The 72089-nt window shown below is 33.2% G+C and overlaps 3 protein-coding genes across 3 annotated transcripts; all 3 read left to right on the forward strand.

Annotated features, from left to right (window-relative positions):
- Positions 1-16981: 16981 nt before the first annotated feature.
- On the forward strand, positions 16982-23040 carry LOC107950593 (RNA-binding protein 39). The gene is made up of 13 exons (XM_041089710.1): positions 16982-17892; positions 18285-18363; positions 18494-18550; positions 19103-19158; positions 20017-20248; positions 20588-20674; positions 20785-20862; positions 21013-21096; positions 21321-21385; positions 21457-21652; positions 21752-21840; positions 22591-22705; positions 22792-23040. Exons 1-13 carry the CDS (start codon positions 17327-17329, stop codon positions 22825-22827), a joined length of 1740 nt encoding a protein of 579 aa, XP_040945644.1. The 5' UTR covers positions 16982-17326; the 3' UTR covers positions 22828-23040.
- Positions 23041-41373: 18333 nt separating this feature from the next.
- Positions 41374-42318, forward strand: LOC107950037 (tropomyosin-2-like). The gene has a single exon (XM_016884786.1). The coding sequence runs from the start codon at positions 41374-41376 to the stop codon at positions 42316-42318; it is 945 nt and encodes a 314-aa protein (XP_016740275.1).
- A 4152-nt stretch (positions 42319-46470) lies between these two features.
- Positions 46471-48611, forward strand: LOC107950036 (uncharacterized). Its single transcript, XM_016884785.2, has 4 exons — positions 46471-46598; positions 47364-47603; positions 47790-48510; positions 48594-48611. Exons 1-4 carry the CDS (start codon positions 46471-46473, stop codon positions 48609-48611), a joined length of 1107 nt encoding a protein of 368 aa, XP_016740274.2.
- The last annotated feature ends 23478 nt before the right edge of the window (positions 48612-72089 follow it).

Raw genomic sequence — 72089 nt, forward strand, 5'->3', positions numbered from 1 at the left:
ATTCTATTCAAAATTTTAAATTCACGATATTAAGATTTTAATTAACCAACTAGGTACCATTTTTAGGCGTTACGAGGGTGCTAATCCTTTCTCGTGCGTAACTGACTCTTGAACCCATTTCCTGAATTTTATAAATAAAAAATCTTCGTTTTAGTAAATCAAACCGTTTATTAAAGCGATCAATTTACGAGGTGACCCGATCATATCTCATAAAAAAGGATTGGTGGTGACTCCCATTTTCGTTTTAAATAAAAAGTCGATTTAAAAAAAAGTTTTTACATACATCTAATTGTTTGAGCTCTAAATCATACATGACCACAATACCAAGCAAGGCGCAAATCGAACTATGCTTCACAACTGGAGAAAACACATATGTGAAGTCTACACCTAAAATCTGACTGTAACCTTTTGCAAGTAGCCTTACTTTATATTTGGGTTCTTCAACTCCAGGAGTTCCTACTTTCTTTTTGAACACCCATTTACAACAAACAGTCCTTTTACCTTTAAGAAGCTTCACTAGATCCCATGTTCTGTTTTTATGGAGCGATTTTATCTCTTCTTACATGGAGATCATCTATTTTTCCAAATATTCACAGTTAATTACTTCGGAGTAAGCAGATGGTTCTTGATTTTCATCTATATCTTTAACCACATTTAAAACATAAGTAACTAGATCAACCTCGACGTACCTCTTTGGAGGTTTAATTTCTCGTATGGGTTTGTTCTTGGCAATAGAATATTGTAGTGAAGAATTAGCTCTACTCTGAGTTTCTATACTAACTTGAAAAGTAGACTTTGTTGTAGATCCTGGATCAATCTAAAGCTCCACCTCTTTTTGTTGGTCTTTATTGGAAGATTATTTAAGAGATAAGTTAGGTAGCATAGCAATTTCATAAAAAACATCTCTGCTAATCACAACTTTTCTATTTTCAAGACACAATAACTTATACCATTTAACACCAGCCTTATAACTAAGAAAAACACATTTAATGGATATAGGTTTTAATTTCCCATTATCAATATGAGCATACACATGACACCCAAAAATATTCAAATTAGATAATCAGTAGGATTACCATACCATACCTCTTGTGGAGTCTTTTTCTCAATGGCAATGAACGGAGACCGATAAATCAAAAAACATGCAGTAGAGGCCGCTTCAACCCAAAAAAATTTTGGTAAACAATCATTTGACAACAACATCAAACCTTTTCCATGATTGTTCTATTCATCAGTTCTGCAATATCGTTTTGTTGTGGAGTATGACGAACTGCCAAGTGTCTTACGATTTCTTCTGATTTGCACAATTCATTAAACTCATCAGAACAAAATTCCAAGCCACTATATGTGTAGATGTGTTTTATCTGTATTCTTGTTTGCATCTCAATCATAGTTTTCCAAGCCTTAAATGCTAAAACACATCACTTTTTTGCTTCAAGAAGAATGCCCAAAATTTTCTAAAAAAATCATTAATGATCGTTAGCATATAATTAGCTTAACCCCTCGAAGGTATTCTGGATGGTCTCCAAATATTGGAATGAATATAATCTAATCTTGCCTTCATGTTATGGATTTCTCTTGTAACACCTCAAACCCAGCCTAGACATTATGGTCGTAGCTGGCAATGTCACACGATAGTGTTTTTGAAACCTCATTGTTATAATAAAAACATTTCATGTTATTATCTTTAGTAAACCTTTGTTAGAACTTAGGAAGTTGTCTTTATTCATTTAAAATATTTGTTTTGAAGCATCCCTCGTTGCGGAAGCATTAATAAAACAATCTAAGTGATCATACGTTTAGAAAATACTTTAACTTTTTGAAAATCAAATTTTCTACGACCAGCAGGTATAAATCCATAGAGTAAAATAAATAAATAAAAATCCAAATTTAAAACCCATAGTCCCAGAGGGTCCTTAAATTACAACCTAAATAATCAATAATAATCAAATCATAAATCGTAAGTTGAAAACCATGAAGTCTAAAAATTACTATTGTCACCGTTGAGTCCTCCGTCGCATCGATCCATCTAAGTCTGGGGATTACCTATGCACATTAAACAAAAAGGGTGAGTTTACGTAAACTCAGTGTGTAATCCCGCAGAAACAAACAAACAATCAGTACTCACAGTGCACAGTTGAACAGTCTTAGGCCTAAGCCCTTTTCAGTATCAGTGGCAGTTTGGGCCTTAGCCCATCTCAGTATAATGTCAAAAATGCAGTATGGCCTTAGCCCATCACAGTATCAGTAGCAGTAACAGTTATGCAGTAGTAAAATCCTACCCATCCAGCCTCTACACACCATCTCCGTCTAACCCTACACTCTATGTGGGGATATAATCAACCCACCCATCCCTACACTTCATGTAGTACCGAATCCGGCACAAAATAATAGTTTGCAGCTGAGCTGCCAGTAAATTAGGCTTAAAGCCTTTCAGTACACTTCCTCCGAATAACAACCCCTAACCCAATGCAATGCAACATACAATGGATGATATACTATTATGCAATTTCAGTACATATATTCGGTTCAGATATTAACATACTCAGTATAGATATCATTCAGTCAATTTCACTTATTTAAGGGTTTAAGTAGCGCTTACCGACCTTACAGTAGGTTTACAATCGACTTGGTTGACCCGTGCAACCTTAGAAATATTCCGGTAAAAATGGGCCCACACGTCCGTGTGTGCCTGTGTGGCCCACTCGGCCCAAATTGGCCTTGGCCGTCTGATCCATTTCTAATGTAACCCATGCTAGATCAATATTCATATATGTTTTCACTATTTACTTATATGTTCATTCAAAGCTGTTTACTTGAGTCATTGTCCCTAAATTATTTATATCTTGAGCTACAAAATTCCAAATTAAGATCCGCTTGATGTCTTGAGAAAAAGAAAAAGAAGAAAACGTCAAAAAAAGTTTGGAGAATTGGAGAGAAAATCGAAACTTTATTTTTTTTGCAACAAAAAGATAATTAGATTATTTTCTGATAACATCTCCCAATTATCTCTTAAAATCACTCCCTATTAACCCACTAAAACACAACTACTCAGAATTTTGCCCCAACACAACTCTTAGTCGAAATTGGAGCAAAAATACTGTGTCCACGCTATAACAGAAAATTGCACACAGGACCTCCAACACTTCAACACTCCACTTAACCACTAGACCAGCAAGTCTATTCTGATGTAAACTTACCAACAATTAAACTTAAGCCCTTTGCACAAGATTAATGTTTTATTTATAAAAATACCAAAATCTGCCCAAGTAAGGCTTGAACTTGGGACCTTTCACACACACTCAGAACATTTAACCACTGAAGCTGACAGATATTTGTGTCATATTTTCACAATAACGAAATTAGAAATTTTGGGGCGTTACATCTCTGATGAATCGAACTCTTTTTTGCTTCCCAAAAATGCAATGCTCACAAAACTTCATCATCAAAAAGTCCTCTTTTGCTTAATTCTATCATGTCATTCTCACTCATATACCCTAAATGCATATGTCAAGGTCTAGTAACATTATCATCTAACAAAGAAGAGGAAGCGACAACTGTATCACCAATAACAGTAGAACCTTGCAAAACATATAACTTGACAGTCTTTCTTTGCCCTTTCATCACAACAAGGGAACCCTTGTTAATATTCAAAATATCACTTTCGACTATGTATTTATGCCCTTTTGAATTAAAAGTACACAACAAAATCAAATTCCTCTTTGATCTGGTACATGTCGTACTCCACTAAAAGTTCTGATGACTCCATCGAACATATTAAATTTTATTGTGTCAATACTTGCAATTTTACATGAAGCATTATTTCCCATCAAAATAACACATTCAGGCACTATTTTATATGTTATAAACCAATCCTAATTAGGACTCATATGGAAGGTACAACCAGAATCAATGACTCACTCTTCGTTCACTTTAGAGTTGTTGGCAGAAGTAACTGGGAGTTCGCCATCACTGTTGTCTTCTACAACATCAACTTCACCGGATTGTTTTGGTTGTTTTCCTTTTTTATTCGCAGCCTCCCTTTTGATCTTATTCTGCAACTTATAACACTCAGATTTAATGTGCCCTTTTTTCTTGCAAAAGTTACAGGTTTTACCTCTGTTTGAAAATCTTGATTTACCCTTAGATTTACTATGAGGATTTCGTTCTTGTGTCCTTCCACGGTTATCATAAATATTTCATTATTGTCTCCTACGAATAATGAGACCCTCTTCCTATGAGTCGGATCCAACCACAAGATGTTTTATCTTGTCATACGAGGTTAAGAAAGCATAGACTTCATCAACTGTGAGAGATTCGTGGTTATACAGAATCGTATATCTAAAAGTTGAATAAGACAGGGGCAACTAACAATGTAGAATTAATCCTAAATCTTCTTTATCATACTAAACCTCTATGACCTCTAGATCTGAGATAATCTCTTTAAACACAGTTAAATGTACGTGTACAAACACACATTCCTCCAAATGATGAGCATAAAGATGATTTATATGCAACTTGCTAGTTAGGGTTTTCGAAATACATAGCTACTGCAACTTTACCCATAATGCAGTGGTGGTCTTCTCCTTTATGACATCTTGTAGAATTTCATTCGACAAATGCAGATGTAATTGCGTTAAAGCCTTTCGATCTTTACGCTTCTTCCCTTCCTCCGTCAATGTCTAAGGCATATTATCTATCCTTAGCAGAGCATCCTCCAAATCCATTTACGCAAGAATTGCCTGCATCTTTATCTGCCACAACACGAATCTGATGTTACAATCTAATAACGAGATATCATACTTTAATATCGTCATTACCGTGATTGAGACAAGCAACCCGAAAAGCTTTGGTACCAGTTTGTAAAAACTAACGTCGATAATGGCAATATAGAACGATCACAAAGTAAAAAAGAAAAAAAATAAGAACACACAGATTTTACATGAAAACCCTTTTAGGAAAAAAACACTGGCAGAAAAAAAGAAAATTCACTAATGTCGAATTCGAATGATCCAATAGAAGTTTAGACTACATTTATTTATAGATTGAAAAAATATTATTCTAATCAATGTCAAATAGATGTAATAAGGTTGAAAAACCCTATTCTAAGTCACTCAACTCTAACAAATACTAAAAACATTAAAATAAATATTCCCTAACAAATTGAAAATAAATTACAAAAAATGTATACTTAAATAACACCAAGATAGGTGTAACTTAACAACCAAATGACTCTAAAATAGTAACAAAATTAACAATAAAACAAAAGTTATACAATAACAACAAAATAGTAGCAACATAATAGTGAAATGGTAGCAAAATAGTGAAAAACAACAAGAAGAAAATAGTAACAAAACAATAAAAAAACATATTTTTTTTGCATATTCGGGACGGGCTTTTAAAATTTTGGAAATTTTAAAATTCATAATATAAAAATATTAGTATTTATAGATATTTTGTTTGAATAAATAGTTGTTTTAGAAATGTATAAGTTCCTAAAATTCCATTATAAAAATAATGATATTAAAACAAATAATACTAAAATATCATTAAATTAGTAAAATTATATAAATACTTTTAATAATATAAAATATTCACACTATAAAAGTTTAATTAAGTTCGTGTTATCTATTAATTAGGTTTCAACTCAATTGTAGAATTACCAAATATATATTATTTTTTGATAAAATATGATATAGGTCAGTGTATTCTTCACAAATTTGAAATTTAGATCATGTACTTATATTTTCAAAATTTTAGTTCCTCTATTTTTAGATTTTAAAATTTAGTCCAATTGTTAAGATTTATTTTCTTTCTTTTATTACTTTTCATATTTTTTTCTTTTTACTCTCTTTCATTTTTTTCTTATTTTTTTTACTATTTTCCTCTCTTTTTTTCATATTCCCTTCCTTTCACACTTTTCTTTGGCTTTTCTCTATTCTCCCTTTCTTATTATTTTTCAACAATGTAACACTGCTCACTCGAAGTGAACATATATATCACGATCAAGGGATGTCACATTTGGACACTAAGTCTACTCAATGCGAAAATCAATTTTAAAACTTTGTTTTAACATAAATAAACTCTTTTAAAGTTATTCTAGTCATTTTTATTCTTTCTTTAAAATTTGATTACAAACGGGGACCATTCGGGACTTATTCAAGTTAGAACAGGGTAAACAAGGTCAATGTCGTGACACTGGGAAGTGGGTGTCGCAACACTAACTACTGTCGCGACACCAAAAACAGATTACTCTAATTACATGTCCAATGTCACGATATTTATTTCTGATGTCGCGACACTGAAAACAGATTACCCAAAACATGTTTGAAACATCTAAAACCAAGTTTAAATTATCATCAATCATTCCATATCACATTTAAACATTATAAAACATAAATCTCCATCAAAACATCATATAATTCCACATATAAATCAATCAAATTTTAACTAAATTTGTAAGGTTAACAAAATGATCAAGATCCTTCAAGTATTTTCACTAGAAATATTGCCCATATGTTTTGCATTAACCTGTGTACATACCATGATCTATAACCAAAAGATCAAAATCATACTCTCTTTCAAGCTTTGATATGTGATGAGTTGAGATAGTATCTTCACTTTAGAGTTTCAACTCGAGTCTCGACCTACGTGTTGAAAAATAATGCGTTAAGCTTATAAAAACTTAGTAAATACATCAAGAATTAAACTTACCATTGAAAGTAACCAATGTTAACATATAAATTTATGAATCAATTCAAACATACAATGAAGTTAATAGAGAATAACTATAGTGAAATCTCAAACTATCATTTTATAAGCCACTTACCAATTTCACTATTAAGTTCACTTACCATTAAATTTTTAGCCCAACCATAGGCTCAATAAAACACGTAGGATATGCAGAATGAACACTGAATCAATTGCACAAAGGTGCATACACTATCTTACACTGAAGTGTAAAATTAATGAACTGCATCAAATTGCCATTGTCACTACCATTGAAGTGCGAAATTATTGAATTGCACCGGAGTGCCATTATCACTAACACACATGAAAATTTCCTAATGGCATTCCATCTGTATCCTACTATTTCACATATTGTTTACATGGGCATTTATACATTAAATTTACTCAATAATTAAAAACAATTTAAACTTTACACCTTTTACAATATAATCCTTATTAACACAAAAATTCACTATACTTTATAATTCCACTATAATATTACTTTTTGTCTATTCACTAATATATCACACTTCGTTCAATCCCTAATCAATATTTTAGTTCGCATGTCTCATTTTGCACACTTTACAATTTAGTTTCTTCTTACTACTATTTCAATATACCAAATTTATTCATTTTGAAAGTAAAATCTAATTCATTTTTTCACTACTCATTCATCAACTTTTATACATATAATCTTGAATATTCACATACAAATTAATTTTATAATCATTTTAATATGACTTGCACTTAATTTAAGTTAGGTAAAGTAAAATTCTTCAAGTACTTACAATTAAGTATTTGGATGAGCTTCTTTCTTCTTCTTTCACTTTTTTCTACTTCTTTCCCCTTGTTAAGACATTGTTGGTCACCTCTCGTCTCTTTCTCTTCATTGACATATCATAGACATACAAGATTTAATATCAAAATAATAATCACATATCATTTCCATGCACTTTTAATGAAATAAACATAAAATTCTTAAAGAAAACTCATAATCCTTACATCGAACTTTTACCAAATCCCTAACTTTACTTTTCTCTCTCCTCTAATGCGATCATTAATTAACTTTACAAGAAACTTAGCTTGCTATGAGGTTGCACTGTTGACCTTATGATACGAGCCAATGAGGTGACACTCAAGGGGCTGTTTTTCCTAGTGGTCCAATCACTTGAAGCAAGGCACGACAATTAAAATCAAAGATGAATGCTTTTGTCCAAGACTTTGTTGCTACAAATTTAAGTCATCATGTTCGTAATGTTGACAAATACGGGAATGCAATTCACTGGACCAATCTTGGAATAGTGAAAGCCTATAAATTGGTGGATTAATCTTTTATGTATCTTATTATTATTATTATTTACTTAATTGTCATTGGTTGGGACACATCATTTATGAGTTAAGTAATTTTATTGGTTAGGTTATTATTTATTTATTTTCTTAGATAATTTTAAAGAGTTTTTATTAGGATTCAATTACTCTTAAAAGAGTTTTATTAGGATTCAATTACTCTTATAAATTTCCTATAAATAGGCTTGCTTTCTACACATTGGAGGGGGAATAAAAAGAGAATATTTGTTTTCTTCCAAATTTGTGTGAGGAAAATTTTTGAAAGTAGAGTGATTCTTCTCTTGCTATTTAGTTTGGAGTTTGTTACTTTTGAGGGTATTTCAGAGTTACAAATATTCAAATTTCTTTCCCGTTCATCGGTGTTTCTAGAGGTTCTTCTTCTAGGGGTTTCGTAGGGAGTCGCTCAACCATTGGCGTTTTTGGTTACAAGTTAACCAAGGGTTCCATAGGGCAAATCTATCCTTTTATTATTATTATTTAACTAATTTTATTTATTCTCGTTTTATTTCTAATTTGTGTTTCTCTTGTGTCTAGATCCGGGATTTCCGCATCACCTTACTAAGAATCTATGGAAGAAATTTGAAGCTTTTAAACTTGAGGTGGTTAGAAATGGTGGAAATGACTAAAATTAAAGAAAAGGAAATTTGGTTTCCTTAATAAATGGGGTGCCGTGAAAAGAAAAGAGATAAAGATAGGGGAGATTTCTACATCTTTTTATAGCAAATATCTATTTGATTTAATATTTAATATTTTTAATATTATTTAATTTAAAAAATCTAAACATCATCATATACATCTAGTGGCCCACAATTAGTTTCAATCTCATCCATAATTCACAACACTCTCTTGGCTTTATTGCACTTCTAATCTAATTTTTACACCCCGACACTTTTCACATTATTGCGGTTTAGTCAATACCCCAATTTAATTTCTCTCAATTCAAAAGTCTTTTTAATTTCCTATGGTATCTGACTACCTTCTCCTCTAATCACTCATGATTCTTATTTATTCTAATTTTATTAGTTTTACTTTGAATGTTATAGTGTTAGATTTGGTGCCTTAAGAACAGTATTGTCATCTATGTACACTTGTAATTTTTTCAAACATAATGGTTAATAAAATTACTCATGAATTACATTAATACCCTTTGTATATTGTGCTCGTGTTGTTTTTGCATGTAAAGCAAAATAGAAGCAAATATTGGCTCATTGATTATCTAATGTTTAACTAATACTAAGTGATATTATGTGGTTGGATTGTAATACAAAAAGACAACTTATATCAGTAGACAAACCTAAATATGTCATTAGTCTAATAAAAAATGAACAAACCGATTAAAAGACTAATATGTCATCTAACAAGTCTAATTAGGGAGATGTCTTATCTTGGGCATCGAAGCAGACGATTCCCAGTAGATAGAGATATAGATGTGATTGACTGGACTAACAGTACATTGGACTGGACCCAATAAGAATAAATCCTGAATCTGTTGATGGATTTATTCACTTGTGACATTCATAGTACGACAACCTTAATCCTGAGTGGATGACGAACTATGTATGCATTACTCGTATACTTTGATGTAAGTAAAAGCCTGAGTTCAAATAGATAAGGAAGTGAAAGCTGGTGCGTTGGGTATATGACTTTTGCAATATGTAGCGCCATTTACAATAGTGGAATTCATAGCTCGAGATATGAATAAATGCTATCATTTCATTGACATTACATAGTAGATGAAAAGAAAACATGGTCGCGGGTCGTTCGTCTTTATGATGAATGACTTGATTGTTATTTGATAACAATTGACTTTTCATGAAGGAATATGTAAAGATTACCATGAGATAAAATATAATCATATCGGGAGAACGAATTTATCCCAAAGAGGTTAATGATATATAAAGGTAACACACTTATGATAAGGTTATTGGATGAGCACTGATCGAGTTGCTTTCGTAATGGTATATCATTTGGGAGAGCTAAGTCACGATACTACAGTGGAATAACTTTGTGACTAAATGAGTTTATAATTAATAGGCGGAAATTTAAAATTTAATTATAAATAATTTGAGCCCTACTCACATATGTCCAATCGGTCCATCCGTTAGCTCGTTGAAATTAGAAATGAATTGCATGTTAAATCAAATGAACAAAAAATGGTAAAGTTAGAGAAATGAGAACATTTGGAAATGAATGTGATTTTCTCACTAAGTATGGAAATGACTTAAGAATTAATTTATAGTTTTTCAAATAAATAAATAATTAATTAACTGAAGTTTGAAAATATAATTAAATTAATTGGTCATAGTGAATTTGTTGAATGTAGATAAATTATTTAATTGAGAAATTAATTTATGATGTTTATTTTGAGAAATAAAAAAAACGTGTATTGGTTTGATTGAATTATAAATTATTAGTTAAAAGTCCAAGAACTACTTATAATTGGACTCGATACGAGAGAGGCCCAAAATCTCCTCATGATACGTGAGAGACCCAAAAACTCCTCATGATACGGGAAAGGCCCAAAAACTCCTTATGTTAAATACACGAGATGATAAACCCTAGTATATTTAACTAGGGTTGCCACCCCCCAATCCCAGTTAAACTGAGATTTTGCTTTTCTATTGAAATATACTTCTACTAATTCAACAATGGTTTCACTTTTTCTCCCTATAAATAGATGGTACTTGTAGGGTTAAAGATACAATTTTGATATATTGTTATTCTACTCGAAAATAGTGAGAATTTATTTTCTAATTATAAATTCTATTTTATGAAATAACAATTCTACCAGTTTCATTTGAGCACACACTCAAAGCAATTCGTAGAATGATAATAGCGGAGAAGGTCGTATGGTTGAAAATCAAGAATGGCAATAATCCGTTTAGTTGAAAACACAAGTGCGATTTTGGTAAAATGGTTTACTGCTAAAAATATCACAAACCGACTTGGTTTTCAAAATTTTAATTTTTCATTGTGTAAGAAAACCGTATTCGAATCAGATTTTTTCTAACATATAGCACGTGAAAATTTGAAATAATACTATTTTCATCTCAGTGGGTGTTAAGGATGTTACAAACAAAACTTAACCACCACCTTTATCACTCTTCCTTGCCATTTGGTGGCCTTTTTTTTCTCATTCTAAAACGAAGCCCATTCTTCTCCATTCTCTTCATTGGTTCAAACCCCTAGAGAAATCACTTGAAACCAATTTCACCACATGAATGAATGAACTCCGACTTGGCCTTTTTTGCCATCAAATCGAGTTTGACACTGGACCACCGCCTACTTTCATCCTTATAAGCCTCACCGCCATTTGAATCCCACAATGGAGGTCCAAAATCTCTCCAACATTGCAAGATTCAAGGCGTTCTCCTTCTTTTTTAATTTCTCTTATTCTTTTTTTTGATTTGACTTACTTATTTTGTATTTTGCAGGTTTCTTGTTTGGACTTAAAGAAAGCTCTTTTTTTGTGGGAGGGGTTGATGGTTGCTAGTTTGAAGGCTTGAGTATGATGAGGTTCTAGTAGAGAAAGGGAGCTGTATGTGGAGCATAGTTGATAGGATGGCGACTAATAGGCAGAAATGGCCTTTAATAGTGGTGTTTGGGTGACTTTGACCTGACCAACATGTGTAGGGTCTTATGGACCAAATTCTAATTTTTTGCAAAATATTGAGGGTATTTTTTAAAATTTCTATTACTTTTATATTTTTAATTAATAAAAATATAGTTACATATGTTCATAATTATAACTTAGAAACTAATGGATTATTTATGGTTGCGCCCATCTTTTTATCAAAATTTGATCAAGTTCAATCAACCAATATATCTATGAACTTTGAAACATGTTTTGGGATCAGGCTTATCATAAAATATTGATTTAATTTTAGATAAAATTTGATTATTACACAACTCATGAGATATATGTAATACCCCGAAAATTACTATAGTAAGAAAGTAAGATAATATTCCTGATATAGAAAAATAAGGAAATAAAGTGATAAAAAGGGTAATTTTGAGTTATGTCAACACTGGGAAGTATATTATGACATATTAATTCAAGAAAGGATTAAATCACAAAAGTGAGAAAAGTTTTGTTGCCTAAGAGTAAATACTCAAAATTTGAGGGGTTAAAGGTAAATACAAAAAAGTTGAAGGACCAATAGTGTAAATATTTTAATGGTGGAATAATCTAGAAACTAAGGAAAATGGATGAATTAGGACCAAATTGAAAATGTAAAGAATTTTGAGGGACTAAATTACAATTTTACCAAATTAAGTGATGACTCAAGGATGAAATTTTAAAAGATTATAAAGGGCAAAATGGTCAATTAGAGAGAGAGAATTCTAGAAGGTAATGATGATGTTGGTGATATTTTTAATTAATTAATTAGATAAATGTTATTTACTTAATATTTTATTAAGATTTTTAGTATTATTTTATTATTAAATGATTAATATAAAAGGGAGGAAAGATGAAGAGAAATCATCATCTTTCCCATGCATTTCACGTTAGAAGAGAAGAGAAGAAAGAAAGTTTTGCTTTCTTTACAATTTGGTCCTTCCACCAAAAAATTACCATTTTCACCTAGAAATCAAAAGAATTTCCATAGCCATCAAGAGAGAAAGATAACAAGAAGACTATGGGGAGCTAGAATATCAAGTTAGATTCAAGTAATAGAAGCTGGAGGAGAGAGAAAATCAAGTTAAAGGTTGAAACCAATAGGACAAGGTAAGAACATCAAGATTTCAACATATTTTTAAGTGTGATATTATTGAAAAAGTATGGAAATGATGTTATAGTAGAGTTTTCTTATATAAGGTCTTATGTTTTTGATATATTAGTGAAGGAAAATAAGAGAAAGTGATGAGAAATATTATAGAGAAAGGGAATAAGGGTGTTATAAATTTAGTAATCAACATTTTGCACTAAACAGTTTTGGACAGTAGCAGTAGGTTAAATTTGAAAAATCACCATAAATCGTGGAAATCAAATTAGAGTATGAATAAAATATGAAATTAAATCTTATTGAGTCTAGTTTCTCATAGAATAAATGGTGTAAGTAATGGAATTGTAAATCATGAGATATAATAAATTTTGTGAGACAATGTCAGAATGAATTCGGGTTCCCCTATTCTGAATTGGAAAAATAATTAAAAATTGTAAACAAATAATTATGGGTTATAATTTATATTTTTAAAATCCTTAATGAGTCTATTTTCAAGAGAAACAAACGACAACATCATTCAAAGAGATAATTAATTTTTAGTGAAGAGGGGTCGGAACTGTCAAACAATGAAATAGGGGAAAATTTAAAGAATAAACTGTACTTATTGGTTAAACTAAAACTTCTGAAAATTTTATAGTAAGAAGACATGTGAGTCTAGTTTCAGAGAAAATTAACGGTTCTCAATTCGAAGTTACGTAGCTCAAGATATAAATAATTTTGTGACTATGACTCAAGTGGACAACTTTGAATGAACAAATAAATAAATAGTGAAATTATAGATAATGTGACATATAAGCATGTTATATACATTAAGGATGTGGAATGGAGAGGAGGAGGAGGAAAATATATGATTATTCAACTAGCATGAGTTTTCATTAAAATGGCTAATTTGCATGTTTTAGGTTTAGGGACTAAATTGAATGAAAGTAATATTTTAAGGGTAAATTTGTAACAATGTCAAAAAGTGACCAAATTGCATGAAATGAATTGTTTTATTATTTAAATTAATAAATTGAATGAAATATTAATTTAGATCAAGATTGGGTGGAAATTTGAGGAAAATAGAAAATTTCTAAAATGTCCCTTAATTCTAGTATTTTTGCAATTTAGCCTGGTAAGTTCGTATAACTTAAATTATATTCTTAAATACCTGAAATGTTTGTTATTGATGGATCCCTGAAAAGGAATTGAAGGTAAAAATGATCTAGCCTGGACAGGTGATCATATCTTGATATAGCCCTCGTGAAGAATATGTGGAAAATAGATTTAGCCTGGACGGGTAATCCGAATTAGGGTCTGAATTTAGCCTGGACTGGTAATTCAGATCCAAGCTCATTAGAGTAATTGTCATTGCAGGGGATTTAGCTTGGACTGGTAACCCCGACAATACTCTATGAGTTTATATTACAGGGGATTTAGCCTGGACTGGTAATCCTGCTGTAAGGATGAGGTTCGCGAGAGTGTGCTCTCTGAAATGGAAATGTGCGCACATGAATATGAATTGACGGACTCGGATTTGTACACTTAGGTGTACCCATGAAAATCTATCGAAATTTTGAGAAATTCAACGGGATAAATATGGAAAAATAATAAGGAAATGGAAATCATGGTATTGATGAGCTCACCAATCTTGGTATATATATTATTGATACATGGAAATTATTGAACTAACTTGAATGTTGAGTTTATGCATGTTAGGGGAATAATGCATTGAATGGCATGTATAAGTTAAATTGGCCAACGTTAGCTCATTAATGTTTTGATTTTGATTGATTTTAAATATGAATGCTTGATGAAATGAAATGTCTGTAAATTAATTTGTAAACTCCGGTAATGCTCTATAATCTTATTCTGGCAATAGATACGGGTTAGGGGTGTTACAATATAATTTCTATACACATTAGTGAAAAGACATTTGAAATAACAGGAGTGACAATAATTTTTGTAACTATTGTTAATATTCTCGTCATAAGCAAATTAGTTATCGTAACTATTTTTCTTGTTAGAAATTTAATTCAAAGTAAAAAAATATGTCACCGTAGAAAAATTATTATGACAATTTATGTTCATCAGAATTGCTTACGATTTTAGTGTAAAAAAATTGGTCACAAAAATTAAATAATTGTAACCATTTAATTTTGCCACAATTGCTTACAATTTTAGTGTCGAAAATTTATCACAAAAAAGTTGAATATATGTGACCATTTATTACCGTCACAAGTACTTATAGTTTTAGTGTAAACAATTTGGTCACAAAAGGTTAAATATGTGTGTGACCATTTTTTGTCACAGTTGCTTACAATTTTGGTGGCTAAAATTTGATAAAAAAAATACAATAATAAAAGAGAGTTCGTGAGACAACAACCATACATCAAATCAATAGCCTTAAAAAGAAAAATTTTCTTCGATATTTCAGAGATGAGAGCTCACTAGGAAATAAGAAATGGAGGCAAATGTTTTCTTCGTATACTATTTCAGGCTAGATGTTTTCTTTAGATACTATTTTAGGGTTTTATTTAGGGTAGGGTTAATAAAAGTAATTAACCAGGTCACTTACTTTTTACTAATTTTGGTTTAAGTTTTCCTTTAAAATAAAAGAAAATGCCATGTCATTAGCCTATGTGGAATTTTTGGTTTTAAAAAATATAGTTGGTAACTATTAAGTGGCATGTCAGCAGAATTAAAAGATAACTATGGTCAACAAAGAAACCATTGGTCAAAAGGTTTAATTGATGTAATTTTGTGGGGGACTTAATTGATTTTTTTACAAAAATTTGTGGGCTTTTCTACCCCTTTAGCAATTTTTTAGATTTATCTTGATATTTTTATTTTAAAAATATATATAATAATCACCTAAATGACATCCAATTAATTTTAAATGAAACCCTAATATAATATTAATCTAACACTAATCTCTAATGTTAATCTAATATTAGAAAAAGAAAAAGATTAAAAAAATTTGAAATTCTATCTTGCCATCTAATCGAACTTTAAAAAATAAACTCAAAAAAATTTATTTAAAAATTTCAATTAGGTATTAACTTGTTTATATGTTAAAAACATGTTGAAAGAAGGTGGGTTCAATTATTTTATTAAAATATTTTAATAGTGTTATTATAAGTGATTGAAGTTATTAATAATTAAAATTAAATGATGTAATATGATTAAATCAAAAGTTTATGATCTATAAGAAAGTTAAGGTTAAATTCAATGATCTATAATATAAACCATTTAATATACATGAGATTTATTGTCCATAAATGAGAATTAAAAGTTAAAATTTTTAATAGTAAGTTTAGTATTTTTTTCTATATTTAATTTGTTGGCACGTACGAGAAAATTTTTATAATAATTAAAGCAAAAAATAAAAAATATAGGGGTTAAATTGGAAAAAAATGTAAATGTTATAGGTTAAATTTATGATTGTATTTGTTTTTCTATTAGAATTAACTCTGTTGAATTTTTTTTTAAAATGACAAAAGCTATAAATGAATTGCTAAGGCTACTTCCTGCATCCCTCCCATTGCCCCTCGATGCTATTTGAGTTTTAATTTAATTGGTATTGTTGTTGTTAATGTGATAACTTAAAGGATATGAATTCGAGTGTGCTCGAGCGCGTAATATCATTGCATGTTATTTATTTTATTTTATTTTATATATAACTTAAAAGACATATAATAATTTTCTTAATTGTGATTATGAAATTAGAATTGCACTATTATCGACTGAACCATAAATAAAGTGATCAAGGGTAAAGTCAAAATTATTTAGAGTATTGAAATTAAATTATATATTTTTGAGAGGTTAAAGTATAATTTTATTATAATATCAACATTTTTAAGGAGGTTGAACATTAAAAATCAAAATAGAAATTTATCATATATATTAATATCTCATTTCAATTTTTTTAAAAGAACTAAAAGGTAAATATTTTATTTTTGGGTCCAGTTGACACTATCACCCTCGTTTGTCCTCAAAAGTGACATAATATTCTCGAGTTGGATTTTTAAACCACTTTTATCTCATTTTTCATTATATAAAAGAACACAAAAACTATACTACTAAATAATTAAAAAAAATATGTATATAGATTTACATTTATCTCATAAAAAAATTACGTTTATCTCTTAATTCATATTATTTACAAATTTAGGGATTTACCATTTTGTAGATGGTCTATGATGTTGAAGGCAAGTTATCTTTTATTCAATGGGCCAATAGGAGTCACTCGCTGCCACTGCATTGCTATGCTGTGCAACCTTGTACTTGTTTTATTTGATCTCCCATTCTCCATAGAAATTCTTCCCTTAAAAACCCACGGAGTCAATGCCAATTACACCCTAACCCCACTTCCCTCCCAGATTTCGACTTTTGGAGGACCAAATTAAACCCTAACTTCCCCAAACCCCCTCAATTGAAAGTTGAAACCTCCAACAAAACCCTAACTCCCCCCAAACCCTAGCCCTGCGATTCATAGACTTGAAGAGCAAGAGCTGAAATCTTCCAATTTTCGAGAATAATTAATGGATTTCGACGAGTACGAGTATTTGGAGAAAACCGTGGAGGAGCAGGAAGATTCGAAGAAGAAGACCAAAGACGGAGGAGGAGCGGGGGATAAGAGCGAGAGAAGCTATAGGAAGAGAGATAGCGAGAGAGATGAAGAGGATGATGAAGGCAAGAGCAGTAGCAAGAAATCGAGAAGCGGTCGCGAAGAGGACGACGAGGAGAGGCGAGATCGTGACAAAGATCGGCGTAGAAGCAGCCGCGATAGAGAAAGGGAAAGGGAGAGAGATAGGGATAGAGATTTAGAGAGGAGGAGCAGTAGAGGAAGGGAAAAGGAAAAAGATAGAGAAAGGGATAGGGAAAGAGAAAGGAGAGATAGGGATAAGGAGAAAGAGAAAGAGAAAGAGAGAGATAAGGAGAGGAGAGAGAGGGAAAAGGAGAGAGAGAGGAGGGAAAGGCAGAAGGAGAAGGAAAGGGAGAGCGAGAGGAGAGAGAGAAGCAGCAGTAGGTCGAGGAGGCACGAGAGTGAGCTCGAGCGAGAGAAGGAGCGGGACAGAGAACGTGACATTGACATCAGAGACAGCAGGTGCCCTTTTATCGTCTCTTCCTCTAAGCAAATTGTGTTTTGAGGCAATTCCGTTGTGTTTTTTGCAATCCAATTGTGTTGCCTTTTTATGATCTAAGTGAGTTCAAGAACATGGTGGGGGTGCTCATTGTTGAGACGACGTCTTCTTGGGAGAGAATTTCATGTTCTATTTTGATGTTTAAGAATTTATCCATCTCAGTGATTGATGTGGAAAGAAACATAGTGAGAGGGTTTTTTTTTTATTAGTTTGCATCTGTAGAACTATTGTGCCATTTGGATGGGCATGTTTGATATATGTGGATGGTATGCTGCTCTAAATTTGGAAAGACCAGTTTGCTAAGAGCAGGATTTTTGTGATATTCTAGATTATCTAATGAATATGTATGTTTCAGGAAATTTAAAGACAAGAAGGAAGCAACAGAGCCTGAAGCTGATCCTGAGAGGGACCAGAGAACCGTTTTTGCTTATCAGGTAGATGAATTCTGTTTTTTGTTTTCATCTTTGAAGGACTATTAGGCATAAATGTTATACCTATGTGTACAAACATGCATTTCCTTTCGCATTTATTGATTACTGTTGAATTTGAATTGGTTGATGGCAGATGCCTCTAAAAGCAACGGAGAGAGATGTCTATGAGTTCTTCTCAAAAGCAGGAAAGGTTAGTCAGGTTTAATTCGGTTATTTTTTTTTCTTAATGTGAAGGTTGTATGTAATATTTTCACCATAGCTTTCAAGTATGCCAGGAGTCCATATTAATCAGTTTGGAAAAAAGTTAATGCAAATGATTTTGAGAATACAAGTGTAAATTTGGAATTCTAGATTTGTTTCAATTAAAACTCATCATTTAGATTTCTGGTATGTGGCAATCTCATTTTGCATGGTCATCAATTTTGTTTCTTTTATGCCTTCATAGATTGGTGATAATAACTATAAATTGATGCATATATGCATATTATTGAGATACATCTACTTCCTCTTGCAGTATATGCTCCTTTGCCTTCAGTTACGAGTAGTATTATGAATTTGTTGTGTCTCAACATACTATACATGTGGGGTGAGTTAAAATCACATGTGTTAAAACAATATTTTCAGGAATCCTTTGATATGTCTTTTATGATAGCTTGAAAGTCTGGAATTTCCCGTTATATTTAATTTTTTGCAGCTACTGTTTTCTGTTTGATCTCATATTTATCTACATTATGATTTTCAGGTGAGGGATGTTCGGCTGATCATGGATAGGAACTCAAGACGATCAAAGGGAGTTGGGTATGTGCTTTTATGTTGAGCAAAGTTGTACTTTCTTTTGCAGTCTTGTTAAATAAGTATTCGCATCTATGCTTTCAAGAATCAAGTTTAACTGTATTCTTAAATTCACTAGCAATGCGATAATGATGAGGGATGATGGGAATTGCACTCATGTTTAATCAATTCATGCTGCGTTCGCAAGGTAGATGACATATACCTAAATTTTTTTCTTCTCCCAGAACTCTACTGTTTTGAATTTTCTATGCGTTAAGGTAACAGATAAAGATGAGTACCTTCGACCAATTCTTAGCTTGTTAATGGTTCTGATAAGGATTTAATGATACTTCTTCCAATTTAATCTAAATGTGGTTTTCCTTAGAGGACTTAAAACTCATTTGCAGGGCTTTTTCTTTTTTTATTCCCCTAATATGTTAGTTTTCAATTTTTTTTTTTTGCTTGTTGAGGTTGAACGTGAGGGGTTGGGATGATTTCTTGGTTCTTATCTTCATCTTTGATTTTGGTAGTTTTCAGAGTTAATTCTGTCATCTTAGTTATAGAGTATAACGTTAGAAGGTGGTTACTTCTGGCTTTTTATTATATATTAGGACAGGGCAACAATACAACCTCCTTTTTAAGTCCTGATGTGTTGCTTGGTTATCTTGGTGTATGATATCTATTCAGCTTTTCTAATCTTGTTTTGCTGAGCTAACGTATTTTTATCACATGAGACATCAGATTCAACAAAGATACTCAGCATGAGCTTTCTGCACTACAGTTTTCTTTCCCTACATCTATTTGCTTTATTCTTTGTAAGTTTTGATCATATTTTTCCCCTCATAATTTGAGAGAAACTAATTACAGCCACTGATGAAATTGTAGGTACATTGAGTTTTATGATGTGATGTCTGTTCCAATGGCAATAGCGTTGTCTGGTCAACTGCTTCTTGGTCAACCTGTGATGGTTAAACCTTCTGAGGCTGAAAAGAATCTTGTTCAGTCCAATACTTCTGGTGCAGGCACAGGAGGTGTTGCTGGGCCATATGGAGCTGTTGATAGAAAATTGTATGTGGGTAACCTGCACTTCAATATGACAGAAATGCAGCTTAGACAGGTAATAGGACAATTAGCTTACCAGCATAATCAGAAGTTACTGAGCTTTTATTTTGTTTATGAAAGATTTGTAATGATTTTCTTTTTATTCTTAAAATTTCTTTTCAATTGCTGACTGTAACTTGTTAAATGAAAATTTGTGGATGAAACACATTCCACAGAAGTTGCTTAGTAGTTTGGAAAGAGTTTCATGACTGTTTTGAGATGTATTTTATTCTCTGATCTGTTTCCTAATTGATACTGTCCAGTTTTATTTTTATCTTTGACTTGGTTATTATTATTTTAAAGGTACATGATTTTCATTCCAAACCCTTTTCTCATCATTATGTTAATGGCTCAGATATTTGAACCTTTTGGCCCAGTTGAGCTTGTACAACTACCACTTGACCTTGAGACTGGGCAGTGCAAAGGTTTTGGATTTGTTCAGGTAGTTAAAAGTTGAATTAAAATGTTTATTTTCATTACATTAATTATACAACTATTCCTTTGTACCAAAAAAAAAATATACATCTACTCATTTGTTGTTGTTCTTTACAGTTTGCTCAACTTGAACATGCAAAAGCAGCTCAAAGTGCATTGAATGGAAAGCTGGAGATTGCTGGTCGAACCATTAAGGTGGGCTTGTTAATTTCATGAGCTTTATAACAGTATTCAAAAGTACTCTAATCTCTGTTTCATTTATGTGTGTTTGTTCCTCTGTAACTGTTGCCGGCTTCTAATTGTAGTCTTTGAAATTAACATATTCGTGTTTATATTTGCAAATAGGTTTCTTCTGTTACTGATCATGTTGTTACCCAAGATACTGCAGCAAAATCTGCCGACTTCGATGATGATGAGGGTGGTGGCTTGGTAAGCTTGAATGCATATTATTGTATTGGTATCTTACAATTTCTAAACGATTTCAATGGCTGTTTTTAACATAAATTTTCAGCCAATTATAGAACGATATCTAAATAATTCTATGGTTGAAACAATTTCTTCCCAGATTGCCTCATTCTAATAGTTCTTAGGAAGTTTAAATTTTGTTTCTTGCTCTCTCTTTCTGCTTATTTTTCTCCTGTATTTTCATCCAGGCCTTGAATGCTCAGTCAAGGGCATTGCTTATGCGGAAGCTGGACCGCTCTGGTATCGCGACAAGGTTGGTTTTTACTTTTAAGTAGTCCTTTCCAATTTAATGTATAATATATCTAATGTAATAGTGATTGCCAGCATTACGGGCTCCCTTGGAGTACCCCTCCTTAATGGGTCAGCTCCGAGTCCACAGGCTGTTACTTTACCTGTTAATGGCCAAGCGGCATATCCAACACCAATTCTACCTCCAATCATGTCTACTACGGCCCTTGATTCTGTTGGCCAGCCCAGTGAATGTTTGCTGCTGAAGAATATGTTTGATCCTGCAACTGAGGTTTGAATTTTCTTTTGTTTAAACATGCTATTTCCTTGTTATCTTCTTTTTTTTTTATGGCTTGTACAAGGTAGTCATTTCCTGTAAGTTCTATTTCAGACGGAACCAGATTTTGATTTGGATATTAAAGAGGATGTCGAAGAAGAATGCAGCAAATATGGCAGGGTGAAGCATATATATGTAGACAAGTAAGCATTTTAGATAAACTAATATTTTGCAGTTGTTTTGTTTTGTAGTTGGCTTAATCATTGTGCTCTTCGGTCAAATCTATGCTTCCTTTATTTTACTTGATGACTTCGTTAATGCATAAATCATATGGCTTTGCTTAGTAGAGGGGAAAGAAAATTGGAAAGATGAAAATTAGTAGTAGAAAAACAGAAGGAAAATATATATATTTCTTTTGCATCAGAATTCCTTTTATGACGATCTTTTTTCTTATATATATAATTACTTATGGGAAGACATGCTTGGATTTTGGTGCTGAAATCTGTATCCTTCATTCAGGTGCTCTATAGACTGGAAATATAGGGCTATCAATCGAGGGGATCCTCACGATTTTTAAATCTATTAATCTATTTGTATTGTTTGATGAAACTATTGAGACATACATGTACAATATATGGTGAGTCATGTTCATAGTGCATACCTGGTGGTATATTCCTTTCCTGGCTAAACGGTAGGAATTCACATACTTCTGGTGGTAATTTCTGCATGCTTGACATCATTAGGTGCGGTCAATGCTTAATAATTTTGATCTGTCAGACTTCCCAATTCATTATGCTGAAGTATTTTTTGCCGAACATTTTCCCTTATTAAGTCAAACAAAAATGTTACTAAATTTGATGAGTAAAGATTTATTTGCTTTGCCTCTTCCCAACTGCAGTTTTAGTGTTTTTTTTTCTTCTTTTTCTACTTGTTATACTTTGTCTTTTGTACAGGAACAGTGCCGGATGCGTCTATCTGCGATTTGACTCCGCAGAAGCGGCAGGTAAAGCTCAACGTGCAATGCACATGAGGTGGTTTGCAGGCCGATCAATATCAGCCTTATTTATGGTAAGTTGTTTCCGACACATACATAGGTGGGTAGTTTTGTTATATATTTTATCATGAAATAACATTTTTCACAAAAATCGTTGCAGCAACCCCAGGAGTACGAAGCGAGGTTTAAATGCTGAAGCAGAAGCAATATTGGATTTGTTTGTTATGATATGATGTGTGTTGATGGGTGGTAGGGTATTACTTTTGAAGACGCGTTTTATTCTGCTGAGTTTAGAATTTTATTATTATAAGCATAGTACACAACGACCTAATTGTAAGATAAATGTTATTTGCTAACTCATTTTTTTGTTCTGTAATAACGATAGAATTTCGGATGTCTTTATGATTCATTCAGAAAGCTTTAATTTTTTAAGAGAGTTTAGGATAAGAATTTAAACGGAAAGGCTGATGGTGGGGAGCTTAGTAATTGGATAAGGGCTTGTGATAGATTTATTGAAAACAGTGGTGACAGTGATAATGATCAATTCTTATTGACTATAATCTATGGTGACGAGGTTGGTGCTTTTGTTGTGGTGAGGGACTAATCATGTATTTGGATTTAAAGTTAGTGGTGGAAGAGATGAATTATTAGTGAACCTCGACACCTCCTATCTTTAATTTTGCAACACCTATAACATTCGTTGTGGGACTAATTACAATAATTTAAAAATTAAATTTATACATTTCTTATTCATACTAGAGTAAATTTATGTCACATTTGATTTTAATATTATTCAACAACCTCAAAATCTAACCTATTAGGTATATGTCAAATTAAAATATGTATGAGGCCAGAATTATGGATTGAATGTTGACGCACTGGAATTTTGAATTAGATTTAACCTACGCACGGAGAAAACAATTTTTATGTTAAAACATTCAGTGGTATTTTTATAATTTAAGTTGATAATATTAATATTAACAATCCTACCTAAATAAATGTGTATATTTACATGTACATATCTACCATATGCTAATAACTTGAAGTTGCCAAGTTTACCATTCTCGATAATATACTTGTTATGTGAACAAAATCAACACTTCTTTCTTCAATACAATTCACAAAGATAATTCATTATACCCGTAATAATAATTTTAAACTAATTTGTAACTCCTTGTAATCTAACCGATTTACCAATTTGCAATCTAACCGATTTACCAATTTGCTTTCCTCTGGCAAAAAAACATACATTATTAGTATAACATATGTACAAGCATATAAGCATAGTTTATACCAAAATGACCCAACATTTAAGCCATGTCCTAAGATCATCAATTTGTTGTACAAATAATACATGTATCATATAACAATTTAGATGTAATACTCGTAGCCTGTTTCCGTCGTCAGATTAGGTTACTAAATGTTACTGTACAAAATAGAACCTTTAAATTCTATACAGAACAAGTAATTCAACTTAATTATAAATTCTAATATTTCATTCCAATCATAGCAAACATACACATCTGGGCATTAAGTCAAGCTATCAAAGTCCTAAAAATGATTTAAAAGAAATTAGGGATCGATAATAAATCAGAAAATTTTTAGAAAAACATGAAAAAAGTGTGAAAATAGGGGTCACAAGACTGTGTGGCTAGGTCGTGTGACATAGCCCAAACTGTGTGATTATCCACACGCTTGTGTGACTACTCCACACGCTTGTGTGCGTAGATCATGTAACTTTCTGTGACTGTGTGGCTCAGGGACACATGGCCGTGTCACCAGGCTGTGTAACTCTCTGTGCTCGTGTGAACCAATCTGCACCCAAAAATTTTAAGACACACGGCCGTGTGGCAACCTATGTCCAAGGCCGTGTGCTCCATAATTAGCCCCTAAAACAAGCCATTTAAAGATCAAACCTTGCCCAACAAGCTACTCCATTTGCAGACATACTCAATGGCCCTAAATACACTTCAAACATTCATAACATACCAATTCAATGAACTTAGATCTTCTAACCAACATTAGGGGTGTGCAAAATTCGGGTAAAACCGAAAAAATTCGATTAACCGACCGATTAACCGGTCGGGGGTCGGTTAATTATTTTTTGATTTTTCAGTTAACGGTTAGTTCGGTTCGAAACCGATCGTTTAACCGAAAAAAATTAATAAATACAATTATAATATATAAATAGGTCCACTATTCACCTAAACCCAATCCAAACCCAAGTATTCAACCCAACCCAACCCAATTACCCAACCCAACCCAATCATAAAAATTACAAATAATTTAATAAATAAAAATAAAATTCTAAAACTAAAATTAAAACTAAAGTCTAAAAGTCTAAAAATAATTTAATTATGTAGTGATTCAATTCGGTTAAGTAATTCGGGTAATTCGGTTAATTTAGGTAATTCAGTTAATTCGGTTAGTTCAGTTAATTTTTAACCAAAAATAAAAACATATAATTTTCGGTTAATTCGGTTAACCGATCGAATTAACCGAAAAAATTTCGGTTCGGTTAATTTTTTTTTAAAAATTTCGGTTCGCTTAACGGTTAAAGATTTTGAAAGGTCGGTTAATTCGGTTAATGTTATTTCGGGTCGGTTAACCGGTCGGTTAACCGAATGAACACGCCTAACCAACATACCATTCAAAGGCTTTCATACCAAAAAAAAATCCATTAAGAACAAAACTATAATGCCACTACTCAATCACCAAACTTAGATAAAATAGCTACCTAATGTCAACCATTATCAATCCATTTCACCATTTAAAATAAGCATATCAAAATAACCATTTATATATAACTTTTAATATATAAACAAACCAACTACACCATATATGCATCCAACCATTTACAAAAGTAACCAAAACACACAAAAACATAAATGACATTAAACCCAATACATACATTCCCACATCCTCACACCAATCAACCATATATAAACATACCTCAAGCTATATATTACAAAGTACTTAAATGTGACCAAAGGACATAAACTTGCCAAAGCACTATAAGTCCTAACAAACAAAATATATTCACAAAAGGCATATTCATACCAAGGATCATTAGCATATTCAAAAACTTCCATTATAAATAGTCCTATATATGCTATTTATAACCTTAGCTAAAATAACCAAAAACTACCAAAGTGATTGATGGATAGTGTGATAAGACTCCGATAAAATTCTAACCGATCGAGCTTCTGATGATCTACAAAACAGAGGAAAAACAAAAATGTAAGCGACTAGTACTTAGTAAGCTCGTATAAACTCAAACATAAACTTACCTTTTTAAACTAAATTTATAAAATATGCTTGACATAATTACCATGCTCATAAGCTTAATAAACTCCTATTTACCCCACCAAACTCACAAAAATAAGTAAGTTCATACATAATTCATATAACTTCAACCATATCATGAGTGAATTTCCATATACATACCATTCATCACATATTTATTTAGTTCTCTGTCAATCCATTTGCATTCATCAAATTTACCTTTTCATAAGATTATGAACAATCATCAATTTATATACATGCCTTTCCATTAACCTATACTTACCTGTTGAAACATCTAGAATTTCATCGGATACTTGGGAATACTCACACATAGTGTGCCTTTTTAAGTAATCGTAACCTTTCCTTTTCAATAGTGCTCACAGGAGCTGTAAAATGGGCCTGCTTACACAAGTTGTGGAGAATCTGCAACAAATGTAGGACCTCAGCCATGGTAGGACATTCAAGACCAGCACCCGAAACCGTATAACCCTAATGATATGTCATTTGTATCCTAAGAATTCTTAAGGTTCTAATGGGATTACTTAACTATCAATTGTTTAAACTATCGTGATATTTCAGAGTCAAATTATATTCAACATATTATAACAAATAATCAAACCAACTATAATTAATAATATTATAATTCATACGAACTTACCTCAATACCACGATCGTTTTAACAAAGTCGAAAACTAATCCAACACCTTAGCTTTACCTCGATTTAAGTCCGGTTGTTGCGTATCTTGATATAAATAATAATTTCATTCAATTAAGTACTTCAAATAACCTCAATTATTCAATTCAATCTATAATTCATATTATCATGAAAATACAAAATTACCCCTCCTATTTTAACTTTTTCACAACTTAGTTCTTAAACTCATAACTTGAAATTTCACCTTTTTTTTTTGCCTAAAATATGTTAGTTGAGTATTCACTATACTCATATCAATCCACATTTTTCTTCTTTTTACAAAATATACATAAAATTTACCATTTAAATAATTTAATCCCTAAACCTTAAATTCTATAAACACTACTGAACAAAACATGTTCATTTAACAATCAAAATTAATAATTTATCAATTAATATAAAAACACACTCAAACTCAACTATGGCAAGTCCCTCAACTTTTAATATTTTTGCTAATTAATTCTTGGACTAAGTAGATTAAGCTAACTAAAATGGGGCTCAAACACATACCATGCAATGAAACAAGTCTAGCTGAAACTTCAAACTCTTCTTCAATGGTATTTTCGATTGAAACAAGCTAAAGTGAAGAAGATAATATAATTTTAGTGATTTATTTTAGGTTTATTTAATTAATTACAATTTTATCTTTAGCTAATAAACTTATAAAATGACTAAATCATCTCCATCATTGTCCACTATATTTATAAATGGCACAATTACCATCAAAACCCATTAATTTATTTTTCTAAGACCATTTAACCCATGTAATTAATAGAATTCAATTTTTACACCTTTTTCAATTTAGCCCTTTTCACCTATTTAACCTTTTAAACTTTAAAATTTCTTAACGAAACTTTAATACGACTCTAATATAACCCTATAAACTCTAAATAAACACTAAAATATTTACTCACTTGTTGGAATCGTGGTCTCGAAACCAGTATTTTCGATACCACTGAAAACGGGCTGTTACATCATCATCGAAAATAGCACATATATTAGCCCTATATACATACCATTCTCATTTCAATCCATCTATTAAATTATTCTTTTCAACCTATCATCAATTCATACCATATTTACTAATTTATTTAAGCTACTTAACTAATTTATTTCAACCTATCACATAAAACATATCTAAAACATATACGTTCTACCTATCAACTTTTAACATTCAATCCCACAATTCTTTGTTAACAAAAAATACATGTAATACTTTTACAATTACTAAATGGTCCCAACTAATTCACTTCTCATATTTACTAATTCACCTATATAATTATTCCAAACATGGTTAAAACATACCTATACCAACAAAGCACTAATCATTTATGCCACAATTCCATTCCAAACTTATATAATGCTAACATATCATCTACCAACATTAAAATATAAAATCATTTGTCATATCATTCATATTTTACGATTCAATCCATTATAACTCAATATTATCAAAGTTCTAATTAATCTAAACTAATAGATATTAAAAATAATCAAACATATTATAAAATATACGTAGTATGTTCCATGTGAACTTACCAAGTAAGATTAGAGACAATTGAAGTATTAAGGATTAGTTTGTAATTTTCTCTTCTCCTCGATTATCTATCAGTTGATTTAATTCTTGATATGCAAAGAGGAGAACTTGGCCGAATTCCCTAGCTTCTTAACAATGGTGGAGACGGGTGGAAAAGAGAAAATGAAGATGATGACATGTTTTTTATTTTTTATTATATGTTTTAACATCTTTTGTTTTAAATATAATATTATAATTTAACATATTTTTATTTTTTTTCTACGTACTTCCACTAACCGTCCATGTCTTTTAGAATGTGGCTAATTTCCAGGTAAACCCTTGAACATTAATTGATAAAGCTTTTTAGTTAATGAATTTTAATAGCGATTAACTTTTATATTTTTACGATTTAGTCTTTATACCTTAATTAACTATCCAATTGACAAAAGTTAAAAGGACCAAAATTTAATTAAATTTTATACTAACCTTGTAAATATAAATAATAATATTTATGGTCTCGAACATCAGAAATGGGGTTTCGAAACTACATTTTTCAATACCACTGACTTTAGGATCATTACACTTGCACCTTAATTAACTATCAATTAAACAAAAATTACTAGACCAAATTTTAATATATTTCTATACTAGCCTCATAAATATTAAATATTAATACTTATAAACTCAATTTACGAAAAGGATATTTCGAAACCATAATTTCTGACACCATTGATAACCAAAATATTATAAATTTTAACACAAATAAATTTTGAATCTTTTTTTTTACTTAATTAAAGATAAAAGCTTAAATGCAAATTTAGCTTGTAACGTTCTTTTCAAATTTTTTTTATCAAAAGTAATATTTAAATAATTAATTTTATCATTTTAAAAAATATTAATTTTATTTTATTTTATGCAAAATACGAGATATGTCTTGTTTAGATATTAATTGAGAAAATCCTCATTATGTTGTTAAGCTTTAAATTTAGTAGTTATTACTAATCATTTTTCCTTCTTGGTCGTAAGTACATAAAGGATGGTACATTCCACAGTTCGATGTACCATATAATTAATGAAAGATGAATAATGTGATGTACATAAATCTCGTAAAGGATGCTAATGGTCTTTCATATATATTTAGTAATCCAAGTGCATATATTATAAAACTTCCTTTTGAATGGTTATTTTTTTTATGATTATGTCTCGTTAAAATTTTGTCAATTAAATGGGATAAAAATTTAGTAAAGGAAAAATAATATAATATTACGTTTAAGTTATTCATGTACTTGAAAATTGAAGTTGGTAATGCTTTTGTGAATACGCAAGCCATATTAGCACTTGATAGAATGTTTATTTTACATATTTTATGTGTTTAAATTAATTAATTTTTGAATTAATTCCTGTTAAATTAGTGATTTTATATTTAAATTTTGTCAGGAACGAAATTCAGACGCTTTAATTTAAAAACAAGAAGAAAAGGACTAAATTGGAGCACAAACAATAAAAGAGGGGGACGAATTAGAAATTTAGAGATATTTAAAGGCCGATCAAATTTTTGACTTTGTAAAAGCCATATTTAGAAAAAAAAATGATATGAATGTGATTTCAAGTAATTAGTTGTTAGGTGAGTTAGGCTAATTTTAGTATATGATATGTATATAAATAGGGTGTGTGGTTAACTTTGAAAAACACACTTGAATACATTGGAAATTGAATGAAATTATTTTCCTTTCTATTTCATACGTCTGTAGCAATTTCTTTTAAGCATTCTGCCATTTTCGTTTCACATTTCTTTCCATTTCCTTATTTTGTTTAATTGCTTCCTAAGTCCCTTCCTTTTCCACCTTCTGCCATTTCCATTAAAACCAATTACATACACCAACAAAGCATGATTAATTTCATGCTTCACTAAATTTCTACTAGCTTTAGGCTGGTATTCTTTCCAGTCATGAATCGTGAGAAATGAATTTATACTAAAAATCTTTCATAACAGTATTCACCATCTCTCCGGAATATGGGATAGTACAAATTCATCCCTTAAAGTCAATTCAATTTCAATTCAAAAAAGCGCGCATTGGGTTGGAGTTGTTTGGCGTACATTTGGGAAGTTGAGTCGGCCGTGCTGTATTCAAATTCCTACGAACAAATTGGTGTAACCTGGCGGGGTCATACTAGTGGAATTTTCGTCAAGGGAGATAATGATCGGATTTAAATGACTCACGTGATTGAGACCGTTGATCCGATTTGAGTTTTTCAGAACGCAAGGCTGTCGGGGTCTTGAATTATGAATGCTTGTATCATGGTTAGACAATCGGTAAGGGTTGGTTTACAGGTCCTACCAGAATCAACTACGAAAGGAAGAATTTTGCGGTTGGGATGTTCTTAGCTGCTATAACCAACTTATTGTTTGGAGGAGAAAACTCATTTTCAAGAACCAATTCAGAACCAAAATTAACCGAGTCTAAGGCTAAGACTTTATATTATTTCTTACAAAGTTCAACTCCAGTTACTTATTTTATTTTCGATTAATATAACTTTTATTTGCTGCTATTTCATTTTATTTACTTCCTAAACAATTTTATTCCACCCTTATTTATTTTATTTCGTTTTTTTTCAGCAAGCTTGTTACAAGTCGTGGGCACGACTATTGCCGCGAAAGAAATTCTGTTCATAGGAAAAAACGAAATTAGACAACCAATCCTTGTGGTTTTGACCCTACTACTCTATATTGCTATTTCGTATTATTTTGTTGTGAGAATTTTTATTTGGTGGTTTCGATGCCCATCAAATTTTGGCGCCATTGTCGAGGATTGAAAATATTTTTTTCTAATTTTCGTTTGCTTTCCTTATGACCATGTCAGAATTGGAGACTCTAGAATTTGAATCAGAAATCGAGAAGTTGGCTCAAAAATTGCAAAGCTAGCCATTCAATGCGGTAAACAACCACATCCCGAGTTTGAAACAGGATCTTATATCGAGGACATTTTCTCATTCGACGAACGTGAAGAAATTGCAGATCAAACTATAAACTAACTCGCAATAGCACTAGAAGAACAACAGCCACTATGCATTACTTCTCCAGCGGGGGGAACACCATTCAAATTGAAGTTGGGCTTAGTTCATCTCTTTCCCACCTTTCGCGGAATGTAAAATGAAAATTCACATACCATCTTAAAGAATTTCACATGGTTTGTACGAGCATGAAACTCAAGGAGTGACTGAAGATCAAATTAAACTTCATGATTTTCCTTTCTCATTAGCCGACTCTGCTAGAGAGTGGTTATTTTTATTTACCTCATAGTTTAATTAATACGTGGTTTGATATGTCTCGTTTATTCTTTGACAGATTTTTTCTAGCAGCTTGGGCAACTGAATTGATATGAGACATTGTAGGAATTTGGCAAAAGGAGACTGAATCGTTCTAGGATTACTGGGAACAGTACAAAAAGTTGTGTGTAAGTTACCCACAACATGGCTTGACTAGACAGTTACTTTTGTAGTATTTCTATGAGGGGTTACTCTCAATGGAAATGAAGATGATAGATGCTGCTAGTGGATGAACACTTGTAAATATGGCGACTTAGAGAGCAAGGGAGTTGATTTCAACCATGGCTGCAAATCCTCAACAATTTTGACCTGCTACAGAACCCACGAAACAAGTTCATAGGTTAAGTTCTCTATTTTTAGAAGATAAAATTGATAAGCTTACTAATGTTGTTCAAAATTTGCTTACAGATAAAACAAGCCTAGCACAGTTGTCTGGAATTTGTGCTATGCCAAATCATCCAATGGACTCATGTCCTAATTTACACGAGGGTTCGACAGAACTAGCGAATGTTGTCAAAAATTTTCCAGGGCCACCCTAAAGACGATATGATCCCTATTCGAACACCTATATTGTGAGGTGAAAAGATTATCCAAATTTGAGTTATGGGTTGAATCCTCGATTCAATTAGCCATATCGACAAAGGCTGTTTCCGAATCAAGAATTACCACCTCCAAAATCATCTTTGGAAACCATAGTGGAAAGGCTAGTCAATAGTACTGAAAGTTTCAATTGAAAACTGACATACATTTGCAGGAATTAGGTAAGCAAGTGAGCAAGCTTGCGCTTACGGTTAGCATTTGGAGTCCCAAGGTAAGTTGCCATCTCACACTAAACCTAATCCTTGACATAATGCAAGCGTTATGACATTGAGAAGTGAGACGTTTTCGGAACCCGCACTTGGCACGAGTCGTGCCCACGATGCTAGACGAGAAGAAAAAAACTTGACTTAGAGGCTCCAACGGAGTTGGCACCATAGAAGTTGTTTGAAGTACTGCCTTCATTTCCTAGAAGACTCGTCCAACTTAAAAAGGAGCGAGAAGAAAAGAAGAACCTTGACACTTTTCAAAAGGTAGAAATCAACATTCCTCTTCTTGATGCGATTAAGCAGATTCTATAATATGAAAAATTTTTAAAAGAATTATGCATGAGTAATAAGAAGCTCTTGGGTAATGAAAATGTAAGTGTCGGAGAAAACGTCTCCGCTTTTGTACAAAAGAAAATACCACTTAAATGTAAAGACCAATATATGTTCTCTATATCTTGCAAAATAGGTAGTGTTAGAATTAAAAAAGCCATGTGCGATTTAGGTGCATCTATTAACGTTATGCCTTTGTCTATTTATAAACTACTAAACACGTGTCCTTTGAAAGAAACATGTGTAATCAATCAGCTTGCAGATAGGTCTATAGTGTATCTAGAAGGAGTGCTGAAGGATGTTCTTGTCAAGGTAAATGAACTTATTTTTCTTGTAGATTTCTACATCATCAACATGGAGGATAACAACTCGGTCAATTCTTCTGATTTACTACTAGGGAGACCATTTTTGAGTACTGCACAAACAAAGATTGATTTGTGGAACGGAACCACAGAAGTTGTTTGAAGTACTGCCTTCATTTCCTAGAAGACTCGTCTAACTTAAAAAGGAGCGAGAAGAAAGAACCTTGACACTTTTCAAAAGGTAGAAATCAACATTCCTCTTCTTGATGCGATTAAGCAGATTCTATAATATGAAAATTTTTTAAAAGAATTATGCATGAGTAATAAGAAGCTCTTGGGTAATGAAAATGTAAGTGTCGGAGAAAACGTCTCCGCTTTTGTACAAAAGAAAATACCACTTAAATGTAAAGACCAATATATGTTCTCTATATCTAGCAAAATAGGTAGTGTTAGAATTAAAAAAGCCATATGCGATTTAGGTGCATCTATTAACGTTATGCCTTTGTCTATTTATAAACTACTAAACACGTGTCCTTTGAAAGAAACATGTGTAATCAATCAGCTTGCAGATAGGTCTATAGTGTATCTAGAAGGAGTGCTGAAGGATGTTCTTGTCAAGGTAAATGAACTTATTTTTCTTGTAGATTTCTACATCATCAACATGGAGGATAACAACTCGGTCAATTCTTCTGATTTACTACTAGGGAGACCATTTTTGAGTACTGCACAAACAAAGATTGATTTGTGGAACGGAACACTCACTATGGAGTTTGATGGAGAATTGGTGAAATTTAATGTTTTTGAGGCTATGGACCGTCCTAGCATGATTACGGATGTTTCTAATGTTGATATAATTGAACCTTTAACTGAGTTACATTTTGAATATTATGAAGATGATGGGTTACAAATTGTGCTTTTTAGGACTTTAGACCTCGAAACTATGGATAAATTGGAGGAATTAATAACATTGGAAGAGCTAATTTGTAAACCTTTCATTCCCATAGAGGCCCTGAAATTAGAGCTCAAACCGTTACCGAAACATTCAAAGATTTAGATAGAGGAAAAGGCAAACTTGAACGGAGAAGCTCAAAGACGCCTCAATCCATCGATGATGGAGGAATCCAAGAAGTACTTCAAGGACAATGGGAAAAGATTGAAACCTTTCTACGAGAACTTCCAAGTGCACGTAATTGAAGAATTTATTCTCAAGGAACCAAATGAATAACACTCAGGTCGTCGAGCTAACGATGTTAAACAAAAACGCTTTTTAGGAGGCAACCCATATTTATTTATTTTAATTTATTTAATTATGAATTAAGCTTAGTTTATGTTGAAAATAAAAAATAATAAGATTATTATTTAATCTATTTTAATGTGTTGTTTACCAAGAATGATAATAGAGGCTATCCCTTTTCATCCAAAAATAAATCAGAATTGGATTTCATTTATGGCATGAGCACGCCTTGTGAAATTTCAATGTTACCATTTGTTGAAACATACACCCAGGTCTGAACCGACCAGAACCAACCTAAATTGCCCAAACCACCCTATACCGAATTAAACATACTCGGGGAGTACACTGGACCCTTCTCTTTCTTATTTATTCTTTTAAAATTGCACATTGAGAGAATGTAGGCTACGTAGGGGGTGTTGGATTAGTAAGTATGCATGATTGTTTCTTTTTAACATGTGTTAATTCTTATGTTGGGATTATTCGTTAATTTTTTAGAGATTGAGCCTCTAATTCCAATGTTTAGTCAATTTAGATTGTTGGGTGGTTCTTGAATTAAAATGTTCATTATCTAGTTGAACCGACGTGTGTGTTATAAAATTGAAATATTGTAATTAGACCGTTTCATGAAAATTGATTCTTAATAAATTTGCTTGGTAACTATATCATTCTTAGTTATTTGATTTTAATGTTATTAAAAAAAGAAAAGAAAAAGAAAGAGAATAATTAATTCTACTCTGCCCATGGTTTAAGTTATGAGTGAAGATTTCGAGAATGTGACCGGATTTAGTAATTGAGATGAGGTGCTTGAGTTGTCATCTCATTTCGTGTAAAAAGGTTCGAGTGACGAACCGGGAACTTACAAACACTCCGCTAACCAAGCTACTATGAGGAGGGAAAAATAATTCGTTTGGAGATGTGTCAAATTGAGTAACCAGGGTAAGGTGCTTGGGTTGTCATCTCACTTTGAGTAAAAAGATTTGACTATGTCCCAAATTTACTACACGATTAATTGAGATTAAATACCTTGCAAATTTTTATTCAATTTCAATTTAGTGAAATGATTGAATTTATATGTTTGAATTTTATGGACATTCATTGATTGAACCGAGTTTGAACAGTTATTCATTTTCACCTAAATTATTTGCATTGATCATGGTTGAGGAAGAGAGACTTGATTTTTGATAAATTATTGGATAGATTCTAATGTAGGAACTTACAATATGCTTGAAGACAAGCATAGACTAAGTAAGGGGGATTTGATAGCATGTTTATTTTGCATATTTTACGTGTTCTAATAAATTAATTATTGAATTAATTCCTGCTAAATTGGTGATTTTATGTTTAGATTCTGTCAGGAAGGAAATTCAAACGCTTTAATTAAAAAACAAGCAAAAAAGGACTAAATTGGAGCACAAACAATAAAAGAGGGGGCTGAATTAGAAATTTGGAGACGTTTAGGGGCTGATTAGATTTTTGACTTTGTAAAAGCCATATTTAGAAATAAAATTTGATATGAATGTGATTTCATGTAATTAGTTGTTAGGTGAGTTATGCTAATTTTAGTATATGATATGTATATAAATAGGGAGTGGGTGGCTGTTGAAAAACACACTTGAATACATTGGAAATTGAATGAAATTATTTTCCTTTCTATTTCATGCGTCTGTAGCCATTTGTTTTAAGCATTCTGCCATTTTCGTTTCACATTTCTTTCCATTTCATTATTTAGTTTAATTTCTTCGTAAGTTCCTTCCCTTTCCACATTCTGCCATTTCCATTAAAACCAATTACATACACCAACAAAACATGATTAATTTTATGCGTCACTAAACTTCTACTTAGCTTTAGGCTGATATTCTTTCCGGTTAAGAATCTTGAAAAATGAATTTGTACTAAAAATTTTTCATAACGGTATTCACCATCTCTTCGGAATATGGGATCGTACAAATATGTCCCTTAAAGTTAATTCAATTTCAATTTAAAAAAGCGCATGTTGGGTTGGAGTTGTTTGATGTACAGTTGGGAAGTCGAGTCGGCTGTGTTATATTCTGATTCCTGTGAATAAATTAGTGTATCCTGGTGGGGTCATACTAGTGGAATTTTCGTCAAAGGAGATAGTGATCAAATTTAAACGACCCACGCAGTTGAGGCTGTTGATCCGAGTTGGGTTCTTTAGAACGTAAGGTTGCTGGGGTCTTGAATTGCGAAAGCATGTATCGCAGTTAGACAATCGGTAAGGGTTGGTTTGCAGGTCGTACCAAAATCAACTACGAAAGGAAGAATGGCAGTTGGGACGTTCTTAGCCGCTATAACTAGCTGATTATTTGGAGGAGAAAACTTATTTTCAAGGACTAATTGAAAATCAAAATTAATCGAGTCTAAGGTTAAGACTTTATATTATTGCTTATGAAGTTCAACTCCAATTACTTGTTTTATTTTTTATGAATATAATTTTCATTTCCTGCTATTTTAGTTTATTTACTTCCCAAACAATTTCATTCCCCCTTATTTTATTTTATTTTATTTTTTTCAGAAAGTTTGTCACGAGTCGTGGGCACGACTATTGTCATGACAGAAATTTTGTTCGTAGGAAAATGCGAAATTAGATAATCAATTCCTGTGGATTCGACCCTACTACTCTATACTGTTATTTCATATTATATTATTTTGTCGTAGAAATTTTTATTTGGTGGTTTCAATGCCTATCAGCACTTGATCGTCTTTTGTAAATATCAACATCATATTTCTTCAAACGTTTATGTGCAAAGAAAAACTATGGAGAAATATGTTTAATCTTATCACTTTCTATGTTGCCACCTTTAATTTGTGAGATTCACCTTGCATTATTGATAGCATGTTTGTTTTGCATATTTTACGTGTTCAAATCAATTAATTCTTGACAAAATTCTTTCTAAATTGGTGGTTTTGTATTTAAATTTTGTCAGGAATGAAATTCGAATGTTTTAATTCAAAGACAAGTAGAAAAAGGATTAAATTGAGGCATGAAAAATAGAAGAGGGGCCGAATTAAAAATTTGGAAACATTTAAGGGCCGATCAGATTTTTTTTGACTTTGTAAAAGTCATATTTAGAAAAAAAATTATTGAGATATTTGTAGCAAACCCAATTAGCCCGGGCCCGCATGCAGAACCCAAACCAAAAAAACCAAATAAACACTCTATTTTTTTTTACAGGCCCAATAATATTAAACCTAAAAAACAATTAGCCCAAACCCCAATAGCCCATTAACTAAAATCTAGCAGCAACCCTAGCACTATACGCCCAAGCCGCCTCAGCCTCCATGCCTCCAGCAGGATTCCAGGCGCCGCACGTCTCGGGGCCAACCCCCTCTCTACGCACGCCATACTCCACGACACCTGCAAAAACGGGCTCAAGGAGTCCGATTGAGATAAAACAGCAAAAAAATAATTAGCAGATATTTTATTTGTTTTTTCTTTTCGATTTTTCGGGCTATAAAAGCCTTTGGAAATCTGTAAAGTGGAAGAGGATGTACGGAGAAATACAGAGAAGAAAATGTAAAACAATAAAATAGAAAGAAAGCTGAATCGCACCACTGTTTTTTTTATCTTCGCATTTTACGTTTTTTTATTTGATTGTTTTTATAAATAAAATTAGAAAGCAGAGAAAAGGGGGTTACCTTTGTTTTGAATCTGCTCGAGGGCAGTTAAAAGCCCGTCGTGTCGCCTATCCGATCACCGTTCTTGGTGAAATTGCTGCGGAGGTGTGTTACGGCGACAACGCAAAGAGGGCTAGGGCCGAAACCCTAGCAGAGGAAGAGGGGCCAACCCTTTCTTTTTTTATTTTTTTTTATTTTGCAGCAAACTTTTTTTTTTACATTTTTGTGTTTGAGTAATATTTTCAAAACGGCGCCGTTTTCATTAAAGCAGACCCGCGCGGTGACCCGACCTGAAGGGGAGGATCCGCGCGTTCTTGCTTATTATGGTACGATTGCGCATTTAGCCCCTGCCATTTGCGATGCGTTTCAATTAAACCCATTTTTAAAAAAAAATTGAGCCGTAGATTTTATTTTTATTTCAATTTGGCCCATCGCTGCGCAGCGTTTTGGAAGGACGGGATAATTTCCCTTTTGGTCCTCCACTGTTACGCACACATTCAAGTGGGCCCCCTTCTTTAATTTTATTCTAAATTCGCCCCATTTCTTTGTTTTTGGCTCAATTTAATCCATTTTTTTGTTTTTATCATAATTATGCTATATCATTTTTTATTTTATCTTATTTATTGTTATTAGTAATATTATTCTTACTATTATTATCGCATTCATATATATATTTTACGGTTTTTCATTTTTTACTTTCTCATACTTTATATTCCATATATATACTTATACATTTTTAAAATAGATACATATATACATACATATTTTAGTTCTTATATACACATATTTTATACATTTTTATATATTCTGTTTCCATAGTTTTTATAAATAAATATGTATATATGTGTGTGTACATCTACATTTTATAATACATATGCATTTTTTTTACATATACATGTTTTTAGAAATTATTATAAATTTTGTTGTTTATTTGTACACTTATATATGTGCAGTAACGCATGCATATATTTTTTTAATTTTTTTTTGATTTTTCATGTTCACACCTACATGCATTTTTTTATATATTACATTCCGTCTTTTATATGTATTATTGTATATGTGTTAAGTATATATGCATACCAATCTGCAAATTCATTTATTGTACTTGTATATATATATTTGTAAATATTTATGCATATATGCTTTAAATTAGAGTATTAATTGTACATTAATGTTTTTGAAATACCTTTTAGAAAATATATTTGTTTTGGTTTTGCCAAAGCCTTAAAATCATTTTTTCTCAATTCATAAGTTTGTGAAGAAAAGCAATATTCAAGGTCTTGGGATTTTCGAGGAAAATTGAGCCCTAACGTATTGGGTTCCGATTTTCTTTGTTGATTTCAAATAACCGAGAATATTCTTTATTTTAATTACACGAGCACAAAAAAAAATCATTTTTGGGGACTTAATTTGTTGTGCCCTAACGTATTGGACGTGACGTATTACTTCCTCAAAATGAAGATTTTCGTATAAAATGAGAATGATATTCAAAGTTCGGGAATTTTGAGAAATTGTACCCTAACGTATTGGGACTCGATTTCTTTACATGACTTGAACAATTGATTATCCTTTTTCAAATTTCATCATTTGAGTTGATTTTAAAATCTTTTTAACCTTCGACACTAAGACATTAAATGATCAATTTGGTACCGATTTTGGGCGTCACAAGGGTGCTAATCCTTCCTCGTGCGTAACCGACTCCCGAACTCGTTTTCTCAAAATTTGTAGACCAAAATAAATTTTTTTAAGGTGAGCCGATCACACCTTAATAAAGGATCGGTGGCGACTCCAGTTTTTTTATTTTAAAGTCGACAACGAAAATTTTTGTTTTCAAAAAATGGTTTCGACAGCTTGGCGACTCCGCTGGGGACTTTGAGAGTTGAGCCATAAACTGGTTATATTTGTCTTTGTGTCGAAAATCAAAAGTTTTTTAAAAAAAGTTCTTGAGTTCCCTTCGCATTCATTGATTTTTCATCTTGGTATGTTGGTAACTTTGCATTTGCATTTTGCATTTTACCCTTTTAAATGGGAGCGAGAAACTAGTCCTTCGTGAGGTTTTCACCTCCGTGCAGGGTAGTGGATCGTTTCCTGGATACATCGGTACCTATGTCTTCGTGAGATTTTCATCTCCGTGCAGCCATAGGGAAATTTATCCCCCTGAACTGAACTCGATCCATATGAGCCTATAATGGGTGAGGATCGAGGAATCTTCTGGTTCGGGTACCCTTACTCTAGAAACTAAGCCTCATATAGTGAGCTTTAGGAACTTGCCTTAGGTAGAACTATCCCAAAACCCTAGCGGATTCCTGATAAGTGTTTTTGCTATTTCATGTTTGTATTGGATTATATTTTTTTGGTGTGATACTAACTTGGGTTTGTTTTGTTTTGATTGCATGACATTAGGATTGCATAGCATTTCATCCTAGAAGGCGTTAGTTCATATTCAGTTACTAAATAGAAAGCTTATCATGGAAAAAGAGTTTCTTGATAAAGTGGAAGATAATGCGGCTGTCCAAACTTGGTTAGAGACAACACAGCAAGGGAAATGTGATAGTTTGGCTAAAGGATATGTGTCAGAGTTGTGGGACTTCACTCGTATCAATGTGACTCAGAATAGCCTACAGGAACTGAAAGAAATGTGGGATCAGTGGGATAATGAGATCAAACGACTGCTTTATTCTAGCTATAGAGATCTACCTTTTTTGCTCGACGTAAAGGTGGATAAGCACCTATTTCGTGCCTTAGCCCAATTTTAGAACCCTGCTTATAGTTGTTTCACCTTTGGAAGTGTTGATTTAGTGCCTACAATGGAGAAATATACTGCATTACTTCATTGTTCGAAGATCCAAGTAGACAAAGCCTACTCGAGAGCTGCTAATGTCCTAACCTTTTTGAAGAAATTGATGAATATTACATGGATGAATGAGCAATGGGTCGCGGCACGAATTAAACAAAAGGGAGATAGTAAATGCATTCCTTGGAAGAACCTGAAGGATTTAATTCTAGCACACCTGGATACGAGGAAGAGGGTTGATGTCTTTGCCTTGGGTATTTACGGTTTAGTTATCTTTCCCAAAGCCTTAGGAAATGTTGATGAAGCAGTCACTGATCTTTTTGACCGTCTTGATAGGGGGTTATACCGGTTCTAGCAATTTTGGCAGAAACTTTCAGATCTTTGAATGAATGCCGAAGAGCAGGTGAGGGTAGATTTATTGGTTGCACGCAGCTCCTTTTAGCATGGTTTCACAGTCACTTTTGGAAGGTGGATAAGGTTTCTTATCGGGTTTTTCTAAAAATTGTTTTCCTTTGAAAGAAATAGTGGCATTACCGAGGCAGGATGATATTTCAAAGGAAAAATGGATGGCAATTCTTCAGAATCTTCAAGAGGAGGATATTGAATGGAGAGCTCCTTGGATGCTGCCAGATGAGATCTTATATAGGCGTGGAGATTTTGACTGGGTCCCTTTGCTTGGGATTTGGGGAGCCATTAGCTATGCACCGTTATTGGTACTGAGACAGTATAGGTCAAGGCAGTACTTACCTACAACCCAAGGATTAGCTCAATGTGAATTCTCGTATAAATGTGATGGTTACAAGAAGAAGATATGAGAAATGACTAATGCTTGGAGGCAGACTCGCCGAATGAAGAGGTTGGCAGTATGTCTATCAACTACTCCTGAATATATCGAATGGCTAAACAGAAGGATCAATGACAATATACCTGTGCCAAGTCAGGGAGACAATCAACTAGCAGAAAAGCATGTACGAGTTGTCCCTTCCGAGCTAGAAATTATAAGACAGGATTTTGAACGAAGAAATTCAGAGCTCGAAAAGAAGATAGAGAAAATGGAAGAGGAGAAGATGAATTTAAAGTTGGACATAGATATGCAGAAGCTAGAAACTGAAGGCCTGAGAAAAGGAAAGCGCAAAGCCGAGGAAGATTTGAATAGCTTGAAGATGGATTATAAGAGACTACGCCTGTCAGTGAGAACTGCTGGGTTGGGAAAAACCTTAGAGCAGTGGCGTCAAGAAGTTCAAGAAGAAAAGGTCAAGGCTGATAGGTGGGAAAAGAGATTTCAGGAGGCTCAAAAGCAAAATAAGTCCCTTGAGAGGAGTTTGTCAGAAAGCCAGAATGAAAAGGATAAATTAAAAGCTAGGGTGGCCGAACTGGAGGAAACTATTCATCAATATCGAAGTCGCAATGTTGTGATAGAGTTGCAAGCAAACTTGAATAGGATCGAGCAAATAAAGAGAACAGTAGAAGGATTAGAGATGCCATTACAGAACTGTGAAGCCAGGATTGAACATCTGGAAGCAAATGAAGATCATCAAGGTGAACAGCTTCACTATTTCCAGGATCAGGTTGCAAGAAGGGATCACATTATGGGAGAAGCTGTGGTTCAGATTCAAGGGGTAGTTGAGCACCTGCAGAATTTGGCAATACAAGCTGATATAATAAGTGTGAAGTACGAATCGGAATCAGATCAGGGGCAGAAGTTGGCATCGTTACTTAGGGAGATTAAAGTTCTAAGTGTTAGGGCAAGGCCTTATTTATAGCCATTTTATGTAAAGAAATTTTTTCTCTAGTAAAGTTTTCTGAGTGGAATTGAATTATAATTAAGCCTTTCTTGCATTCATCTCATGCATCGCATCATATGCATTAGCATCGCATCATATGCATTAAAGACCTTTATTTAATCCTAATAAGTCAAAATCACTACTCAGTTAACTTGGAAACCAACCAACCAACCAAACACCGGTACGACACTCGAGCAAAGGTTAAGGACATGGATCAGAGATTGGAAAAGCTCGAACAATACCAGAAGGAGATGCAAGACCGTCTGCAGCTACAAATGCAGGAGCGATTAGACAAGATGCAACAAGATATGTCTGATAAGATGCGAGAATCCCAAGATGATATGATGGCGAAGCTAATCCAGCTGATAACTAGGGGAAGTGATAAAAGAAAAGGTCTCATGGCTGATGTTGAGGAGGGTAATAAGGATGAACCTCTCTATCCTCCAGGTTTCACCCCTCCACACGTGCGAACTCGAGCGGAACACCCACGCAAATCTACTGTCACCATCATGCCTTAGCAATTTCGGGTTGGTGTTTCGAACTTCCAAGCTGGATCGGGTTCTAATCCTGAAAATAATCCTGTTAACTCTGCCATTCCTGACTTTGATGAAGTGGCTGAGAAGGAAAGAATAAAGGAGGAATTACCGAAACGGTTAGAGGAAAGGTGTAGGTGGCTCGAGGAGAAGCTCAAGGCGATGGAGGTCACTGAAATTTATCGAGGCATTGACGCTAAAGAGCTGAGTTTAGTGCTAGATTTAGTACTTCCTCATAAGTTTAAGGTGCCTGAATTCGAAAAGTACAATGTGACAAGCTGTTCAGAAGCTCACATCACTATGTTCTGCAGTCGAATGGCGGGATATGTTAACAACGACCAACTCTTGATATATTACTTCCAAGACAGCCTTGCAGGGGCAGCGTCCAAATGGTACAACCAGTTGAGTCGTGCCACGATCGGTTCATGGAGGGATTTGGCCCAAGCATTCATGAAACAGTATAGTCATGTGACGGACATGGCTCCTGATAGAATCACCCTTCAAAACATGGAGAAGAAGCTGAGTGAAAGCTTTAGGCAGTACGCACAGAGATGGAGGGAGGTCGCAGTCCAGGTTCAGCCACCGCTCTTGGAGAAGGAAATGACCATGCTGTTTATTAACACACTGAAGGCACCATTTATTACGCATATGTTAGGCAGTGCCACAAAAAGCTTTCCTGACATAGTCATGAATGGTGAGATGATAGAGAATGCCATAAAGAGTGGAAAGATCGATGCTGGAGAGAGTAACAGGAGATCGACCTCGAAGAAGAGGGAGAACGAGGTGAACAATGCGAGTATGTACAGCAAAGGTTACTCGAGGTCAATAACGGTGAACCAACCAAGAACAGTGACTGCAAATCAGCAAAGCTCGTCAAGACAGGAGGCCGGTACGAGGCAAAATACTGAGAAGCCCCAATTCACGCCAATTCTTATGTCGTACAGGGAACTATACCGAAATTTATTTGACGCACACGTAATTTTCCTTTTCTATCTGAAGCTCTTACTGCCCCCGTACCCCAAATGGTACGACGTAAATGCACAGTGCGACTACCATGCGGGAATCACGGGGCATTCCATAGAAAACTGTACTGCCTTTAAAAAATTGGTGGAAAGGCTCATTGGTATGGGTGTTGTTAAATTTGATGAAGCAACTAAAGCGAAAAATCCGTTACCGAACCACACTGACAATGGGGTAAATGTGATGGGCGAAGACAGAAGAATCAAGGCAGACATTGCGGATGTGAAAACTCCTTTGAGATGGGTCTGGAAGGAGATGGTGAAAAGGGGACTAATCGTCTCAGAAGGAAGTTGTGAAAAGAGGGGAAACTACTGTGAGTTCCACCAGAAAGGGGGGCGTGAAATCCAAGAATGTACGGAGTTCAGAGCTATGGTACAGGGTATGATGGATAATAAGGAGATGGAATTCTATGAATGAGTTCAGAGGGAGAGTCATATATGCGCGTCAGAGTCGGCATTGGGAGTTCCAAAGGCTAAGCATCCTGTGGTCATCATCTCGCGGCCGAAGAACAGTGAGGTTGGGGCACGAGTAAGACCAAAGGTTATTATTCAAAAACCGGCTGTGTTTGCATATAAGGATAAAAGGAGGGTTCCTTGGAATTACGATTGTAATGTGACAATCTCGGGGAGAGAGGATATAATCAGTAAAGAGGATCAGGATGAAGGAGGGCGCTACGAACAGATGAAAGCTCGAGTAGAGCCAACAAGAGAAGAAGCTTTGGCTGGAAAGAAGAAGAATATGGTCGAACCCAAAATATTGGTCAATGAACCAATAAAAGAGGAAGAGGCTAGAGAGTTCTTAAAGTTTCTAAAGCATAGCAAGTACAGCGTTGTGGAACAGCTGCACAAACAACTAGCTCGGATATCTGTGCTAGCTTTACTCCTGAGCACGGAGGGACATCGAAATGCACTACTGAAAGTGCTAAATGAAACTTATGTGGCCGACGATATCTCTATTAACAAGTTGGATCGACTGGTCGGTAATATAAGCGCTGATAACTTCATTTTCTTTAGCGATGATGAAATACCACCTGGGGTTATGGGATCTACTAGAGCTTTACACATCACTACAAGGTGTAAAAGGTACACATTACCAGGAGTTCTGGTAGACAACGGATCGGCATTGAATGTGTTGCCCCTGTCCACCTTCAACAGGTTGCCTGTGGATAGTTCGCATATGAAGTCATGTCAGAATATAGTGAAAGCATTTGATGGCACCAAGAGGAAGGTCATGGGAAGAATTGACATTCCCTTGTTAATTGGCCCAACTATCTATGAGGTGGACTTCTTGGTTATGGACATCAAGCCTTCTTAAAATTTTCTATTAGGAAGGCCATGGATTCATTCAGTAGGAGCGGTACCGTCATCGTTACATCAAAAACTGAAGTTAGTGTCAGAGCGTCGGCTAGTGACGATAAATGCTGAAGAAGATATCATTGCATCTGTGACCAACAATGCACCTTATATGGAAGCAAGTGATGATGCAATTGAGTGCTCTTTTCGATCTTTGGAGTTCGTAAATGCAACATTCATCCTTGAGGGAAACAAGATCCCAACGTCGAGAATATCAAAGGCCACAAATATGGGTCTTCAGTTAACAGTTGGAAAGGGAGCCTTTCCAGAGAAAGGATTGGGGAAATATCTTCAGGGCCGAGTTGAGGCTCCAGTGTTGAAGGATAAGCAGGACCGTTTTGGCTTAGGATACAAGCCAGATGCTAGGCAAAGGAGGATAGAGCAAGAGAAGAAGCGAGAGAGAAGAAGGGCTCGTTTGACGGGTGAAGAGGTCAAATGGGAGCCTATGGCCTTTCCTCACCTATCCAAAACCTTTGTATCAGGAGGGTTTATTTATCAAGGAATGCCAGGAGTTGGATGTATTAGTACAAAATGGGGAAGTGTTAAAGCCGTGAGTGAAGGAGCATCAGAGGGATGAACTTTGTTGGATATCCGCCCTTATGAACCAGGAAGTGTGCTAAACAATTGGACTGCAGAAGGCATACCTGTAGTTTTTAGGACTTCCTCAGAGTAATGCCCAGAACACCCTTATTGCTTTAGCCTAGAAGCGATAAGGATTCCTTTGTGAAATAGGCTCATGTCCAAATATCGTTATTTTAATAAAGTTCATCTTTGCAATCATTCTTGGAGTAAACTTTTCTTTCTTTCCATATGAGTAGCTGTTTTGAGTTTTTCTTTCAAATTACTCTTGCATCTCATTCATGACCACATTGCACAAGTAGTTATTCCTGAATCCATATTGTTTTTATACCTATAACAGGTCCCTCGATATCAATGATACTAATGTCACTCTTACAAATTTAGAATCTCCTTTTGAACAAAACATGTGTTTAGAGGGGTCAAAGGATTTTGAAGATGACGAAGACGGTGGTTTGTCTCCTGATTTGTTGAAGATGGTAGAACGGGCCGAGAAACAAATCCTACCTCACAAGGAGTCAATAGAAATTATGAGCTTGGAGGAAGGAAAAGAGGTGAAGATCGGATTTGATATCTCTGCAAAGACAAGACAAGACCTCATCAGGCTACTCTAGGAATTCAACGATGTCTTTGCATGGTCATACCAAGATATGCCTGGGTTAAGTATTGACATTGTAGTCCATCGCCTTCCTATAAGAGAAGATTGTAGGTCAGTGCAGCAAAAGCTCAGAAGGATAAGGCCTGATATCGTGTTGAAAATAAAAGAGGAGGTCCAGAAGTAGTTTGATGCCGGATTTCTGCAAGAAGTCAAGTATTCTGAGTGGGTGGCCAACATCGTACCAGTTCCAAAGAAAGATGGGAAAGTACGAATGTGTGTAGATTATCGGGATTTGAACAAGGCTAGTCCGAAAGATAACTTCCCATTACCCCACATCGACACATTGGTAGATAATACGTCAGGCTATTCATTATTTTCCTTCATGGATGGTTTTTTGGGGTATAATCAGATAAAGATGCATTCTGAGGACATGACAAAGACTACGTTCATTACGTTATGGGAGACGTTTTGTTATAAAGTGATACCGTTTGGATTAAAGAATACGGGAGCGACATACCAAAGAGCCATGGTAGCCTTGTTCTATGATATGATGCACAAGGAGATCGAGGTTTATGTTGACGATATGATTGCGAAATCTAGAACGGAGGAGGAACATGTGCAGGTCTTAAGAAAACTATTCATAAGATTGAGAAAGTTTCAGCTCAAGCTTAATCCAGCGAAGTGCACTTTTGGGGCCAAGTCAGGAAAATTGCTAGGCTTCATAGTCAGTGAAAAGGGAATCGAGATTGACCCAGACAAGGTGAAGGCAATACGAGATTTACCTCCACCTCGCACCCAGAAAGAAGTTCGAGGTTTCTTAGGAAGACTAAATTACATCGCTAGGTTCATCTCACAATTAACCGAGAAATGTAACCCAATATTTCGTCTTCTGAAGAAACATAATCCTGGTACTTGGGATGAAGAATACGAATAAGCCTTTAACAGGGTGAAACAATATTTGTCTAGTACTCCAGTGCTGTCACCACCTAGCCCGGATAGGCCACTGATATTGTATCTGACAGTGTTTGATAATTCCATGGGGTGTGTGTTAGGTCAACATGATGAAACGGGGAGGAAGGAAAGGGCGATATATTACCTCAGTAAAAAATTCACTGACTGTGAAATGAGGTTTTCGCCTATTGAGAAGTTGTGTTGTGCCTTGATTTGGACAACTCAGAGATTAAGGTAGTACATGTTATACCACATGACTTGACTAATTTCAAAGTTAGACCCGCTAAAGTATATGATAGAGTCAACTGCTTTGAATGGGAGGATAGCCCGGTGGCAGATCTTACTGTCTGAATTCGATATAGTCTATGTGAGTCAAAAAGCTGTAAAAGGGAGCGCAATAGCTGACTTTCTGGCCAGCAGGGCTTTGGAAGATTACGAACCGTTAAGTTTTGATTTTCCAAATGAAGACTTGTTATATGTAGCCGCTACTGAAGAAAATCCCCAAGAAGGTCACAGTTGGAAGCTAAACTTTGATGGAGCCTCGAACGCTGTAGGCAATGGAATTGGGGCAGTCTTAGTATCCCTGAATGGTAATCATTATCCTTTCACTTACAAATTGGATTTTGATTATACAAACAACATGGAAAAATACGAAGCGTGCATCATGGGTATTCGTGCAGCTATAGAGCAAAGAATCAAAGTGTTAGAGGTCTATGGAGATTTGGCATTGGTGATATACCAGTTTAAAGGTGAATGGGAAACGAGAGATCCCAAATTAGTCAGTTATCGAAAGTTGGTCCTTGAATTGATTAAAGAGTTTGAGGACATTACTTTTCGCTATCTTCCGCGAGACGAAAACCAGATGGTTGACGCACTGGCTACTCTAGCCTCCATGATCAAGGTGAACAGACAAGAAGACATAAAGCCTATCCAAATGAGTATCTATGAAGCCCCAGCTCATTGTCATAATATAAAAGAAGGAGAAATCGATGATAACCCTTGGTATCAAGATATACTACGTTATGTAAAAAATCATGAGTATCCTGGCCAGGCAACGGAGAATGAAAAGAGAACTCTGAGAAGGCTAGCCACTGATTACGTCTTAGATGGGGAGATCTTATACAAGAGGGGAAAAGATCAGGTACTGTTAAGATGTGTGGACGCCGTGGAAGCAAAGAAAATTTTAGAGGAAGTACATGAGGGCATCTGTGGAATGCATGCCAGTGGGTTCACAATGGCTAGACAGATTATGAGATTCGGGTATTACTGGTCCACCATGGAAAGGGATTGCATCAATTATTCCAAAAAGTTCCATAAATGTCAAATTTATGGTGATAAAATGCATGCACCTCCTTCGCCTCTTCATGTCATGACTTCTCCATGGCCTTTCTCCATGTGGGGTATGGATGTCATCGGACCAATATTCCGAAGGCTTCAAATGAGTATCGTTTCATATTTTTGGTTATTGACTACTTCACCAAATTGGTAGAAGCTGCTTCGTATGCTAACGTTACAAAGTCATCAGTCAGTAAGTTCTTGAAAAGAGAGATCATATGTCGATATGGAATGCCTGAAAGAATCATATCCGGTAATGCGTTAAACTTGAACAACAACTCAATAGCAGAAGTCTGCAGTCAATTCAAGATCAGACATCACAATTCATCGCCGTATCGCCCAAAAATGAATGGTGCAGTGGAAGCGGTGAATAAAAATATAAAGAAGATTGTGGGGAAAATGACCGAGACTTATAGGGACTGGCATGAGAAATTACCGTTTCCTCTCCTTGCTTATCGAACGCCAATCAGGACCTCCACCGGGGCAACGCCTTTCTCTTTGGTCTATGGTATGGAGGCAGTTTTGCCCATCGAAGTTGAAATCCCTTCTCTCTGGTGTTGGCTGAGCTAAAGCTGGATGAAGTAGAATGGGCCCAATCTCGATACGATCAGTTGAACTTAATAGATGAAAAAAGGATAAATGCTATTCAGCATGGTCAAATGTACCAGAAAAGAATGATGCGAGCCTACAACAAAAAGGGCCGTCCTAGAGAATTTCATGAGGGGGACCTGGTGCTGAGAAAAACTCTTCCTCTACAAAAAGATTTTAGGGGGAAGTGGATGCCAAATTGGGAAGGTCCTTACGTTGTAAAAAAGACATTTTCTGGAGGAGCCCTGATCCTGGCTGACATGGATGGAAGAAACTTGCCTAATCCAGTAAATTCAGATTCGATCAAGAGATACTTCACCTAAGAAGGAGAAGGAACCAAGGTGAAAACCCGCAAAGGGCGCTTTGATTCCAAAAAAAAAAAAAAAGAAAAGAAAGAAAGAGAAAAAAGGGAAATGGAGAGGCTAGGGTGAAAACCTGCAAAGAGCACTTTAAGACCAAAGGGGATTTGAGTTGAAAACCCGACAAGTGCGGCTCAAATTTTGATTGAAGCCCATGGTGATCTTGTTGTACCTAAATCGGCAAAAAGGAATGTACAACATCTTGGGGCATCAACAAAGTACTGTGAACCTCCTACACAAGTATTGAATTCAGAAGGGTTTTCAGAAAGATGTATAGGGAAATTCAAGCAAAGATATCTGGGGCACTTGTTCATAGCATTTGTATTGAATTTGTTGTTTCTAAAACACTTCATTCTTTTTCAATATAAGTGTTTCTAGTCAATTCCTCTTTTAAACCTGTTTCTTTATCCATCGTTATGATCTTTTCGCAAGCATGTTGCATTAGAATAACGGTTAATGGACTAATAAAACTTTCACAAGGAAAGTTTTTTTCATATTACTCTAGAAAGTTCTAAATAATACAGGAACTTGAAGCAGAACTATTGTTTAGAATTCATCGGGTTAAAAGGTTGGAGATATCTAGGAGTAAAAAGCCAAGATTAAATTTTTCGAGTTTTGTCGAAGCGTTGTTGTCACAAAGGAAGCTTTAATGAGTAATAACGACTTTAACATTCAATATTTAGTTTTCATGACATAGCATTCAAATGTCATTCATACACGCCTAGTTAGGAGCATTTGATTCATTCTGATCATGACATCCTAATCATTAGGCATAATTAGGTTCATAAATGAATCATACAGGTCATGTTCCCCAGAGAACAGATCGATCAAAGTATAAAGCCTTATCTCCCCGAGCAACATTGGAGTAGGAGTAGATCTTGTCTTCCCATACTGGTGGTGAAGTAGATCAAAGAAAGCAGATCTGGTCTTCATGTACTGGCGTGAAGTAGATCAAAGAAAACATATCTTGTCTTCCCATACTGGTGGCGAAGTAATCGAAGAAAACAGATCTTGTCTTCATGTACTGGCGTGAAGTAGATCAAAGATAACAGATCTTGTTTTTCCATACTGGTGGCGAAGTAGATCGAATAAAACAGATCTTGTCTTCATGCACTGGCGTGAAGTAGATCAAAGACAACAGATCTTGTCTTCCCATACTGGTGGCGAAGTAGATCGAAGAAAACGGATCTTGTCTTCATGTACTGGCGTGAAGTAGATTAAAGAAAACAGATCTTGTCTTCCCATACTAGTGGCGAAGTAGATCGAAGAAAACAGATCTTGTCTTCATGTACTGGCGTGAAGTAGATCAAAGATAACAGATCTTGTATTCCCATACTGGTGGCGAAGTAGGTCGAAGATAGCAGATCTTGTCTTCCTGTATTGGCAGTGAAGTAGATCAAAGATATAAGTCTTATCTCCCCGACATTCCAGTGGAGTAGATTAGAGCGTCAGTTCCTATACCTCTGAAGATGCAGTAGGAAGGAATGAGGCTACTCAAAGAAGAGAAGCATTGAAGAAGTTGAGGTTCAGTAGGACCGGGAGTAATTGGGCTTTGTAGTCTTTGCTCTGTTCCTGTTACACGACAACGAGCAAAGAGAGGCAGCTGTAGCAGACCCAATTAGCCCGGGCCAGCATGCAGAACCCAAACCAAAAAAACCAAATAAACAATCTAGTTTTTTTTACAGGCCCAATAATATTAAACCTAAAAAACAATTAGCCCAAACCCCAATAGCCCATTAATTAAAATCTAGCAGCAACCCTAGCACCATATGCCCAAGCCACCTCAGCCTCCATGTCTCCAGCAGGATTCCAGGCGCCGCACGTCTCGGGGCCAACCCCCTCTCCACGCACGCCATACTCCACGACACCTGCAAAAACGGACTCAAGGAGTCCGATTGAGATAAAACAGCAAAAAAATAATTAGCAGATATTTTATTTGTTTTTTCTTTTCGATTTTTCGGGCTATAAAAGCCTTTGGAAATCTGTAAAGTGGAAGAGGATATACGGAGAAATACAGAGAAGAAAACGAAAAACAATAAAATAGAAAAAAAGGTGAATCGCACCGCTACTTTTTTTATCTTCGCATTTTACGTTTTTTTATTTGATTGTTTTTATAAATAAAATTAGAAAGCAGAGAAAAGGGGGTTACCTTTGTTTTGAATCTGCTCGAGGGCAGTTAAAAGCCCGTCGTGTCGCCTATCCGATCACCGTTCTCAGTAAAATCGCGGCGGAGGCGTGTTGCGGCGGCGGCGCAAAGAGGGCTAGGGCCGAAACCCTAGCAGAGGAAAAGGGGCCAACCCTTTCTTTTTTTTTAATTTTTTTATTCTGCAGCAAACTTTGTTTTTTTTACATTTTTGTGTTTAAGTAATATTTTCAAAACGGCACCGTTTTCATTAAAGCAGACCCGCGCGGTGACCCGACCCGAAGGGGAGGATCCGTGCGTTCTTGCTTATGATGGTACGATTGCGCATTTAGCCCCTGCCATTTGCGATGCGTTTCAATTAAACCCATTTTTAAAAAAAAATTGAGCCGTAGATTTTATTTTTATTTCAATTTGGCCCATCGCTGCGCAGCGTTTTGGAAGGACGGGATAATTTCCCTTTTGGTCCTCCACTGTTACGCACACATTCAAGTGGGCCCCCCTTCTTTAATTTTATTCTAAATTCGCCCCATTTCTTTGTTTTTGACTCAATTTAATCCATTTTTTTTGTTTTATCATAATTATGCTATATCATTTTTTATTTTATCTTATTTATTGTTATTAGTAATATTATTATTACTATTATTATCGCATTCATATATATATTACGATTTTTCATTTTTTACTTTCTCATACTTTATATTCCATATATATACTTATACATTTTTAAAATAGATACATATATACATACATATTTTAGTTCTTATATACACATATTTTATACATTTTTATATATTCTGTTTCCATAGTTTTTATAAATAAATATGTATATATGTGTGTGTACATCTACATTTTATAATACATATGCATTTTTTTTACATATACATGTTTTTAGAAATTATTATAAATTTTGTTGTTTATTTGTACACTTATATATGTGCAGTAACGCATGCATATATTTTTTTAATTTTTTTTTGATTTTTCATGTTCACACCTACATGCATTTTTTTTTTATATATTACATTCCGTCTTTTATATGTATTATTGTATATGTGTTAAGTATATATGCATACCAATCTGCAAATTCATTTATTGTACTTGTATATATATATTTGTAAATATTTATGCATATATGCTTTAAATTAGAGTATTAATTGTACATTAATGTTTTTGAAATACCTTTTAGAAAATATATTTGTTTTGGTTTTGCCAAAGCCTTAAAATCATTTTTTCTCAATTCATAAGTTTGTGAAGAAAAGCAATATTCAAGGTCTTGGGATTTTCGAGGAAAATTGAGCCCTAACGTATTGGGTTCCGATTTTCTTTGTTGATTTCAAATAACCGAGAATATTCTTTATTTTAAATACATGAGCACAAAAAAAAATCATTTTTGGGGACTTAATTTGTTGTGCCCTAACGTATTGGACGTGACGTATTACTTCCTTAAAATGAAGATTTTCGTATAAAATGAGAATGATATTCAAAGTTCGGGAATTTTGAGAAATTTTACCCTAACGTATTGGGACTCGATTTCTTTACATGACTTGAACAATTGATTATCCTTTTTCAAATTTCACCATTTGAGTTGATTTTAAAATCTTTTTAACCTTCGACACTAAGACATTAAATGATCAATTTGGTACCGATTTTGGGCATCACGAGGGTGCTAACCCTTGCTCGTGCGTAACCGACTCTCGAACTCGTTTTCTCAAAATTCGTAGACCAAAATAATTTTTTTAAGGTGAGCCGACCACACCTTAATAAAGGATCGGTGGCGACTCCAGTTTTTTTATTTTAAATTCGACAACAAAAATTTTTGTTTTCAAAAAATGGTTTCGACAATATTTATGGACGATTTTATTGTGTATAGTGAATCTTTTGATATTTGTCTGTCAAATCTTGCCAAGATTTTAGAAAGGTGCCTAGAATTTAACATTGTTTTGATTATGAGAAATGTCACTTTATGATTGACAAAGGATTAGTTCTAGGCCATATCATTTTTGCTAAAGTAATTTCGATTGATAAGACAAAAATTAATGTTATTAACTCACTTCCATACCCCACAACTGTGAGGGACGTCCGTTCTTTGCTTGGTCATGCAGGTTTTTACAGGCAGTTCATTAAAGATTCTTCAAAGATTGCACAATCGCTCTGTAACCTCTTACAGAAAGAAAAGGAATTTGAGTTTGATCAATCATATAGGGATGCGTTTGACACGTTAAAAAACAAACTTATTTTGACACTCATAGTTCAACCACTGAATTGGAACTGTCCATTTGAAATCATGTGTGACGCGAGTGACCACAGTGTAGGAGCGATCCTTGGACAAAGGATCGAGAAGGAACTGCACGTTATCTCTTTCACATCTAAGGCCTTGGATGTCGCCTGAAGCAATTATTTGACCATTGAAAAAGAATTTCTAGCCATAGTCTTTACTTTGGAAAAGTTTCGATCATATTTATTAGGAACTAAAATTATTGTTGTTGTTTTTTTACCATGCAACTCTTAAATATTTAATCGGGAAAAAAGAGGTGAAGCCAAGACTAATTAGATGGATTTTTCTTTTGCAAGAATTTTATCTTGAGATTAAGGATAAGAAAGGACGCGAGAATTTGGTAGCTGACCATTTGAGTCGAATACCCCTATCAAAAGACATCACTCCTCTTAAAGACGATTTGCTAGATAAAAGTTTACTTTTTGCACAGACAATTTTCCTTGGCACGTAGACATGGTAAACTACCTTGCTATAGGTATCATTTCTTATAATTTGTCACGATTTGAAAATGATAAGATTAAACGAGAATCGCGATACTATATTTGGGACGACCTCTACCTTTGGAAATATTGTTCCGATCAGGTAATTCGACGATGCGATGCAGAAACTGAGGTAAAATCGATTCTATCTTTTTTTTCATTCTTACACATGTGGTGAACATTTTGACCCTAAGTGAACTACACATAAGATACTTGAATGTGGATTGTATTGGCCACATATTTTTCGTGATGCATATTTATTCTGTAAAACTTGTGAAAAATGTCAAAAGGTAGGAAATTTGAGCCGAAAAAATGAAATGCCTCTAACACCTATACATGTATGTGAAATTTTTGATATATAAGGCATCGATTTTATGGGGTTTTTTGTCTCATCATTCGATAACATTTATATTTTACTTGCTGTTGACTATGTGTCTAAATAGGTGGAAGCTAAAGCCACCTGTGTTGATGCCAAAACTGTAGTGGATTTTCTAAAGAGTTATATTTTTTCCAGATTTGGCACACCGCGAGTATTGGTCAGCGATCGGGGAATGCATTTCTGCAATAAGGTAATCGATGCACTTTTGAAAAAAATATGGGGTAGTACAATGAGTTGCTACGACTTATAACCATCAATCAAACGGTCAAGTAGAAGTATCAAATAGAGAAATCAAATTGATTTTGGAAAGACTGTTAAGCCAGATAAGAAAGATTGAAGTCTGCGATTAAATGATGCACTGTGGGCGTACTGCACAACTTATAAGAGACCCATAGGTATGTCCCGTTACCGACTTATATTTGGTAAGCCATGTCATCTTTTTGTAGAATTAAAACACAAGGCGTTTTGGGCTGTTAAGTAATTCAACATGGAGCTGGGTGCTGTAGGTAAGTATAAAAAATTAAATTTTCAGGAACTTGAGGAAATTCGATGAGAAGCATACGAAAATGCCCAAATTTATAAAGATAAAATCAATACATTCAATGATCAAAAGATAACTCGTAAACAATTTTTGGATGGGCAAAAAGTACTACTTTATGACTCTACACTAAGAATTTTTGCAGGTAAGCTCCGAACTAAGTGGTTAGGGCCTTTTTTCATTACTCACATTTTTTCACATGGTGCAGTCGAAATCAAAAGTGAAGAATCTGGGAAAATTTTCAAAGTAAATGGATAGCATTTGAAGCTTTTCTACAAAAATTTTCAAGTGCATATGGTCGAGGAGTTAATACTTGAAGAGCCAACTGAATAAAACTTTCAGGTCGTCGAGCTAACGGCGTTAAACAAAAGCGCTTTTTGGGAGGCGACCCATATTTATTTATTTTAATTTATTTAATTTTGAATTTATTTTAGTTTATGTTGAAAATAAAAAATAATAAGATTATTATTTAATCTATTTTGGTGTGTTATTTTCTAGGAACAATAATGGTGGAGGTTATCCTTTTTCATCCAAAAATAAATCAGAATCAGATTTCTTTTGTGGCATGAGCATGCCTTGTGAAATTTCAGTACTGCCATTTATTAAAATATACACCCAGGACCGAACCGACCAGAACCAATCCGAACTGGCCAAACCATCCTGTGCCGAATTAAACACACACATGGAGTAAACTTGACCTTTCTCTCTACTTTAATTCTTATATAATATGCTTGAGGACATGCATAGGTTAAGTAGGGGGTAAGTATGTGTAAGTATGCATGATTGTTTCTCTTTAGCTGCATAATTGTTTCTCTTTTGCAAGTGTTAATTCTTATGCTGAGATTATTCATTTATTTGTTTGACATTGAGCCTCTAATTCCAATGCTTAGTCAATTTAGATAGTTGGGTGATTCTTGAATTAAAGTGTTCATTATCTAGTTTAATCGACGTGTGTGTGAAAGTTGAAATAATGTAATTAGATTGTTTCATGAAAATTGATTATTTATAAATTTGCTTGGTAAGTATATCATTCTTAGTTGTTTAATTTTAAATGCATCTGAGAAAAAAAATTCTACCCTGTTGATGGCTTAAGTTATGAGTGGAGATTTCGGGAACGTGATCGAATTTAGTAACCGGGATGAGGTGCTTGGGTTGTCATCTCATTTCGCCTAAAAAGGTTTGAGTGACAAACCGAAAACTTGCAAACACTCCGCTAACCCAACTGCTATGAGTAGGGAAAAATGGTCCGTTTGGAGATGTGTTGAATTGAGTAGCCGGGGTAAGGTGCTTAGGTTGTCATCTCACTTTGCGTAAAAAGGTTTGACTATGTTCCAAATTTATTGTATAATTAATTGAGAATAAATACCTTGCAAATTTTGGTTCGGTTGCAATTTAGTGAAGTGATTGAATTTACATATTTGAATTTTATGACACTTGTTGATTAAACTATGTACTTGAATACTTATTCATTTTTCGCCTAAATTATTTAGATTGACCATGGTTGCAGAAGAGATGCTTGATTTTCGATAAATTATTGGATAGTTTCTAATGTAGGGATATACAATATGCTTGAGGATAAGCATAGGCTAAGTAGGGGGATTTGATAGCATATTTATTTTGTATATTTTACGTGTTCAAATTAATTAATTTAGATAGTTGGGTAGTTCTTGAATTAAAGTATTGATTATCTAGTTTAATCAACATGTGTGTTAAAAGTTGAAATATTGTAATTAGATTGTTTCAAGAAAATTGTTTGTTTATAAATTTACTTAGTAAATATAACATTCTTAATTGTTTAATTTTAAATGTATTTACTAAAAAAATTTTTACTCCACTGATGGCTTAAATTATGAGCAGAGATTTCGGGAATCTCACCGAATTTAGTAACCCCTCATGCAATATTAATGTTGGCTTGCATTATCTATAAAAATCCATATACTTTTCTTGTATGTTGAATCATAGTCTTAACCCTACATATTCACGACTTGCTTCATACATGATTAATATTTTTGCATGATTTGATGAGATAGTAATGATTGTTTGCTTCAGAGACTGCCATGAGATAGTAATATCATCGCATGTGAAAACAAAGTTGGTCTAAGACTGAACTTTATGATGACTAGAAAGATATAATACATTAACATACGTCATTAATTTTGGTTTTACTCCATTTGGGAAAGTAAACCCATATAAGATGTTCCATAGAGATAACAAAAAAACATGTTTCACAAACCACCTTATGCCTTTATGTTGGTGCAGAATTAAACTTGCAAGTAAATTGCGTACAAAGGCTATATCTAGTTTAGTGCAATTTGTGAGATACGAAAATGCTCTTATTGTCAGGATCAATCATAACATAGCTTAACTTTATTACATTGTTTCAATATAAGTTGGTTGAAGAAATCCAAGATAAAATTTCAACTTATTGCAATTCTTCGCTTCAAATTCCTTGTTTTGGAAGCCATCAACATTATTTTCATATCCATTTTCACTTAAATAATTACACCGGATCTTTGTAATTTAATGGAGTTTGTTTGTTGAGGTTTTGAAGTATGCTTCAAACATATTAAATCCGTTGAATATATGTCACGTGCTTCACAGACGGTAAAAGATTTGAAAATAATTGCATCCATAGCAAGAAAATATGTTACCCACCAAGATTTATACAATATCTCATAATCACATACAAAACCCAATATGATATCTTCAAGGTGTCAGAGCTACTGATCCAAATGCTTTACAATTTCAGGCACAACCTCATTATCATTGTAGTTATTAGAAGCAATCATAGATGCAAACATATTATCAGCACCCATTTATTTTCTTCCTCCTATACTTTTTAACTTTTAGTAAAAGCATTAACTAATTCCCTTCGCAGGTTTTTGAATATAATGCTAACTCTTCCCACAAGGTGAAGGAAACAAAAATAACTAGACATGCAAGAAAGGCAAAAGTTGGTACTACTTCACCTTTTTTTTTTGAGAATTTTTACGGCAAAGAAATTAGTTATTATTACCAAACGTGAATATCTTGATTATGATAAAAAAGAGAGGACAATAGTCATTTTTGAAATAGATTTGAGACAAAAGAAGAGTAGTTGATTCAATAATAACCAATCAATTATATCTTAATTAATTTAATTAAACTAGTTTAATTTAAGTCGGCTCAGTTGATGAAGTCGATTAAAATGAATTTAGTTGCAAGAATAAAGTTAAAAATATTTTTTTAGAGGGAATCGAGATAAAGTTATATATTTTTATAAGTTAAATTCTAATTGATTTTGATCCCTTACGTTATAATTCTTTTTAATAAATCTTTTATTAGGTGTTGGAGAAGTTATTGTGTAGGTTTTCATGATGAACTTTTTCTGTACAAACACCATATTTTATATACCAGCTCTGTATACTAGAAAATACACTGGTATTTAAGAACTTAATCAAACATTTAAAGTGGTTAAATTTTATTATTAGTCTCTATGTTTTGTAAAAGTTATGGAGTTAATTCATATATTTTAATTTAGTCATTTTTATTTTTTAAACTTTTAAATTTTTAAAATTCATTCACTACTAAATAGTACCTCTTAAATTGATTAAGTTATGCTATACTATTTCCACGTATTACTCACTATAAGTCCAATTAATGGATTGATAATTGTCATTAATCAAAATTGAAATTTTAAAATTCGAAAAAGTATAGGGACTTGAAATGATTCAGTAGAAGAATATGAACTAAATCTATAACTGTACAAATAATATAAGATTCGGATTTGAATTTAAGCTAACAGATTTAACAGCTACTATTTGAGTTAGAACTAAAATTTTAGAATCCAAAAAAAATATAAGAACTAAAATTGATCAATTAGAAAAATATATGGACTAAGAATAATTAAATTAAAGTAGATGGGCTAAATCCATAATTTTCGCAAATTATAAAGAATAATAGTACAGATATATTAAATTGAACAACACGCAAACGCACGTATAGATAGCATTATGCAGGTCAAGCACATTTTAAGCTCATCATGTATTAAATTCTTCATCTTCGTTTAAATTTTCTCATCATGTATCAGATCAAGGAAAACACTTGCGCTTCATCACTTTTGATCTCAACATAAAATTAGATTTTGTATTAGAGAAATAAGTACCACATAAAATTATGTACTTAACCCAAAGACAAGAACAGCAGCTGAATTTGCATTGCAGATCAAAGGAATGGCAGCAGCCATGGCCAAACTGTGCCCAACCTTCTATCTAGAAAAACACCCTTTACCCTACAACAAGTTCAAAATAAAGAATTCTTCCCTAATCCCACTCTTAAAATTTCTAAATATTGACCAAATTAAAAGTAAAAAGAAAAGCCAACCGGTTGATCAAAGCTTCATGATCATTTTCAATTTTCCCTTCCAAAAACAAAACTATACTAATCCCTCTTTACAGAAGTTAAGTTTAATTAATAATATTTCTAGAGGAACCGTAGCTAACCTTCATTGACTTTGTCTCCTTGTAAATACTCTCAAGGAATCGATGCCTCCGTTTCTTAGTTGGTCTCGAAATCTCCTCTTTCCCAAAAATTTCTTCAATATTTGCTGAAGTTATCTCATTTTGACTTTGTTCCAAGCATCTCTCGTCTTTCATCATCTTCGCTTTGATTTTCTGCTTCTCGTTGTTGTTGCCATTGCTGCTGCTGGTGCTACTGCTGTTATCTTCATCGCTGAGTAGCATCAGCTGTTGAGCGGCTGCTGCCATGTCCGAGTCCGACATTAACAACGTCCATTGCAACTCAACTGAAGAGTACTCAGAGTCCAACATTGGGCCTCAAACGCAATCAATAGTTTAATGATTTCCTCTCTTCCTTCGATCTTCTTCTTGTTTATCAGATTGGTTTGGTTAATTGCTGAAGGGTATATTTGCATTTATGGGGGATGGGGAAGAGCGCGTTTCAAGGGTGTACGTATTGTATAAGATTAAAAGATGTGTGAAGTTCTAATTCTGAAGGAAGAAAATGGAGAAGTGCAGTGCCGTTTCTAAGGAGGTGGGTAGAAAGGTCATGGCTGCCGGATCTTATAATATAATTATATAATCTTTTGGTGGAACAAAAATATAATATTTAATCTTTTGATTTATCCCATGCTTCTAATTCTATTTTAACACACAACACCAAAAAAATGAGCTTTGATTGTTTGACCGCTCTTTTCAACTCTATATCTCATCATTATGGGTGATACTACGCAATTTTGGGTGACCAAAATTTGTTACGATTTGAAAAAATCGTTTTTTTTTAAATTTTGAGTTAATTAAATTGAGTTATTTAATTTTTTTAGTTAATTTAGATAAAAAATTTAAGTTCCGAGTTAGTTGATTTAAATTTTATAATTTGAATAACTTAAATAATTCAAATAACATGTTCAATGTCGATTTTGCAAATAAACAAATTGATTTCTCTCATAACAAAAAAAAATGAAAATATAAAGAAAGTTAACAATTTTAAAAATTTTCTAAAATAATAATTGTGTGGACCTAAATAAGTTAATTAACGATTCAAGTTTATTATACTAAAATATTTTTTTTATTTAGCTTTGAAATTTTTTTCAAATATACATGGTTTCAAATTTATGTGCTCTAACATGGAATTAGTTATATTGTAACAAGATTTTAATTTGACATGTTTAATTTTTTTAATTTAACTCGAATAATTTAACTCAATTCAGTTTGCCTCGATTTGAATTTCATTTCACTTGACTTGATTCGAACAAAAATTCAAATCGAATTAGAATGATAAAATAGGACTCGCTAACTCGAAAATTTTTCACTCGATTCAATTTGATTCAATCAAACATCTACCTCTAATTACAATTCATTTCCGATGGATTTTGAAAAAAAAAAACCAATTATTATATAAAATTTTGGTTTCAAACAATTCAACCTATAGTATAGAAAATAATTAAATATAACAAAATTCTATTGCTTAGATAAATTGGATTTATTAGGTTTTTCTTTAGAAATAATTTTTTATATAGTATTTAAAGTTATTTTCATTAATTTAAATATAAAATATTTATTTTCATATAAAAATAAAGCTAATGATAAATTAAATAAAAAAAATTAAAATTCTGTTAAGCTCAGCTGGATTAATTATAATTTTTAGCTTTAAATATAATATTATATTTAATCGACTTCATTTAAGTATTAATCAAATTAAAGTAAAATCGGATTTAATAAAGCTAAGCACTTTTTAATGGATTTTGGGTATGTAAGAATAACACCTTAAAAACTTTAATCTTGGTCATCCCAAAATGAGGAAATTATTTGGAAATGTTAAAAGATGGGTTCCCACAAAAGGAAAATAAAAAATTGACCGACGGAAATGTTATTCAAATATTTTGAAAACCCATCAAATATTATAGCTTTTTAATTGGGGAGTTTTGAACCATTCATCTTGAATTTGTCAAAGTTGTGGGATGGTTGATTTTAATTGGTGTAAATTAAGGTGTTTATGTTTCCATTATTGCTTTTGGTTTATAGGATTGAGAAAAAAGAATGTATGAAATAATGACGTTACGTTATTTGTATATCTTTTTAATAGTTTTATGTCATAACAGTATTTTAATCTTGAAAAAAATCAAACCTAAATTAAAATTTTGAAATTCAGGATGAAATTACTAATATGGCATAGAATTATTCATACAATTATTTCTCGATAAGATAGATGAATTTGTGACTAAGAAAGTGGAAAATATGGAATTACTATATCATAGCCCCTACTTCTCTTCCCCTCAAATAACCTCTTATATCTGTCAGTTCAAATCGCCCACAAGGAGCAGCAGAATAAACAACATTGCGACCCAATACTACTTTTAAATACCCAGGTAAGCCATTCCCAACATTTCATATTTAATCTTGTTAATATCCAATCAAGATTTAAACTTACCCAGACCTCTCGTGTAACAGGACATTCTCGCAACAAGTGTTCAACATTCTCAGCAGACCCTTCACATCTTGGGCACGCAATCTCCGTCACCAGTCTTTTTGTGAATAAATTAGCTAGATTAGGGATGAAATTCCAGGAAATTTTCCAAAATGTAAATCTTAATTTTGGCTGGGATATTACTGTTCCATAGTTTTTTTGTACTATAAAAGACACTGGATTTTTCGTAATTCACACATTGCCCAGAACAACTCTCATATTCCTTAAAATTAACTTCAAAATTTTCGCACTCCTCTCACTTGCTTCACCAAACAAAGTACAATCATCAGCAAATAATAAGTGTGAAATTGGAGGACTCCTTCTATTAACTTTAGCATATTTAATCAAACCTTCCCCCGAATCTAGTCTCATAAGCGACGAGAGACTTTCACTACAAATCAAAAATAGAAAAAGGCTAAGAGAATCACCTTGTTGAAGACCCCTCACTGGTTTGAAATTTGTCCTTACTTTCCCGTCAAGAAAACAAAATAAGAGAGAGTAGAGATGCATTTCATAATAATCTTTACCCACGAAATATGGAACCCCATTTGTAGCATCATTGCCTTAATAAAAGGCCATTCAACTTTATCATAATCCTTATTTAAGTCCAGCTTTAGTGCCAAAAATCCTTTCTTCCCTAATCTCTTTTGTCGAAAAATATGCAAAAGCTCATAAGCAAGAAAAATGTTATCCGGGATAAGTCTATCTAGTACAAAGGCGCTTTGAGCGCTATCAATGCAATCCTCCAGAACGTGTTTAAATCGATTAACAATCATCTTTCCTATCAATTTATATAAAACATTTCATAGACTAATTGGTCTAAAATTAACAATATCGGATGGGATACTTTAGGAATTAACACAATATTTGTGACATAAACAGAATCCACAACCATACCTTCGTTCAAGACGCCCAAACAGAAGTCGATAACATCCATTCCAACAATATGCCAGAACTTGTTGGAAAAATAGAGTTGGAAAACCATTGTCCCCAGAAGCCTTTGTAGGATCCATATCCTTCAGTGCAATCACAACTTCCTCCTTCATGAATTTTGCAATTAGCTTCAAATTTACCTCCTCTGAGATGCATCTATCTATTCCCGAAAGGATGTGATCAAAGTTTCCACACCCCCTTGATGCGAAATAGTTTTGAAAATAATTTTGAGCAATATTCTCCATATCCCCCTCATCACTTGTCTCTATCTTATCTTCGTATTTTAAACTTTGAATAGTATTCCTTCTTTTCTTTTGCGGCGCGTAACTATGAAAGAAAGCCGTGTTTTTGTCTTTAAATTTTAACCAATTAGCTCGGGCCCTTTACTCCCAATACATTTCCTCCTTATCAATTTCAAGGTTTAGATGGATTTTCGCATCAATTAATTCTGCTAAATTTTCGTCAATTCTTTCTCTACCCATTAGAATATTCAATTTTGCTGATAATTTCTTCTTACGACCCGCTCTTTTGTGCCTAATCGATGTTGCCCATCTTACCAAATCCTGTTGTAACTCATTCAATTTTTATAGAATGTCGCCTCTAGTATACCTCCATAAGCTTCTAACCTCTTCCTCGAAAGGATCCTCTTTAACCCACCATAACTCAAAACGAGCTTTCCTTCTAGGAAAGTTGTTCATTCTTGTGTTTGTTTGAATAAAAAGAGGACAATAATCAGAAAAAGAATACGGTAGATGTCGAATCTCTGCAGAAAAAAACAAATTAGGCCACTCCATATTCACTGCTCTTCTATCCAACCTTTCACGAATATTAGTCTCTGGCAGGTTTCCTCTTTCCCAAGTGAACCACGATCCTATATACCCTACATCCAATAGCTAACAATCCACTAAAGCATTCCTAAAAGCTGCCATTCTCCTTTCTTCTCTTGGAACCTCTCCCACCTTCTCAAAAAAATATAAAATGTCATTAAAATTGCCACATACCATCCACGGTAAACCCTGTACGTGACTCAAATTCCTTAGTAAATTCCATGAAACCTTTCTATTATGCGCATATGGTGAACCATAAAATCCAGTAAACCTTTAAAATTTTTCATTATCATTCTCTTGAATTTCAACATCAATATGAGAGTCAGAATAGCTTTTAAGACTAACTGCAATATCTTCCTTCTAAGCAAGACACAATCCAGCCCTTGAACCAACTAATGCAACATCAATCCCATTAAAAAAAATCCATATCTCTTTCTTATACCTTCTATTCGTGTTCTATCGATCTTAGTCTCCATAAAGAAGACCATTTAGGGATTATACAACTTCAAAAAATGTCGAAGTCTTCTAACAGCCCGTGGACTCCCCAATCCATGGACATATTCCAACTTATTATTTTTATTGTGACCGGTCGGCTTACCCCTTGGTAGCCACTGATAACAAAAGATTTTTTCAATCCTCTACTGTTTCTAAAAACAAGAGCGCTTATCTCCTCTCCCACCAAAGATCTATCATCCTCCCTTCTAGGCCTCTTTTTACCATCTCCCCCTTCAATCGCACCATCCTCGCCATCATGCTCCATATCTATTTGTTCGTGTATTTTAGAAGATCCTACCTCTACATCCGAAACCCAATTCAAATTCCCCTCCAAATTAACCCCTAAAATAGGGTTAAAAAAATTCTTAGAACATCTTCTATCTTTAACCTCTTAATTGCATCTCCCAAATTCACGTCCTTTGATTGAACTCCTTTGAATTTCATTACCATCATCACGTAGTCACACACTATTCATTGCGAGAGCTTTTTTGGATTGAGCTCGTAGTGACAAATTCCATCCCATCTCAGCAGCTTCAAATCCTAACTCCATATTAGAATGGCAAAAAGAATCACTATGCCCTAGCTGTCCACAAAAGAAACAAAACAGGGTCAATCGTTCATATTTATAATTGACATAAGAGCAAATTCCTGACGATAATAGAACCTTCTTCTTTCTCCTCAGAGGTCATCTCACATCTAACTAAACCCTTATTCTTAGATAATATCGTACTCCCTTCCCCAGATTAGAACCATCATACTCTAAAATTTTTCCAGTAAAATCCCCAATTTGCCTTGTCAACGCTTCAAAGAAAAACCCCGGGGGGGGGGGACTTAATGAATTTGTACCCAAAAATTCGCAAAGATTAGTGGCACCTTTAATGGGTCCTCTCCATCCTTCAAATGATTTAATATTAACAGATGATTATTAAAAGTCCATGGGGATACCTTAAGTACCCTCCCTAGATCTATTCTGTGGAAAAATCTAAACAATTTTTTTTTCTACCCTAGATTCAAGATCTGAACTCTTTTTACTGGATGCCAAAGATTTGCCATTGTACTCCTCATCGCTGGAAAGTAAATAACGCTTGCTATTAAAAAATACCCTGCTAAACACAAATATTCTTCCACCATACCCGAATCAAATTCCTTTTGAATATGCAAAATTTCCTCTTCCTCGTCATCCAAAGACAACGCAGCTAAATCTCTTTCCATTGAACCAGATCAATCGCTAAGCTGACCAATTGGCGAAGATAGAACAGAACCTCTGATATAAACAACGCCGTCAGAATCCTTCAACAAAACCATAAAAACTAAAAATTAAAGTAAAAGAACAAGAACTTGCCAGCGGCGGCATACATAAACGTGCTAAGAAAGCAGACCAAGTGTAAAAAGAATTAGAGGCTCTTAAATTACTATACAAGTTTAGAGGACCCTTGTTGTTTAATTAAGTGGATGGTCATATCATATTTATATGTATGTAATATATATTATGTTAACTATAATATATATGTTATATTAAAATATTATAAATAAAATAAAATAAAATAAAGATGAGAAATAGATAGTGGAGAAGTTAATAAAAGAATGAAGAATAAAACAAAGCAATTTTCATTTTTATGGTCTTGCATGCCGAAATGGTGAGGGAAGAAAAGAGACATTCGACCATTGTTGTTTAAGTTTTGAAGCTCAATTTGATTGGTATATTTTGGTCCTTTTTAATTAAATTTTATATTTTTGGAACTTTAAAATCATGTAGTAGCTTACCCATTTGAAAATATGAGAATTAATGATATTTGTGGAAATTGCCATTGTTGAGAAATTCGATTGTTGGTGTTATTTTTGTTGGGTTTTAAATTTGGGAGTTTAATAGACATATTTATTGAATGATTCTTGATTATTTTAAAGTTTAAGGACTTATTTATGAAAATGGTAACTTAAGGAGTATTTTGTGAATTAATGAAAAAATATGAATTGTGTTGAACTTTTGGGAAAAATGGTTAGCATGATATTTTGTTGATAGTGGTTGAATTTCATGATTTTTAATTGAGGATTAATTTGTATTAAAAGTTTATGTTGAGAGCAAATAAGGAAAATGTAATTAAAAGTTTAATGGCTTGTGTATTAATATTTTGAATGGTTGAATTAAGTAAATTAATTAAGTTATTGATTTTTGATCGAGAAGCTAGATGATTAGTTGATAACCGTGGAAAAAAAAGGTAGTCGAGTAACCATCTTCGATCTTAGTAGCTATCATAATCAGGTAAGATGTTAGTCCTTGACTCAAACTCTTTATTTAATTTAATTAATTTAGTCGTATTTGATATCAAATTATATCCATTAATATAATTGGTTAAATCTTTCGGATGGAATACTATGAATAAGATTCGAATGTATATGAATCAGATCAAAAATATTTTCATTATTATTGTTGTGGTTGATTAAATTATGAAATATGGTTTTGAAAATTTAATTCTTGGTGGGCACAACTATCGTTGATTATCCGACTAGTGCTGGGCACAATAATTTGTCGACTTGTTCGACTAGTACTGGCCACACAAATGATCTTGTCGAGTTAAACGATGAGCGCTGAGTGCAAAACCTTATGTACGGTCTACCGTTAGGCACCAAATGCCATTTAGTGGATTATACATTTCGGTAAGGTATAATGATTCATGAGAGGATATTTGTATATAAATGATGTTATAGATATGTTTCAATGAATTATGGTAACTTAATAGAGATGACTTATATGTTATGAAATGTAAACTTTTGTTTAATAGTTATAAAGGGGATCCTTTGAGAACATAGGTTACTGTTTGAATTTTTACTTGACTGCAGGTTAGGTATTTACTGTTGTTTTATGACTCAGCATCCATGACAAATCCCGCACTCAATGTTGGTGATGTATTTTCTTTTTGAGTTTTGGCATGTACCTAGGATGTCAATTTTGAAATAATGAATTCTGTTTTTAGTGAATTCTAATGAATGTAGTCCTAAGTTATGAATGATGTGTAACTTAGAACATAGTTGTATATAAATGCTTGAAGTTGTTCATGTAAATGCTTTCACTTGGTGATTGTTCTAGTGAATTGCTCACTTTGGTATTATATTAATGATGTGTTTGAGTTAGTATTAGAAGAAAGTATATATATTTTGTCATTTGGTTGATGTTGAATATGAGTAATTAGTTTGAGTGATGGATCTACGTATCCTACTTATTTGAATGATTGAATTTTGTTTGAGGTACCTATGAATGACATATTAGTAAGAAGATGGATGAATGAATTGTTGGTTTGTGTTGGATGTTTGAAATGTGATGTCAATGAGGGCACATTGGTTAGGAATTTAAGATGGTTGTTTTGGCACGTTTTGAGCATGTTTAAATGTGTTTCGAATAGGTTAAATGGTTGATGAATTGATTGCTTAGTGCCCAAGAAATCACAAATTGGTAAACTTGAGTTTTAAGGTACATTTAGGTTCACATAGACTGGGACACAGGTTGCTACGCGGTCGTGTGTCTTAAAATAGTGAGTTACACGGACGGATACACGGCCTGGGACATGGCCATGTGTCTGGACTTTGAATATCCACACGGCCGTGTGTCCCCTGTTTCCAAAATTTAAATTTTTTTCCCAACGTCTTTCATTTTGTTTCGAATTGACTCCAGAGTGTTTCCAATTTATTTTTAGGGTGTTGTAAACTCTTTTTAAGACTTGTTTGAGTATGTTTAGTTACGATTGGTATGCGGTTTGATTTATTATCATTATGTTTGGATATTTTTTTTGTTAAAAAGCAAATATTAAAATTTTGAAATATTATTGTAATACTCCGAGACTCCAATCACCCGAAGAAAGGGTTTAGGGGTGTTACAGGTTCTCTCAACCATATTTCAAAGTTTTGAATGTCTCAAATTAAAGAGTTCGCGAGCCATCTCTAATGCTTGTGTCTAGCTCCATTCTTTCAAATGGTATCATACCCCACGAAATGATGTAAAAAAAATTTTTTGCATTTGCATAATCAACATCCATCATATAATATTTGGGTTCACAGTGCAAATAGTTTGTAGTTTTAATCATAAAAACTTATATAAACTTAATTTGGATAAAGAATTATGCTAAGTTATAAGCCTATTTATAATATGTAAATTAAGTGAAAAATAATATGAAATTTATAATATATAGCCTTTATAAATTTTTTTATAAAGTGTATAATAACTTTCTTTAACACTTCTTATAAATAATATATTTTTAACCATAATTTTAGAAAGTTTTTTTTTTACAAATAAGTTATGATAAAAAACTATAATATATATTTTTCTTTACGAATAAGCAGATTATTTTATAATATATAGTATGAACACATAAATAAATTATGTCCATACTTCTTGACTATATCTTTTTATAAATAAATATTTTATAACACTTTTATGACATGTAAATTATTTTTTATAATAAGCTTTTTGACCATAACTTTAAAAAATTTAGAATTTAAATAATATGTTTTTTTTGTTATAAATTTAAAAAGTACGCATATATTATTTTTATAATATAATTTTTAGGATAATATAATAAAGTTTTGGCCATAATCATCCCAGTCATACGAGTTCATGCTTATAATATAGAAAATTATAATTTAAAATTGTATAAAAATAAATTTTAAAATTGAATTTCGGTGTAATTAGTTACATAATTATTCCAATTCTCATCCTCTCCCTAAGAATTGAAAAGTGTAATTAGGGTGCTCCAATTAAACCCAATTTAGTGAGACTCACCAATTACAATGGTTACTCAAACAAGTCATCTTGTATAATTACAAGTAATTACATCTAAATTCAAAGATAAGTTTAATTGTTGAAAATTTAAGCATTGAAAAATTAAGAAGAGGATTTAAGTTAGAAAATTTATTTGATATACTTTTTAAAATTAAATACAAAATATAATTAGTCTAAGTTAATATTGAAATAAATAAAATAAAATATCTACATTAAGTGATAAATAGATTGCTTACTGTTGACACCATTTTTTGAATAAAAACGGGGTCGACTTGGGTTTTGAAAAAAATGAAAATGGGAGTCGCTACCAATCCTTTTTTGATGAGGTGTGATCGGGTCACCTAGCAAAAGTGGTTGTTTTTAATAAACAATTTAATTTTATTAAAACAACGAGTTGGTCCACGAAATTCAGAAAAACGGGTTCGGGAGTCGGTTACGTACGAGGAAGGATTAGCACCCTCGTAACGCCCAAAAATTGGTACCAAGTTGATTAGTTAACGTATTAATGTCAAAAATTGAAAACTTTAAAGAAATTTAAAATACGATCCTTAAAAAACTCGAATGACATGGATTAAAATTCAAGAGGATATTTGGCTATTTGGTTAAATGAGAAATCGAAACCCAGCACATTATGGCATGTTCCTCGAATTTTCAAACGCAAAACATTGCCTTATTTTGAAATTTTTGAAAGGATATTTGGCTATTTGGTTGAACGAGAAAAATCGAAACCCAGCACATTAGGGCACGTTTTCTCGAATTTCCAAACGCAAACATTGCCTTATTTTGAAATTTTTGAAATGATATTTGGCTATTTAGTTGAACGAAAAAAATCGAAACCCAGCACATTAGGGCACGTTTTCTCGAATTTCCAAACGCTAAATATTGCCTCATTTAGAAAAATTTTCCTTTTGAAGTATGGTGTTAATATGCATAATGGAATAATAAATATGATAATGTGAACGAAAATTATATGAGCAAAAACGAATAAATAAAAAAAATCATGTATATACCATAACAAGTAAATAAATAAATAAATAAACTAAAACATCAAAAAGGACATATAAATAGATACATAAATGAACATAAAAAAAATAAAGGAAAATAGATAAAAATTATAAAATATGAACATGGGTATGTACATTTAAGGGAAATATATATGTGGATTATATAAAAAAAAGTAAGATAAAATATAATATATATATAAATATACATATTTTAATATATAAAAATATATATATGAATAAGTATACACATATTCGTGGAAGACAAGTATATAGATATACATACGTATAGATATGTTTATAAAAAAAATATTTATGTATGTATTAAAAAAGTTAGAAAAAATGTATATACATGTATATATATAAGCTATTATATAGTAATAATATGATAAGCAACAATAATATAAACAATAATAAATAATAGTAATAATAAAAATAAAAATAATAAAAATACTAAAAAAAGGGACTAAATTGAAATAAAAACAAAAAAAACTGGGCGAATTTCAAATAAAAAGTCGAAAAGGACTGAACTGCGACACGCGCAGAAAGAGGGGGGACCAAAATGGTAAATAGACAAAGTCCCAAAACGCAGCGCTAAATTAAAATAAAAGAAAATAACGTAAAAGGGCCAAATTGCAACGCGTTACAAAGTCGGAAGGACTGCGCGTGCAAATATCCCATTTGTAGAAAGCACGCGGATCCTCCCCCTGGGGTCGGGTCACCGCGCGGGTCAGGGCCAAAACGACGTCGTTTTGGCACCTGACCCTAATAGCTAAACGGCGTCGTTTTATTCTCTTTATAAAAACCAATTTTTTTTAAATTTTCATTTTGCTCTTTTTCTCCAAAAAAACTAGAACTCTTAAGTCTCTCTCGCTCTGTAACACCTCTAACCCGTATACGTCAATAAATTAGGATTACAAGGCATTACTGGACAAAACACAACCTAACACAGACATTCAGTAAAATTCAAGAATTTTACATCTATGTTAAATTAGTCAAATATTAGGTAAGTATAATTATAAATTCTACTTTAACTTTTTATAACAAAACATAACATTTCAGTTCAGTTCAGTTAAACCATAAGAAAAATAAGCTAATTTCGTATGGCTATTAATTATATATATACAGTACATTAAAGTACGACTCCCAAAATATTATCTAGCCTATACATGCCATAAGTTCAAATTTAAACATTTCAATACCGAGACAGTAGATAGAGTGATGATCTTCGCTAATGATCCCCGAGTCTGCAGCTTGATTTTTATCTATAAAACAATTGGACAAAAATAATCAAAGTAAGCTTTTATAGCTTAGTAAGTTTATAACATATCTAAAATACATATAAACGAACATATGTATAAACATTATATGCTTATAATCAAGTTACAAACATAATCCTTAATTGTATATACTGATTGCTAGTATACTTATCATTTGCATTTCATCGAATGCATATCTATGATCTTTCAATTACATATGTCAGAAAACATATATTGTTACTTATCAACTACGTGAGCCAAATGCACATCTATACCTATAATCCACATATGCCGAATACATACATATATTCAATAATTTGCATAACAACCAATATATGTGCCTACTAACTAAATACAAAGATCCAAACGTTTATATGC

The sequence above is a fragment of the Gossypium hirsutum genome, chromosome D03 (genome assembly GCF_007990345.1).
Source record: "Gossypium hirsutum isolate 1008001.06 chromosome D03, Gossypium_hirsutum_v2.1, whole genome shotgun sequence".
Lineage (NCBI taxonomy): Eukaryota > Viridiplantae > Streptophyta > Magnoliopsida > Malvales > Malvaceae > Gossypium > Gossypium hirsutum.

Excerpts from the sequence above, each read along its gene's own strand:
- LOC107950037 (XM_016884786.1), top strand. The coding sequence starts at position 41,374 with ATGACTAATGCTTGGAGGCAGACTCGCCGAATGAAGAGGTTGGCAGTA.
- LOC107950593 (XM_041089710.1), top strand. The coding sequence starts at position 17,327 with ATGGATTTCGACGAGTACGAGTATTTGGAGAAAACCGTGGAGGAGCAG. Across the intron at positions 18,364-18,493 it reads GAACCGTTTTTGCTTATCAG|ATGCCTCTAAAAGCAACGGA; the intron begins GTAGATGAATTC and ends GGTTGATGGCAG. Across the intron at positions 20,863-21,012 it reads TTGCTGGTCGAACCATTAAG|GTTTCTTCTGTTACTGATCA; the intron begins GTGGGCTTGTTA and ends ATTTGCAAATAG.
- LOC107950036 (XM_016884785.2), top strand. The coding sequence starts at position 46,471 with ATGCCTGGGTTAAGTATTGACATTGTAGTCCATCGCCTTCCTATAAGA. Across the intron at positions 46,599-47,363 it reads ATAAAAGAGGAGGTCCAGAA|GGTGAAACAATATTTGTCTA; the intron begins GTAGTTTGATGC and ends AGCCTTTAACAG. Across the intron at positions 47,604-47,789 it reads TGGACAACTCAGAGATTAAG|GGCTTTGGAAGATTACGAAC; the intron begins GTAGTACATGTT and ends TCTGGCCAGCAG.